The 72,089-nt window shown below is 42.7% G+C and overlaps 1 protein-coding gene across 3 annotated transcripts; it reads right to left on the reverse strand.

Annotated features, from left to right (window-relative positions):
* Positions 1 to 3,092: 3,092 nt before the first annotated feature.
* On the reverse strand, positions 3,093 to 56,728 carry AKAP1 (A-kinase anchoring protein 1). Of its 3 annotated transcripts, none has more exons than XM_075852825.1 (11): positions 56,615 to 56,728; positions 41,059 to 42,999; positions 37,923 to 38,053; positions 31,641 to 31,767; positions 31,436 to 31,560; positions 28,664 to 28,841; positions 19,126 to 19,276; positions 18,408 to 18,475; positions 7,195 to 7,268; positions 6,652 to 6,717; positions 3,093 to 3,958 (listed from the first exon to the last, which is right to left on the reverse strand). In XM_075852825.1, the coding sequence occupies exons 2-11, from the start codon at positions 42,971 to 42,973 to the stop codon at positions 3,896 to 3,898; spliced, it is 2,898 nt and encodes a 965-aa protein (XP_075708940.1). In that variant the 5' UTR covers positions 42,974 to 42,999; positions 56,615 to 56,728; the 3' UTR covers positions 3,093 to 3,895. The 3 variants fall into 3 exon arrangements, with proteins under 3 accessions (XP_075708940.1, XP_075708941.1, XP_075708942.1); XM_075852826.1 differs by lacking the exon at positions 56,615 to 56,728 and adding an exon at positions 56,452 to 56,593; XM_075852827.1 differs by lacking the exon at positions 56,615 to 56,728 and adding an exon at positions 54,603 to 54,689.
* Between the last annotated feature and the right edge of the window lie 15,361 nt (positions 56,729 to 72,089).

The following is a 72,089-nucleotide window of genomic DNA, read 5'->3' on the forward strand; positions in this document are numbered from 1 at the left end:
TGAAGATCACCCCTCTTATTGGATGGGTCCGCGATAAAACTGCACCGTGGCGCAAGCTCCCATTGTCACTTGATGGGCGGGTTCAATTGGTTAAGATGCTGATTTTGCCTAAACTTTTATATACGGACTCCCATTCCAAGGTCCTTTTTTTGCCACGCTTGATAGCATATTGACAGCCTTCCTTTGGACAGGGTCCAGAGTTAAACTTAGTTTGGACTTGTTGAAACGTCCTACAGCTCCGTGGGGTTTGGCTCTTCCTAATTTTTTTTCTTGTATTCTGTGACCTCTCAGCTGAGATATCTGGGTACCTGGCTGTCGGTGTGGATCTATGCTGGGGATGAATGTTTTATGGGGAGAGTGTCGGACCTGCTCGTGTACCTTGAGGGGGGAGCTTTGGTGTCAGGTTTTTTTACTCACTTCACTGAATCGAGTGGCAAAACAGGTGTGGACAGCACTTAAGAAATGGTTTGGTATCACGGGATCCCTTCTGGCATAATCCCATGCTTCGTGAGCTGCATCAGCCTGACCGTGCTGAATTCTGGGAGGATCTCGGCGTTACCCACCTGAAGCATTTGAGGATTTATTGTTAACCTTTGAGCAATTGCAACATAAATATGACAGGTATCTGCAGCTCAGACACGCCCTCACTGTGCAATTTCCAGGGTATCCTCGTCATGCTCTGCATACACTTGATTCTTGATTTGTTTTCTACTAATGGCAGGCTTGGACATATGTCATGTATTTACTCCTCTCTGGTACAGAAAACCTGTTCTAGATGGGTCCCACCTGCTAAAGCGGGTTGGCTGGGAGTTCTTCCTCTATTGTCCGATGATGATTGGGAGAATATGTTGTCATCCCATCTGCTGGTCTCGCCGGCTGCTAACAGACTCACGCAACTATATCACTCATCGTGCCTACCTGACTTCTACATAGTGAACGGAATCACCCCCATTCTGAGTGTCCGAGATGTCACCAGGAGGCTGCTGATTTTTGGCATATGATTTGGACGTGTCCTTATATTGCATCCTTTTGGGGTGAGGTTTTGTCTTGGCTCTCTGTTGTCATGGGGGCCCCACTGTTTTGCCTTTTTTGCCTGACTGGAGATGACTTACTCACATCATCAAAAAAAAAATTCTTCATCAAACGTTGTTTATGGCCGGTGAGGCCATTGCGCTGCGGTGGATGGCACCTGCGGTACCTGCTTTGACTCAGTGGAAATCTCTGGTAAATGGCCTACTTCCGTATGAAAAAGTTCTGTATCATCATAAATGCCCTATCAAATTTAATAAGATATGGGCCTCCTGGTGTGCTATCTCTGACACTACTGATTAGGTCACTGTGCGGGTGTAACATGCTTATTGTTCTTGTAATTTGAATTCTTCTTGTATATTTACTGTGCTGATATGTCCGAACTGTAAAGATGTATATTGATTGACTGTTAATGTTGATTGTTTGGCGGTTTCGCCTATGTATTTGTAACCAAATCTTATAAATAAACCGAATAAAAAATAAAATTAAAAAAAAGGCAACGTTTCAACTCATGACAAGTGGAGGGTCTGAAGACCTCCTAGCACTGTGCAGTCACTCAGAAAATGGCGGCACACAGTGTAGGAGGTTTGGGGAAATTCAAACCCTTCCTTCTCCTGGCACTAGCCAGAAGAAGGGGGGGGGGGGGATTGTGTGAGGACACTAGAGGAGTTTGTCCACCCCAAATTTGCAGCATAAATCAATGAGGTTGCTTTACCAGTGACCATGCTGCAATTTTGGGTACTTATCCCTCTAGTGGCCCACATGGAAAGGTTATAAATTAGAATCTAATTTATAATATTTCCTGACTTGTGAAAAAATTAAAACAATGTGTAATCACTTAAATACTAAGGCTGGGTTCACACACCCTATTTACGGACGTAATTCGGGCGTTTTAGCCTCGAATTACGTCCGAAAATACGGCTCCAAAGCGTCGGCAAACATCTGCCCATTCATTTGAATGGGGTTACGATGTTCTGTGCCGACGGTCATTTTTTTTACGCGGCACAAAAAAAGACGCCCGCGTCAAAGAAGTGCCTGTCACTTCTTGAGACGTAACAGGAGCCGTTTTCCATTGACTCCATGGAAAAATAGCTCCAATTACGTCCGTAATGGACGCAGCGAAAAGCGCCTGCACATGCCATTAGATCTGAAATGCCGGAGCGGTTTTCTCCTGAACACAGCTCCGTAATTTCAGCCGTAACGGAGGCTGCCGTGTGAACATACCCTGATACTCTGCACAACCTACATAGTGCAGTGTATTAGAGCTGTCAGCTATTCACTGACAGCAAGCCTATTAGGCTTCGCCTCCCGGCGGGGCCTAATAGGCTTCCGTACTAGGAAGCGATTGTCAGTCTACGGTTGCCATAGCAACCATCGGAAACCCATAAGGTGCGATTTAAGGGGTTAATCGGCCAGATCGGAGCCTAGCTCCGGTCCAGGGCCATTAGAGCACAATGTCAGCTGTGACAAACAGCTGACGCCCGTGACAACCATCATGGTTGCCAACAGGCTAGAAGTCACTTCGATGCTTTGATCGCTGCATCTAAGGAGTTAATCGGCCGGATCGGAGCCTAGCTCTGCTCCTGGCCGTTACAGCGGGAGTTGGACAGCCAATAACCGGCAGTGATGGTGCTGGCTCAGCTTCTGAGCCAGAGACATCACATACACCTTCTCATGGAGCTGTGATTGATCAGTCTGCTGTGACTGACCAATCACAGCAATCGCCGGCGGGGGACTACTGTGATTGGTTCCCTGCCAACTTACCCTTATTGTTTAACTGAAAAAAAAATTAATTCGTGACACATTCCCTTTAAGGGGTTAAATCTCTCTGTAACCCAAAACTGGGGCTTGAACCTACATAAACAAAAAAGGTCTGTGTGAAAGTGGCCATAGTTTCTGTTCAATAGATTCTGGCGATTTATCTGTCCAATGCTACGTGACATCTTTGGGATCGGGGGGGGATGGGAAAAACTACTTATGTGAACGTTTTTTTTGTAACCTAAAGTAACATTTCTCTTGAACTTTTAGGAGAAAAAAAAAAAAAGGAATCATTCAGGCGTTACTGCTTTCCGTTCAGTGCTTTATTTTTAATCAACCCCGCTCACAACAGGCTTAGGAAAAAATATTCATTTTACAATACCTTTCCAGTGGATTTATATTACTTTGACATGTTTAAAAATCCATTTGTCAAGAAATAAAAAAAGGGCACACCAATGCATTCATTTTTTAAACTTTTTACATCTGTACAGCAGAGTAGCAAATAATTAGATCACAGCAACATCAGACCATATGGCAAATCTAAACACCACACATTTGTGCACAGAAAACCCATTCCAAGTGCAACAATGAGCTCCTGTGCTACAGTTCTGAGGGACAGATGACAAGTAGTGTGGAAAATGCAAAATTCCCTTTTTTCTAGCATTCAGATACAAAAATATTACAGTGATCAGTTTTTAGGTCAATATATATTTACAATGATTTGCACAGCTACAAAATAAATTACATCAGGCTTGGCAAGGCAGGGTGCTCCGCGACATGTGCATGTACAGTGACAAGAACCATTATTGTGTCACATTTAACTCCTCTGACACTCCTTATATTAGCACGATTTACCTGACAGATAAAATAGGCCATTTGACTCTTGGCATGCTTCATCCTGAATGGCTCATCTAATGGGATATCAGATGACCAAAGTAGTGTTTAGTCAGTATGGTTGCACTTCTGGGGCTACCATTATGGGCAGTTCCGTTAGATGCTCATAGCTACAGATATATGGCTTTTAAAAGAAGAAAGAAAAAAAAAAAAAGGACGCATACCAAGCCTGAAATGGTACAAGATTTGTAATTTGTAAACCGTAGTAAATGAGCTAATAGTTATCTATCCACTGTGCAAATCCTCTTTCCACAAGAGTCCTGTTGATAGACATGACCTGTAGGAGGGGAAAGAAATGACACTTAACATCTGACATATATGCTCTGCAGTGTAAACACCAATACCAGATATCTACATAAACAGGAAAGCTACCAAAAAACAAATGTGGAAAAACCATACCATAAAAAGAATGTTTTTGCACTTTTTTTTTTTATAGCATTTCCTTATATACATGCAGCCTTTGGTTTAGGAAAGACTATCGTATTTGGTTGGTTTTGTATTTGCGTTACAAGAAAAAGTCAAAAGTGAACCCCCAACAGTGCAAACCCAGTTTACAACTTGTAATCTATCATACTGTCTCACACCTCAATCATATAGAGACCAGCCTTCTCTAAATAGGATTTTTACTTTCGTTGGGTGTATAGTAAAACGGTTCTCGAAGGTTCTCTCTTAAAATGACAGAACATGCAGGAACCACTAGTGTGAACAATCTGCACTATAGTGGGGAGCAAAGTTTAAAAGGAAGCTTTGGATGTTTTTTTTGCAATTTTTGGCGCATGCCTGTCTTGCACAAAAATGTGTAACTTTTTTCGATTTTATGCCACTGGCAGGACTTAGCTGGAGGAACTACCTGCACCCTGACAAATTTACTATGATTTTCTGGTGTAAATTATAGTGGAAATCTAGATTTTGTCCAGCACGTAACGCCTAAAATGCACTTAATTTATTGAGTCATGTGCCTCTTAATAAATACACATCTTACTCCAGTTGGCTTCTGTTTAAGACTGTTGTATGAAACGCCAGTCTTAATAAAGCCCCATCAAAAACACTGTGGGGGAAATATACGAAGGGCTAAAACATTGCAGCCGGAGGCCAGTTGAAAATCTATAGTAAGAGGATGTCTGCATACACTGTTTCTGTGGGTGGCTTCTTAGTGCAATTTGTTCAGTAAGAAGAAGGAGGCTGAAGGCATGGCATTTTCTCTTCTCGATATGCTACTCAACAGGTTTTGAAAAGAGACTTTAAAGACGCTTGTACAAAGTGGCAAAAAAACCAAACCAAAAAAAACCCAAACATCTGCAGTTCCATTTAAAGGGGTTGTCCAGGAATACATTTGAACTTAATTGCACATATTCAAGTACATTTCTAATATAATGTGTTTACCTGTGGCAGCGTTACTGTGTTCTGAGCTGCGGTTACGTGACAGCACAGAGTAAATTCTGGATTTCCTGTGACATTCCATGTCTTTGCTCAGCCAGCACTTCCGGCTGAGAAAGGCACGGCACTACATCAACTACATTTACAGGCAGTGGGCCGGGCGGATGTTTCACGAACTCTTCAGAGCTCCGCCTCCTCTAGTCCTGCCGCCTGTAAACATAGTTGATGACGCGCAGTGTCTCTACACAGCAGGAAGTACTGGCTGAGCAGAGACACGGAACGACGTCTGCTTGTACACGCCCCTTCTATCTCGGAGTTCCCTCACTGCCAGCCCATCTCCTACCCCCCCTCGGCGGCGGCACCCCCGTTATACAATTACAGGGATGATGTGGGTTACACACAAGAGGGATGATGATGATGATGATGTGGGTTACATGCAAGAGGGATGATGAGGCTTCTATACAGGGATGATGGCGTTATATCATCCCTGTGTGATTATTACTGGGTGTGTGTGTGACAGTGCAGGGAGCGACCCTGTGAACAGAGGCGCGTGGCAGTATGCAAATAGCTGAGATGCTGTGGAGGGAGGAAGGGGGGATGTAAGCTGTCTCCTCAGATGCAGCAAGGGATCATGGGTATGGTGGGTTACAAGACAGGAAACAGCCAGGACTAGTAGCAAGGGATGTAAACAAACAGAAAGAGCAGCAGTGACTATTGAGAACAGACTGGTTAGAAACTATGTAGGGGGTTTTAGGGAAGGCAAACCATGGCTGGGGGACACTTTTTAGAAAACATTTTTTTCCCGGCTAACCCCTTTAATGCTACAAAAAAAAAAAAAAAAACTTTTGTTGCTGACAGATCAATGTTAAAACACAGTGGGGGAGATATATCACAGCTGTAGCAAAGAAAAACTGAAGTAGTTGACAATGGCAACCAATCAAGTTGTTGCTTTCATTTTCTAAAGGGCATCTGAAAAATGAGGTAGAATCGGATTGGTTTTACATGGGCAACTACTCCACTTTTCCTTTGCACCAGTTTTGATATATCTGCTCCAGTATGTGCACTTTAAGTACTGCAGAGGCACATAGAATTGCCTTTGGAGGTTGGCGTTTGATGATGAAATTGGATAGCGTAAACTGTTACAAGAGGCATTTTGAATAAAAGCTACCCTTAAGTTTACAATGACTGATCAAACTATTTCAGGAAAATGAAGAAAACCCTGCAGAATTAAATGTTTTTATAAAGATCTTCAACACTAATGTGAATTTAGTTTCAGGTCTTCCATTTTTGACTGGCAGACCAACTTTGATCTCCAAGACATAAGCTGCTGTCAGACGTATCTGGCAGTAGTAGTCTCCCTATTCACTATTGAATAAACATGCATACTTAGCCGAGATGAGCGTGCATGTTTATGTGGAGACCAATATATTGTAATCCATACACGGTGGCAGTGATAAACCCAGTTTACCCCACTATTTGGGTGTTAAAGCTAGGCAAATACATTTTAATATCTAAAGTACTCTGAGACAGGTTACATGGCAAAACTCTATTGTTACATCATAAGTAGCAGAATGGATAATGGTAAAATCTTACCTCATCCGCCATCATACTCCATAATTGCACAAGTGGAAGTCCTGTTGCACCATCATAATTTGTAACCTAAAACAAAAGAAAGAAAAGAACCATGATAGAGGGAGGAGGATCCTCATCCATAAAAAAGAACTCTTGCACTATAACATGCTGACAACAGTCATGTCATATACATATTTATACACACGAACACAAACTTTGATATTGCTATAGCTCTATAACCAATAGCACGGAATATTAATTTTGTGTTACCATCTCAAAAAATATGCACTGTTTTATCAAACATTTTGAATTTATGCATCAAACCAACAAAAAGGGGAACAGGAGACTGGATTGAATAAATAGACAAAGTGTCTTACAGTATCTCATATGTATAATCAGTTATATTACTTTTGTCTGTTCTGAAAAAAAAAATAATAATCAAGGACTAGATCAAGAAAATCGCTGCAAAAAGAACCAAAGACTTTTTGCATTACAGAAAATTAACCATGCTTATCAAATGTAAACCTTATGTAACCATTACTAGGACAAAGACAATACAATTACCTGTGCAAGCAATGCTGTGCCTCTTGTCATTTCATTTGCAGTTGTGTCTGCTTCTGCTGAGAAGTGATCCTCATCTAATAGAACATATGGAATAATTTAGTCAGTCATTCAGGCTTATAAGTAATATTTAGAGGCTCCAATCTAGCAACTCAAGAGAAATTCAAGGACTTTTCGGGAATAGCTGATAAACTTAACAGATTTGTAATATACTCCCATAACCTTACTCAAATAGGGTCTTCTAGTCAAAGCTCAAAAGCTTATGTTCACAACGTCATTGCGGGTTCTGTTTTTTAACAGATGGCATGACTTACGCGATCTGTCCGAATTCTGCCCTTTTTCCTCCTGGTGCATTTAGCACCCTAAAGAAAATCAATTCTACTATAAACTCAAGAATATTGGTGGCTAAAATAAGATTGCTATTTTGTTTCTTTAAACTGGCAAGTTATGATGATTTTGTACACTCAAAAGTATTGGACTGCCGAACAGTGGTTATGAACAGTACCTAAATCAGTTGGTTGTTGCATAACAAATTTGTTACACCTAAGGGAACACATATGGCATGTTGGCGTATTTGCCCAACATTAAGGTTTATGAGCATCTTCACAGTAGTTAGAAGGTGGTCCGGACTACTACTACACAGCCAGACTACTGTGTACCAGACAGTAATCTTCAAAGCTCAAAAGCTATCAAAAGTTATTACAAATAGGTTTTCCCACTTGATGTGCCATCAATGTGATTGTGGGGATCCAAATGCTCGGACCCCTGCAGATTGTAAGAACAAAGTAGCAGGGTAATAACTTTATCCTTATAACTTTAATAAATAAAAGCATTAATGCTTTCCTGACACATTGTACTTTAGGTTAGTGGTAAATTTTGGTCGATATATAGTGTTTATTTGGAAAAAACACTGATATTTATTGAACATTTTGGAAAAAATTAGCATTTTTTTAAAACCTAAACTTTTTTGCTTTTAAGGCAGTCATAACAAAATAGTTGCTAATTAACATTTCCGATATGTTTACTATATGTTAGCATCATTTTTTTCAAAGATCTTTTATTTTGTTCGGCCGTTAGGTTTATAAGATTAGCAGCAATATCACATCTTCAAGACAATTTCCAAATGATGTGGTGTGTTTATTCACCCAAGCAACGTTTCAATCCTACAAAATGGGATCTTTCTAAAGCAATGTGTTCCATCATGCAAGATCAAGATACAGCAGTAATTCTCCTACTTATCCACTAGATGGAGCCTGTGAGTCTCAACTCACTAGACTAGGTCACCCATTTGACCACTTATCTCAGTTGCCCATCTCCACGACAGTACCAGTCCTAGAGTCAATAAAAGGGCAATTAAAACAGTCTATTTTCACACTTTTCATTTCTTGCCGGACTGTTTATCTATACACTAGAGCCTCGGAAGATGGATGCATGTGCTTTGCATGCGTTCCACCTCCCGTACCTCTAGTTTCCATCTACCAAATGTTTGCATGCACAGTAGTGGTGTAGACCCGCTGCTATGGCATCTACCTGCTATACTCAGTGTGTTCAATGGGTGGTGAATGTACTCCATTATATGTATACTAAATGAATAATATAAGACCGCTGATTACTTTAACACTTCGTATAAATATAAAGTGCAACAATGTATCCCTACATTATGATATGCATTATAAGTGCCTTGGTTTGGGCATATACACATTATGTATGTATGTATGTATGTATGTATGTATGTAATTTCAGATTTTTATACAATTATGTAATTATTACTATTTGGATTATGTTAATTGAGTAATTTAAATCATGGGGTATTAATACCAAACAATGTATGTCACACATTGCTTGAGGAAGAGCCTATTAAGTAGGATTGAGATGTTGCTTGGGTGAATAAACCACCACTTCATTTGTTTACTACCTGGAGAGCTGCCTCTAATTTTTGTTCTCTATATCTATGGACTCTTAGCCGGAGTCCAGGAGGATTCTTTTTGTACCTACTGTCTGGGGCTGTGCAGCTTTCTTTTTGATCTCTACCTCCACCCATAAATCATCCCATTTTAAAAACTGCACCCATCTAAGAATTCAAAACAGCATTAAGTAATTTTGTTAACCCTCTAGGTGTTTCACACGAATTAAAGTGGAGGTGAAATTTAACATTGAATGACATTTTTTAAAGAGGCTCTGTCACCACATTATAAGTGCCCTATCTGCTACATAAGGAGATCGGCGCTGTAATGTAGGTGACAGTAATGTTTTTTTATTTAGAAAAACAATCTATTTTTACCACGTTAGGAGCGATTTTAGCTTTATGATAATTAGTTTCTTAATGCCCAAGTGGGCGTGTTTTTACTTTAGACCAAGTGGGCGTTGTACAGGGGAGAGTATGGAGCTGACCAATCAGTGCCCAATCAGCATCATGCACTCCTCTCCATTCATTTACACAGCAGATAGCCATATCTCTATGTGCAGCCACATAAACACACTATAACGTCACTGCAGTGTCCTGACAGTGAATATACATTACCTCCAGCCGGGATGTGAGGTTTATTCAGAATCCTGACACTTCTGAATCTTTTCTGTGAGATTTCCAGCAAGGCAAACGTAATCTTGCGAGATTACGCTGTAAACGGTCATTTAAAACGAGATTACGTTTGCCTTGCTGGAAATCTCACAGAAAAGATTCAGAAGTGTCAGGATTCTGAATACACATGTCCTGGTTAGAGGTAATGTCTATTCATTGTCAGGACACTGCAGTAATGTTAGTCTTTGTATATGTGGCTGCACATAAACGATATAACTATCGCTATCTGCAGTGTAAATGAATGGAGAGAAGTGCATGACGCTGATTGGTCAGCATCATACACCCCTCTGAACAACACCCACTTGGTCTAAAGTAAAAAAAAACGCCCACTTGGGCATCAAGAACCTAATTAGCATAAAGCTAAAAATCGCTAATAAAGTGGTAAAAAGAGATCGCAGTGCTTTTTATTTTGAAAAACAGTCACCTACATTATAGCACCCATCTCCTTATGTAGGAGATAGGGCACTTCTAATGTGGTGACAGAGTGTCTAACATCTTGCTATGTTACAGAAAAAAATAGCACAGAGAAACGCAACCAAGGTCTCATACACACGGCACGGTCCGTGATTACGGCACGGACGAGCAGCAGAGTGTCATCCGCATGCCGTCTGCAATCATGGACTGGGCACACAAAATGTGCATGGATTTCAACGAGCCTGAACGGCAATTGTGGAACATATAGCGACATGTCCTATTTTCTTGCAGTCCAGGCGATGCAGACTGTTGAAACCACGGTTGTGTGCATTGGCCCATAGGTTAGCATGTGTTTTATACTATCCATAATTACAGATAGTATACGGCCGCAAATGCACGGTCGTGTGAATGAGGTCTAAATCTTTATTACTCTGATTCTGCAGTTTTTAGAAACATCCCATATGTGGTCCAAGTGCTATTTAACAGAAACACACGCCTCAGAAACGAAGAATGAGCACCTTGTAGATTACCGCACCAGGATGCACCAGTACATCCTGTATTGCAGTGCTTTAAGGCATCGGGACGCACCGGTGAGTCCTGGCTAAAAACAGTCAACCTGTCAAAGGACAGGGTGACAGAACTGTGCCACCAACTGTTTATAACAGTTGATCGGCACAGTAAGACGGCAGGGGACCAAACACAGCGGTCCCAAGCCGGCGATTGCTGTGATTGGTCAGTCACAGCAGACTGACCAATCACAGCTCCATGAGATGGTGTATGTGATGGCACTGGCTCAGAAGCTGAGCCAGAGCCAGCACCAACACCGTCTGTTATCGGCTGTCCGACACCCCGCTGTAACAGCCAGGACCGGAGCTAGGCTCCGATCTCGCTGATTAACTCCTTAGCTGCAGCGATCAAAGCGATCGCTGCATCGAAGTGTCTACTAGCCTGTCGGCAACCATGATGGTTGCCACGGGCGCGGGTGCCAGCTGTTTGTCACAGCTGACATCATGCTCTAATGGCCAGGACCGGCAGATTAACCCCTTAGATGCAGCGATAGCTGCATCTAAGCGATTAGATCACACCCTATAGTTGCTAATGGCAACCATCAGCACTAGCGGGGGTTCCGATGGTTGCTATGGCAACCGTAGACTAACAATCGCTTCCTAGTACGGAAGCCTACTAGACCCCGCCGGGAGGCGAAGCCTAATCGGCTTGCTGCCAGTGAATAGCTGACAGCTCTAATATACTGCACTATGTAGGTAGTGCAGTGCATTAGAATAGCGATCAGGGCTTCATGCCTTCAAGTCCCCTAGTGGGACAAAAAAAAAAAAAGTACACGTGTGGCATCCCCACGTCTGTAACGACTTGAACTATAAAAATATAACGCTATTTTACCCGCACGGGATCTAAAAGCCGCATGTACCCCAAAATTATACCATTAAAAACTGAGGCCATCCCGCAAAAAACAAGCCCTCCCACAGGTTTTTTGACAGAATAAAAACACAAACAAAAAAAAAAAATATATAGAAGTTCTGGCTCTCAGAATATGGCGATGAAAAATGTGCCGTGTCTCCAAAAGTGAACAACATCTGGCAACATTTATCAGTGCGACAGTGCCCACATATATGAAATATTATTTATTTACCGGATTATTATACCCTGATGTACTCTGCAGATTACATATGCCCCCCACATTATAAACTGAAACACCAGCAAAACCCCAAACAAAAACCACCACTAAGCAAAATCTGCACTCCAAAAGCCAAAATCACCAAAATAGGCCTCACCTGTCATATGTCCACCGCTCAAGGCATTTATCATTTGCCTGGACATATGACAGGGCTTAGGAGTGAAAGGCGCATGTGAGGCCTATTTTGGTCATTTTCGCAGCATTAGCCCACAGTGGCAGGGCTCTGGGGTCAAATAGTAAAACAAACCCCCAAGTAGTGACCCCCATTTTGGAAACTGCACCCCTGAAGGCATTTATCATTTGCCTGTAGTTTACTAAATGGGGTAACTTCTCATGGTTTTACACTCTATTCTGTTACCCAAGGGAGCTCTGCAAATGCAACATCGCGCCCGTACACCAGTCCAGCAAAATCTGCGCTCTAAAAGCCAAATGGCGCTCCTTCCATTTTGAGCTCTGCCATGAGCTTAAACAGCAGTTTAGGGCCACACATGGGGTATTGCCATACCCGGGAGAAATTGGGTAACAAATGGTGTGTTTTTTTCTCCTATTACCCCTTGTGGAAAATAATAATAATTGGGGGCAAAACTTCATATTTTTGGGGAAAAAAAATAATTCATTTTCACTGCCTCATTCTAATACAATCTATGAAACACCTGAGGGATCAAAATGCTCACTACACCCCTAGATGATTACCCTGAGGGGTATAGTTTATTAAATGGAGTCACTTCAGGGGTTTCTACTGTACTGGTACCTCAGGGGCTCTGCAAATGCGACATGGTGCCCAAAAGACAATCAACCAAAATCTACATGCCAAGTAGCACTCCTGCCATCCTGAGCCCTGCCGTGTGTCCAAGCAGCAGTTTATTACCACATATGGGCTATTGACTCACTCAGGAGAAATTGCTTTACAATTGTTGGGATGCTTTTTCTCCTTTATTCCTTGTGAAAATCCACTAAAATGTTGCTTTTTTTTTCAAAGAATGTAGATTTTCATTTTCACTGCCTAATTCCAATAAACTCACTATACCGCTAGATAAATTCCACGATGGGTGTAGTTTCCCAAATGGGGTCACTTTTGCGGGATTTGCACTATTTTGGCCCCTCAGTGGCTTTGCAAATGTGACATGGCGCTGCAAACCATTCCAGCAAAACTTGAGCTCCAAAAGACAAATGGTGCGCCATCCTTTCTAAGCCCCGCTGTGTGTCCAAATAGCAGCTTATTACCACATATGGGGTAGTGCTGTGCTCAGAAGAGTTTGCTTTACAAATGTTGGGGTGCTTTTTCTCCTCATCTATTTTAAAAATGAAGAAATTTAGCTAAAACTCCATTTTATATGAAATAAATTTTCAATTTCACGGCATAATTCTCAAATTCTGCAAAAAATTGTGGGGTCAAAATGCTAACTATACCCCTAGAAATATTCCTTGAGGGGTGTAGTTTCAAAAAAATGGGTCACTTGGCGTGTTTCCACTGTTTTGGTCCCTCCAGGGCGTTGCAAACACATGGCGCTGAAAACTATTCCAGCAAAATCTGCTCTCCAAAATCGAAATGGCGCTCCTTCCCTTTGGATCCACGGCAGGGCTCAACAGCAGTTTACCACCACATATGTTGCATTGCGGTAATCGGGAGAAGATGCTTTACAAATGTTGGGGTGCTTTTCATTTATTCCTTGTAAAAATTTCTACCTTTTTTTTTTTTAGAAAAAAAAGTAGATTTTTATTTCTACAGACTAATTCCAATAAGTTTAGTAAAGAAACTGTGGGGTCAAAATGCTAACTATACCCCCTAGATACATTTCTTGTGGGGTGTAGTTTCCAAAATGGGGTCACTTTGGGGTGTTTCCACTGTTTTGGCACCAGAAGAAGTCTTCAAACCGGACATGGTGCCTAAAATATTTTCTAAAAAAGGCGGCCCCAAAATCCACTAGGTGCTACTTCGCTTCTGAGGCCAGTGTTTCAGTCCAGTAGCACACTAGGGCCACATGTGGGATATTTCTAAAAACTGCAGAATCTGGGCAATAAATATAAAATTGTGTTTCACTGGTAAAACCTTCGGTGTTAAAGAAGAAAAAAAATAAAATTTACTACCAATGAATTTTGGCAAAAAAAAAATTTAAATTGTAAAATTTCCCCTCTACTTTGCTTTAATTCCTGTGAAACGCCTAGAGAGAGTTAAAGCATTTAAAACAGCATTCAGAAAGTGTTTTGAGGTGTCTCGTTTTTAAAATGGGGTGATTTATGGGGACTTTCTAATATTTAACCCCTTAATGACCAGCCTATTTTAGACCTTAATGACCAAGCCATTTTTTACGTTTTTCCATCATCGCATTCCAAGAGCTATAACCTTTTTATTTTTGCGCCGACATAGCTGTATATAAGGTCTTGTTTTTTGCGGGGCAAGTTGTATTTTTTAATAGCACCATTTTGGGGGACATTATTTATTGATTGACTATTAACTTTTTTTGGGGGGGGGGGAATAGAAAAAAAACCTGTAATTTCGCCACTCTTTTTTGCGTCTTAAATCTACGCCGTTTACCGTGTAATATAAATAACACAATAACTTTATTCAGCGGGTTGTTACGATTGCAACGATACCAAATTTGTATAGTTTTTGTATGTTTTACTACTTTTACACAGTAAAAACACTTTTCTTTTCAAAATGATTTGTTTTTTTGTCTCCATGTTTGAAGAGCCGTAACATTTTTATTTTTCGCCGATGCAGTTGTATAAGGGCTTTCTTTTTTGCGGGACGATTTGTAGCTTTTGTTGGTACCATTTTGGAGTAGATGCGACTTTTTGATCACTTTTTATCACATTTTTTTTTAAGACAGGATTCACAGAAAACAGCAATTTTTCCATAGTTTTTTATAAAAAAAAAAATTGCGGCGTTCACCGTGCGGGTTAAATAATGTAATAGATTTATAGTCGGGGTCGTTGCGGACGATGCGATACCAAATGTGTGTAACTTTTTTGCTAGTAAAGCATTTTGTAAGGGGAAAAGCTGGGTTTTTCATTTTTTTTAAATTAACTTTATTAAACGTTTTGTTTACTTTTTTTACTAGTCCCACTAGGGGACTATAATATGCGATTCTCCGATCGCTATTATAATACACTGCAATACTTTTGTATTGCAGGGTATTACTTCCTGTCCGTTTAAAACGGACAGGCATCTGCTAGGTCATGCCTCCGGCATGACCTAGCAGGCATTCGCTCCAGGCAGACCTGGGGGCCTTTATTAGACCCCCGGCTGCCATTAGAGACAGACACTCGGCGATCGTATCGCCAGGTGTCGGTGGGAGAGAGAGGGAGCTCCCTCCCTCTCTCCAAAACCACTAAGATGCGGTGCACGCTATTGTGCACCGCATCGGAGGGGTTAAACGGGTGAGATCGATACCAATATCGATCTCACCCGGCAGAGCAGGGACACCCCCAGCCCTCAGTTGCCTTTAGCAGCTGAGAGCAGGGAGATTTGACGCTCCCTGCTCTGTTTACTTTATCCTGATGCAATGTCGTAAAAAGGCATATGCATCAGAATAAAGCCCGTTAGTGGCCGCCGTTAAAAGCCGTATTGGCGGTCACTAACAGGATAAGGCCCTCAAAGCCACTTCAGAACTGAACTGGTTCCTGAAAAAATAGCCTATTGAAATTTTCTTGAAAATATGAGAAATTGCTGCTAAAGTTCTAAGCCTTCTAACGTCCTAGAAAAATAAAAAATACTTTTAAAAAACTATGCAAACCTAAAGTAGACATATGGGGGATGTTAACTGGTAACTATTTTGTGTGGTATTACGATCTGTCTTAAGCAAATACATTTAAATTGAGAAAAATGCTACTTTTTGCACATTTTCTCTGAATTGTGTGGGTTTTCACAAATAAACACTGAATATATTGACCAAATTTTACCACTAACCTAAAGTACATTGTGTCACGAGAAAACAATCTCAGAATTGCTTCGATACATAAAAGCATTCCAGAGTTCTTACCACATTAAGGACACAGCCAAATTTTTTCAAATCTGACGTGTCACTTTAAGAGGCTCTGTCACCACATAATTGCCCCATCTCCTACATAAGGACATGGGCGCTATAATGTAAGTGACAGCAGTGCTTTTTATTTAGAAAAACTATTTTTACCACGTTAGTAGCGATTTTAGATTTATGCTAATTCGTTTCTTAATGCCCAAGTGGGCGTTTTTACTTTAGACCAAGTGGGCGGTGTACAGAGTGTATGACGCTGACCAATCAGCATCATGCACTTCTCTCCATTCATTTAGTCAGCGCATAGTGACACTGTTGTTCACTATGTGCTGTCTTATACTGACATATTAACGTTACTGAAGTGTTTAGACAGTGAATAGACATTCCTTCCAGCCAGGACGGGATGTCTATTAAGAATCACTGCACTTCGTTAATGTTTCTGTGGTATTTACAGCAGAGCAAGCGTAATCTCTCTGTAAATGACAGGTTACAGCGAGATTATGCTTGCTCTGCTGTAAGTACCACAGAAACGTTAACGAAGTGCCGAGATTGTGAATAGACATCCCGTACTGGCTGGAAGGAATGTCTATTCACTGTCTAAACACTTCAGTAACGTTAATATGTCAGTATAAGACAGCACATAGTGAACGACGCAGTGTCACTATGCACTGACTAAATGAACGGAGAGAAGTGCATGAAGCTGATTGGTCAGTGTCACACTCCTCTGTACAACACCCACTTGGTCTAAACTAAAAACTGGCCCACTTGGGCATTAAGAAAGCTAATTAGCATAAAGCTAAAATCGCTCCTAACGTGGTAAAAATAGATAGTTTTCTAAATAAAGACTGCTGTCATCTACATTACAGCACCCGTCTCCTTATGTAGGCGATAGGGCACTTATAATGTAGTGACAGAGCCGCTTTAAGGCCAAAACAGGCCAACATTTTAACCCCTTAGTGACCACTAATACGCCTTTTCACGTCATTTACTACTGGGCTTTAGGCTAGGCTGACGCCTTTTCACGTCAGCCTAGTCTAAGTCCTGCACGGGTCTCCCGTGCAGGCAGGAGCCGGGGCTCTGCTGTCTGATGACAGCTGAGCTCCTGCTCCAACGCCCGCGATCGAAGTTTACTTCGATCGCGGCCGTTTAACCCGTTAAATGCCGCCGTCAATAGCGACCGCGGCATTTAACTTTGTTTACAGAGGGAGTGCGCTCCCTCTCTCACCCATCGGCGGCCCGCGAATGAAATCGCGGGTCTCCGATGGGGTGTCATGGCAGCCGGGGGACTGATAAAAGCCCCCAGGTCTGCCCTGGACATATGCCTGTTAGGACGCGCCGGAGGCACGTCCTAACAGATTGCCTGTCAGATTTACACTGACAGGCAATAATCTCTGGTATACGAAGTATACCAGAGCATTATAGCAGCGATCGGAACATCGCACAGTAAAGTCCCCTAGTGGGACTAATAAAATCAATCAAAGTGAAATAAAGATTATTAATAAAAAGTACAGTAAAAAAATAAATAAAACCATTTTTTTCCATAAAAAGTGGTTTTATTTAGTAAAAGTGTAAAAAAAAAAAAAAAGTACACATATGTGGTATCGCCGCGACCGTAATGACTCCATTAATAAAGTTAATATGTCATTTAAACCGCAAAGTGAACACCGTAAAAAAAAAACGCCAAAAACTATGGCGAAATTGCAATTTTTTTCCATTGCCCCCCAAAAAAGTCATAATAAAAATGAATCAATAAGTCCCATGTACCCCAAAACAGTACCACTCAAAACTACGTCTTGTCCCGCAGAAAACAAGCCCAAAAAATCACTACATTGATGGAAAAATAAAAAAATTACGGCTCTTGGAAAGCGACGATGCAAAAACAAATAATTTTAGTTCAAAAGTGTTTTTATTGTGCAAAAGTCGTAAAACATAAAAAAACCTCCACATATGTGATATCGCCGTAATCGTACCGACCCATAGAATAAAGGTAACATGTTAATTACATCGCACAGTGAACGGCGTCAATTTAAAAACGCATAGAACAATGGCGGAATTTCAGTTTTTTTTTTATAATCCCCCCCAAAAAGGTTAATAAAAGTTAATATAAAAATTATATGTACCCAAAAATGGTGCCATTAAAAAGCACAACTAATCCCGCAAAAAACAAGTCCTCATACAGCTATGTAGACGAAAAAATAAAAACGTTATAGCTCTTTGAATGCGACTATAGAAAAACGAATAAAATAGCTTGGTCATTAAGGCCTAAAATGGGCTGGTCACTAAGGGGTTAAACATTTCTGGTTGCGGTCAGCAACTGGAAGCATTTGTTTACTTTCAAAGGCTGAACACCAACCTAATCCTGTTGCAAAGCTAAGGGTTACCATTTAAACCCTGTCCTGACTCAGATGTGTGAGCAGCACTAGATTAGGTAGGGCTTGTAGTTGGAGAATGCAAGTTAACACTTTACTAGTAGCATGCAGAGATATTGAAAAGCTGCATAACTCCTGTGGCAATGGGTCATGTTTCTATAGTTCAGTTTGATGTAGAAATTCACCTGCAAGGGGAATCACATTGTCTAGAAGAACCTCTGCACCTTGGAAGGGTAGTGTAACAAAATCTGACCTGGAGAGACGGAAAATAAAATGTTACATCTCTGCACTTGTGAAAGACTTACCTAGACATAAAGAACAAGACAGAAATAGTACAAAAATACATAGCACAGGGAAGAACCAAAAGGAGACAGACATACTATATAAGCTGAAATAGACAAAATTTGAAGTAGCAGCTAATTTTTGTAATCCCAACCATCTTGCCCGAACTGGATGCGGCCCTCTAACCAGGCGGGGATGGAGGACCACCGATCCCAATATAGGTGTGGGTCCCACACGGGGATGTGCATTTTTCAGACATTTATACTACTGTTATAAGGGCTATAAGCATGACAGCATTTAGTGTATGTTGTGGGTTGTATCCTGTGCCCCATCCTCTTTTCCCAGTAGGCACTGAAAACAGTCAGGCTGGCTCTACATGTTGGTTTTTTTATGCAAACCTCTACAAAAACACAGTGACCGCAAGGTGAGAAAACCCAGCCTCAGGCCGATGTGGGTCATTCCACAGTTTGCAGACGCTACAAGAAGAATGCAGCGAGTATTCCAGAATTTGACCACATTAACAGTGTTTAACAGAAAGCTCCTTTAATTGACTGAAGACCTTGCATTCCTTTCCACCCACATACCTAAAGTATTCTTACAAGTAACAATCTAGGTACTTACCTGATCTGTCGGAGTATCTCAATCTTGACTCTTTCATAACCGCCGTAGTCAACATACCGTATCTCCACTTCTTCAGAGTCTTTGTAATAGGCCACCACCTGTGCCCTCCACCAAGCATTATCTCCAGCTGGTGCTGCACAAATGACTCCAACTAAAGGAGGAAACAAATGACATGACATGACAGCTCTAAATCTCAGAACGGAATTTTTTAAGTAATTGAAACAACCTATGTTCAGAATATGAAGGTGGTCAACCATTAAAACATTACACATCTCAATTTGTACATGAAGTAGTGTCAGACTGACTAGAGGCTGTGGACAGGCAGCTTTAAGATAAATTCCATAAGGTGAATGACAGAACCAGATGATCTGTGTACGTAACTGAACTAGTGACAAAGAAAAATCCAGATATTCAGATGTATGCTCAGACACATTGAGCACTATGATGACTGAACCGCAATCATACAGAAAGAACAGGTTTCTAAACAGAAAAGGAAAAGGCCTTTAAACACTTAGGCCTTATTCACACGAACGTGTCAGTTTTGCGCACGTAAAAAAAGGAAGCATTGCGTTGCAGTTCCGTGTGACATCCACGTATGCGTTTTTTTTAAGCTTGTATGTGAATCTTGCAAGAGATCAGTCTTGTACTTGTCTGCCGAACTGGCAAGGGGACATGTCACTGCTATGGAGAGTAAGAGCTGGAGAGAGGAGAGCGCGCATGCACACACGCTCTCTTCAGCTGCCGGCAGACAAGGACAATAATGATCTCTTGCAAAAGATCAGTCTTGTACTGGTCTGCCGAACTGGCAAAGGGGCATGTCTCTGCTACTGACCGTGCATGCGCGCTCTCCTCTCTCCAGCTCTTACACTGTCCGTACCAGTGACACGTCCCCTTGGCGGTCCGGCAGACAAGTACAAGACCAATCTCTCGCAAGAGATCAGTCTTGTCCTTATCTGCCAAAAACTAGAGCACGCGCATGCGCACGCTCTCCTCTCCAGCTCTTGCTGTGACGCTGTCTGTAGCCGATTGGACAGTGTCACAGCCATGTTACACACCCCCGTGCCATTACACGCCCCATTGACAGTTCATGGGGTTAATATAGGGCGCCAAATAGAACGGCACCGATACCTAAATAACGGAGGAGGCTAGAAAAAAAAAAATGTAAAGTGCCCCAGGGTTTGTGCAGCCCTGCCTATTACATGCTGCACATGTATGGGCAGGTGAAAGGTCCTATTTAAGGGTATGTGCACACGATGAGAGGCTTTTACGTCTGAAAAGACACTGTTTTCAGGAGAAAACAGATGCCTCGTTTCAGACGTAAATGATGCTCCTCGTATTATGCGAGGAGTCTTTGACGCCTGTAAACTTGAGCTGCTCTTCATTGACTTCAATGAACGGCTCAAATTACGTTGCAAAGAAGTGCCCTGCACGTCTTTGCCGAGGCAGTCAATTTACGCGTCGTCGTTTGACAGCTGTCAAACGACGACGCGTAAATGACAGGTCGTCTGCACAGTACGTCTGCAAACCCATCCAAATGAATGGGCAGATGTTTGCCGACGTATTGGAGCCCTATTTTCAGACGTAAAACGAGGCATAATACGCCTCGTTTACGTCTGAAAATAGGTCGTGTGAACCAAGCCTAAGGCATCAAGCGTCAACCAAAAAACTGTGCACCGATTATACACATAGATAACATGTTAGGCTGGATTCACACGAGCACATTACGTCCGTAATTGACGGATGTATTTCGGCCGCAAGTCCCGGACCGAACACACTGCAGAGAGCTGGGCTCCTAGCATCATAGTTATGTACGATGCTAGGAGTCCCTGCCTTGCTGCCGGACAACTGTCCCATACTGTAATCATGTTTTCAGTACGGGACAGTTGTCCTGCAGAGAGGCAGGGACTCCTAGCATCGTACGTAAGTATGATGCTAGGTGCCCGGCTCCCTGCACTGTGTTCGGTCCGGGAGTTGCGGCCGAAATACGTCCGTCAATTACGGACGTAATGTGCTCGTGTGAACCCAGCCTAAAAGGAAATCAGTAACAGCACATACAATGGCAAAAAAAAAAATTCTCTTTCTGAATTTGTAAGGCAATACAGTATTAAAAATGGAGTCATACGATCACAAATGGCATCAGCCCGTGGAGGAATAGTAGTGCCAAAATGTAGAAACAGGCAGTAATACATACAATATAGTGACATTTGTATGCAGATTCAAGCATGGGGCCAGTAGGAGTTTAGTATGTGAACCATGTGGTAGCCATATGGACCATATGGTATAGGTCACAAAAATAGCTTATAAGAATATCATAAGAGAATACCCATGGGGAAGTTACAAGAGAATTGATCACATAATAGATGGTGAGAATCAGAGTAAGCATGAACACACCCCATAATGGAGGTTCCTCCACAGGATGACAACCCGGATGCACGTTTCGGCGATGCCTCTGTCCAGGGGCATTTAAATTACAACCATCCGTGAACTTTGTCAGTGCGGTCAATATGGTTTCCTGGTTTCAAGCGTTTTTTTGATGATTTTTTTACGGCCGTTTTTGGAGCAGTTTTTCTATTGACAATGAAAAAAAAGCTCCAAAAACGGCTCAAGACGTGAAATGCAAATTTATTTTTTTACAAAACAGCCGTGTAAAAACCGCCCCATGGGAGCGAAACATTTTTCCCATTGAAATCAATGGGCAGATGTTTTGAGACGTTCAGCCCCCTTATTTTCTGCCATTTTTCAGGGTATTTACGGCCCGAAAAACGGCTTAAAATAGGTGATGTGAACATACCCTCAGGCTACATTCACACAACAGTGAAAAACTGACGTTTTCAGAACAACGAAGTTCTATGGGTGTAATCACATGGCCATTTTAACAGCCCATGAACATTGGCTGTCAATAAAAAAATAGGACGTATTTTTGCCCGTTTTCACGGCCAGACGGTTCCCATAGAAGTCAATGGATCCGTTTTTACCGGACGTTTTTTAGGAAACAATCCTTGTAACAGCCAGTAAAAACTGGTCCTGGCCAAGGACTCCCCGCACACAGCGCTACTTTGAGCGCGGAGCAAGGGGAAGCCCTCGACATTACTGTCTATAGAAGGATAGCGAAGTCGGGCTTTCAACAATTGAATCCCGGCCAGATTATCTCAAGATCTCTGGCCGGGGACTTCAGGTCTTGTAGCTTGCACCACTCCATTTTGATAGCACCCCCGGCCCAAAGATAGTAAGCCGCAGCCCGCCCATCTCCGTAGTTATCACGCCACCATAACTCCACGTAGGTGCGGAATCCCCAGCGGCCAGACCCCGCTCTGGAAGGGGGATCCGCTCCTGAAGAAGCCCCCGGCGTCACTATCCATACCTTGACGTCACTGTCCATTTGTTACTTCTAGAGCGGAATCCCCAGTCCGCTCTGGCAGGGGATTCCGCTCTCCTGACATCACTGTCCAGATATAGACAGACGTCAGGGGCTCCGTCTGAGGAATCCCTGGCCAGAGGGATTTCGCTCCTACAGTGAGCTATAGTGGCGCTACCTACAGGGGAAACTGTGGCACTATTAGGGATGTCACGATACCAGAATTTGGACTTCGATACCGATACTTTGTGTAGTATTGCGATTTCGAAAGCAAAACGACACTTTGCCAACAGTAATAAAAATTAAAAAAAAGTTCTTGATGGAATACTGAATGTGTATATTTTATGTATTGAGACTTATTTTAATGTTTATTGTAAAACAGGTGTATGTATTTTTTTAAAATTTAATATTACTTTGTTTTTACTTTATTTTGAAACTTTAATGTACATGCATATATCTGTATGCCAGTACATTAGCCTGCATATGGATAGTACACAGGCAGTCCTTCGGACATACCTCAGTATGCCCTAACAGTAAATATTGTAAGACTGCCCTGGGGTCCTTCAATGAACCCAGGTCTATCTGGCCATATATGGTATGTCCCTCAATCGCGTCACAAGGATTCCTGTGATGTGATCCAAGGGCCATCCCCCCTTCTCATTTACCCCTTGAATGCTGCGATGGGGGTCTCCACTTTGATCGCAGCATTCAGGGGAATAACGGCAGAGAGAAGAGGTATCTGTGCCGTTATAGAGCGGGGCTGCGGCTGTGTAACACAGCCATTGCCCCGCACCTGACAATAAGTGCGCAAGTCAGCATGAGGTGATGCGGCCGGCGCTGCAGTAATGAGTGGCGGCACAGGCGACAGAACATTAAGGTGTTTTGCAGTGCGCCCGCCATGTTCTGTCTTCAGTGTCGCCGCTCATTAGTGCAGCGCTGGCTGCATCACATCATCCTGACGGCGCACACTTGTCAGAACTCAGGAGCGGGGAAATGGCTGTATTACACAGCCGCGCTCTCATACATTCATGTGTTACAATACTGAGCTGAGCGGCCGCACAGCTTGGTATCGAAATACATGAAATAACGGTATTGAACCATTTGGGGGTGCACAGTATCGAAGTTTCGATGCATCGTGCATCCCTAGGTACTATGTGGAAATAATCTACAGTAGGCACTGTGGCACTATCTACAGGGACATTACAGCACTATCTACATGGACACTGGTGATTTCATGGGGTTGGGACAAAAAAGAAGAATGAATTTAATAGCCATGAAAAACGGATGGCAAACGGCCATTAAAAATGGACATACTGACTGGAAATGGATGAAAATTTAGACACACAGATGCAAAACGGCCATGGAAAACAGACAGGTGATCAGTTTTTAATAGAAATTTTTTTTCCAGTCGTGAGAATGTAGCCTTAGGCAGCATGCACAATTCCGTCGGCCATTGTACAGCCGCTAATGACTGTTCCGTGAAACATAAGCCGCACACGGATGGCTTCCGTGCGCAGTCCGTTGTTTCGCGGACCAAATCCATGAAAAGGCAGAGACTGTTTCGTCAAAAACTGGCAGGAGTAGGACCGGTCCTATTGTTGACGGAACGCCCGCACGGTTCAGTTAAAACAAAAGTGTGCATGGCCCCATTGAAATGAATGTGCCAGGGTGCCATCCGTTAAAACGGATAGCACCCTGACGAAAAAAACTGAAGTGGGCATGAGGCCTTAAGGTTCAGTTTGATTTTGGCTTAATACATGCAAAATCTGCAGCAAATCTGCACTGTGTGAACAGGGCCATGTGGTGTAAACCTATTGATAAATCTGCCCCACTGAATTGATTATCTATACAGAATTCTGCTACAGAAAATATTTTACAAACTCAAATTGTTATTCTGTATTCCACAGTGGATTACAGTTCCAGCCGCCACGTGGATGAGCTTTGAGCAAATCTCATCCGCATGTGGCAAAGCATTTTCTGTACGGAAATCAAAGAATGCTGCAGATTTTCAAATACACAGAATGCTAAGTCTGTTCTGGATGTTCACTGCAGATTTTACACTTTTCAAGGTAGAAGGGAGTAAAATCTGCAGCAAAATAAGAACACATCATATCAGTCTTGTGTGAATCCACTTTTTTTTTTTGGGCAACCCCTCACCATATGCCCTCTGAAGGACAGCTGGCATCTGTGCATTACAAACACCTGTTAACTTCAATTAGCCGTGTGTGGCCTATTCTCCTGCAACAATGGCTCACTGCCATAAGAGCTGCACATGGGGTGCCAGAAGCCCATGAACTCAACATGCTTAAAGGGGAACCTGTCATCTGCATTATGCTGACCACACAGACTTCCAGTGTCACTTTTGCGTTAATGTTAAGGAGTTTTGGCGCACTTACATTTTAATCCTTGACAGCACATGGCCAGCACAGCAAGAGAAGAGTCACACTTAATGAGCTGCCGTTCCCTCCACAGATTACTCCATATGAACAGTATTAGGGAGACTTCCATCATTCAGCGTAGAGTAGGTGGAGAGAGCAGAAGCTCATTAATAATTGGGACTTCTCTGGCTGCGGGCTGCCAAGGATTAAAATAAAAAGTTCACCAAAACTACTTAGAGAACATTTCACCTCCCCATACATGTGCAGCTGAGTGAAGCATGTAATAGGCAAGGCTCCACAAACCCTGGGGCACTAATTTTTTTTTCCTATCCTCGTCCGTTTAGATATCGCCCATTATAAATGACGCCGATATTTAAATAACCCCCTGAACTGTCAATGGGGCGTGTAACATCGCTGTGACACTGTCCAATCAACTACAGACAGTGCCACAGAAAGACCTGGAGACTGGAGAGCTTGTACGCACGCTCACTCACTCTTCAGCTCTCGGCAGACAAGGACGACAGGACTGATCTCTCGCGAGATCATGGGAGCTTGTCTGCCGGGAGCTGAAGTGTGGAGTGAGAGCGTGTGCCTCTCCAGCTCTCGCTGTAACACTGTCTGTAGCTGATTGGACAGTGTCACAGCGATGTTACACACCCCCTTGCCAATTACACGCCCCATTGGCAGTTCAGGGGGTTATTTAAATATCGGGCGCTAAAAATAACGGCACAGATATCTAAATAATGAAGGATAGGAAATAAATGTAAAGTGCCCCAGGGCTTGTACAGCCCTGCCTTTCACATGTTGCACATAAGTCACAGACCACTGAAATCTGTGGGGAACTGCTTTATGCTGCCCTAGCAAGATAAAGATGACAGGTTCCCTTTAATGTAAGAAAAAAAATTAAATAAGTTTTCTAAAGTGGACAGGTATTCTTGTATTATCTAAACTTGGAAAGAGCAGCTTATAACCAAATCATGACCTTTTAAAACGTAAACCCCACGATATGTACCACCAAGATTGTCATCATATACCACAATAAGGATATATTAACAGGCAAGGCCCTGTTCACTTCACATTTTTGCCGAATGTTTAACACATCAGGAGCCATTTACACATATATATATATATGTGTGCGCACGTGTGTGTATTTATGCAAACACACACACGTGTTGAGTAAATAAACACACCTTAACCCCTTAAGGACACGGACAATTTTGGCCTTGACAGAGCAATTGTTTTACATTTCCCTCTTTGCATCCTGACGCTCATAACTCTTACTTTTTGTACGGCGTAGTTGTATGAGACTTTGTTTTTTGCGGGACGAGTTGTACTTTATGTAGGTACCATTTTTTGGTACAAATACATTATCGTTTAAATTCTATACATTTTTATTTTGGCGAAAATGCAGAAAAAAAACCAGTTGCGCAGCAGGTTTAATTTTTTTTTTTTACACCATACACCGATCATAAATAATGTTATCCGTTTGTTGTACAGGTTGTTACGGTCGTGGCGATACCAAATATGTCTATATTATTTCATGTTTTGGAACTTATATTTTTAAAAAGTTTATTATAAAAAGTGTGTGTATTTTTTTTACTTTTTATTTATTTATTTATTATAAAAAAAAAATTACATTCATGTAACTTTTTTTTAATCCCATAAAGGGATTTATCATTTTGATTTTTATTTTGTAACTGCAATGTACTGGCATAGATCTATATGCCAGTACATTAGCCTGTGTACTGATTGTACACAGGCAGTTGTTAGGGCAGAGCTCAATATGCCCTAACAGGAAATATGTTCAGACAGCCCTGGGGTCCTTCACTGGACCCTGGGCTGTCTGCACATACGAGTTGTGGGCTTTGATCGCGTCAGTTATTTTCTCTGACGCGATCAATGTGCAGTCCCCCCTCTTTGAATGCCGCGATCTGCTTTCATCGCGGCGTTCAAAGGGTTAACGGTGGAGAGAAGATGTTTCTCTCCCCTCCGCTGTCAGAGTGGGGCCATGGCTGTGTATTACAGCCGTTGCCCCACTCTCGATCACGCGCACAGACGCACGCAGAGACGGCTGTCACACAGGACGAGTATGCTCGTCCTAATGCGAAGTGCTCGCCAATCAGGATGAGCATACTCGTCCTGTGTCGGCAACCAGTATAAGGTTTTTTCCCAGATTATGAAAAACGCAGAAGAGTACCTGCGCGTCTGAATGCTCACCAGGGTATCGCACGACAGTTCATAATTTTTTTAATTATCTTGCCCAGCTCTGTTTTGATGCTGCCAGGGCTTTCCGTGGGCAGGGTTACCATGTAAAAGGACTACAATTCATGATTCTTCTCCCCTCTAAGAAATTGTCTATATTTACAGCTGCCTGCATGTGCCTCTATTACAAGGTGTAAGGTAGTGCTGCATTTACAGTCTGCTACAGCTCTGTAAAACAGGACAGACAACAGGGAGCATGTGACTTTACTTCTTCAAATAACCATGTGTTCAGAATACAAATCATCACACTAACAGGAGTTAAACACCAGGAGCTCTGTCACGTGACTGCACACGAGAATGGCTTAGAGACATTTCAGCTACAGACAGCACACTAGTGACTGATCTTACTGCAGTTAAACCATCTGCATGGAATTTTTAAAGATCAGAAAAACCCTTTAAAAGAAAATAAAAATAAATCACCCATTAATTTAGCATTGAATACAATAAAAAAAGTTTAAGGCGTATTCACATTGTGTGGTCTTACAGCGTGGCTGAAAACCACAATGAAAGAGTAATGCGATTTTGCAGCTAGCACAGAAACCACAGCAAAATCGCACCGGTTGTTATTCAAATTCCCTTTCATAGTAAAACAAACAAACACACATTATATATATATATATATATATATAATTTCTCTATTTGGCAACTAAAGGGATTATCCGGGGACCAAAAATTGCATTGCATTAATATTTTCTATGTGAAAAGAAGTCCCTTACTAATTTTAAATTCGGTACTAAATAGTGTAGTTCAAACCCGGTGAATTGTTCCCGGAAGTCCTGGAGCTTTTCTAATATTGACGACACACCAAGACGGCCCCACGTGTCTTCCTGTGCTGTTCGTATCGGCACGTTATCAAGCAAATGACCGCAATGGGCTGTCACATTGCCTATTGAGTCCCCAAGCAGAGTATCAGCTAGCGCTTTGCTCGGGACACCAGCACTGCTCCTGACGTCACTGTCCATATTTGGTCAGTAACTTCAGGGGTTTCCTATCGCTGGAGTTCCCAGGCAGTCCATATATGGACAGTGATGTTGGCAGCAGTGCTCAAGTCCCGAGGCAGAGCATAAGCTCTGCTCGGGGACTGGAGCAATGCTGCAGTCACTGTGACTGACCAAATACGGATAGGGATGTCGGGAGCAGTGCCGGAGTCCCGAGCAAAGCGCAAGCTGATGCCCTGTTTGGGTACTCCAGCAATAGGCAATGCGACAGCCCCTTGAGGTCATGCGCTTGATAACACGCCAGCACGAACGGAACAGGAAGCAAGCCCTCTGTCACGTGGGGCAGTGTCCACGTGTCATCAATATTAGAAAAGCTATAGGACTTCCGGGAACATTTCACTGGGTTTCAACTGCATGATTCAGTACCGAATTATAAATTAAAGTACATTTGTAAGTGACTTTTCACATAAAAAAAAACATTGCAATTTTGGGGCCCTGGATAACCCCTTTAAGTACCCAAATATTAGGAAAGCACAGATACTTTCTACCCTTTGAACATAAATATATTTAAAAAAAAGTTAGCATAAATGCAAAAATTATCTTGCCTTCTACTGGTGTGGGCAACGTTGGAACACCAGGCTGCGAGTAACAGAGATACATCTGCTGATCCAAGCCACGAAGTGCATGAAATGTTGGATGCGTATGCTGTTGAACAAACATGTGTCCTGCATTGACCACGTTGACCACAATCACCTCAACCGTCACACCATCTGGAAGCATAAGCTACAACAAAAAATAGACTACTACTTTAGAAAACCATGTTTAAATACATTCATTTTTAAATACTATATTCGGAACCTCATCTGTTAGCCAGACCAGAGAATGGCTACAAGCAGTGGCTCTTCGGAGGACCCAGCACGTCTGTACATTAACCCCTTAAGTGCCAGCCTATTTTGGGCCCTCAGAGCTAAACTATTTTTTTTTAAGGCCACATTTTCAATAGGCATAACCTATTTTCCCGTTGACACAGCTCTATGACGGCTTATTTTTCTTTTGCAGGACAAGTTTTTATTGGCATGATTTTAGGGTACATGCACCAACCAGCCATAACAATAAATCGGATTTCATTTGTGCTGCCCTGTCTGGAGGGTAGCAGAAGGCGATAGACGCTGATTTCAGTATCACTTACTATTGTTCCGCTGTTTAGGAGTATTTAATAGTTCTACTTGCTGTGCTGCAAGCATGAGTCCAAGTATACCCAGTCACGTTCTGCCCTCCACCCGCTGATTTCACATTTCTCTATATTACTGTGCATAGAGAGAAGTGTCAATCAGCAGCTGGAGGGCAGGGAGAGCATGAAAATACTTGGACTCATGCTTGTAGCCCTGGAAGGGTGCCTCAAGTATAACTACTAAATACTCCTCAACATTAACAATAGGTGACAGCATGCTGAAATCAGTGTCAAACTTCTTTATGCAGCCCTTAGACAGGGCAGCCTACGTATGTGACAACCCTGACAGGTGACGTGAATGACAGATTATCTTGTTACAATGGCGCCCAAGAAGGGGTGGGATATATTAGGCAGCAAGTGAACAGTCAGTTCCTGAAGTTAATGGCTTGAAAGGAGGAAAAATGAGCATTTGTAAGGATCTGAGAGACTTTGACAAGGGCCAAATTGCAATGGTTAGATGACTGGGTCAGAGAATTTCAAAACGGTAGGTCTTGTGGGGTGTTCCAGCATGCAGTGGTTATGGTACCTACCAAAGGAAGGACAAACCGTGAACTGGCAACAGTGTCATGGGCACCTGAAGCTCAGTGATGCGCATAGGGAGCTCAGGCTAGAACGAACTCTAAGAGCTACTGTAGCACAAATTGCTGAAAAAGTTAAATGCTGGAGATGATAGACCGGTGTCGGAACACAGTGCATAGCAGCTTGCTGTGTATGAGGCTGCGTAGGACATGCTGACCCCTATGCATTGCTGTAAGCACCTGAAATGGGCATAAAAGAATCAGAACTGTATCATGGAGGAATGGAAGAAGGTGGCCTGGTCTGATGAATCACATTTTCTTTTATATCATGTGGATGGCAAGGTGCGTGTGTGTTGCTTACTGGTGAAGAGATGGCAGTATTGAAAGCTAGCAAGCTGACAGAGGTAGTGTGATGCACTGGGCAATGTTCTGCTGGAAAAATTTGGGTCCTGGCATTCATGTGGATATTACTTGGTCTTCAAAAATGTTTAGGTAGATGGTACGTGTCCCTTCATGGCAACGGTACTCCCTAATGGCAGTGCCCTCTTTCAGCAGAATAATGCACCCTGCCAAAGTGCAAAAGTTGTTCAGAAATAGTTTGAGGTTTCACTTCTATTGGAAAACATTGTAGCACAGCAAGCTACGCGGTTTTCTACTTACATAGTCGGAAATTACAAGTCGTAGCGGGAACAGAGAAACATAGAACAGGGTTTAGGGTGCTCTGTTCCAGAGATAGGTGCGGGTCCCAGAGGTTGGACCCGCATCTGACATTTATGCCATAAAGGTCCCTGATGGGGAAAAGCCCCTTTAAATGGCCATACTACCCATGAGCAGACTTCACACCTCTGTTAAATGGTGATGTGGAGCTTGTGTAATTGATTCCTCTCAGGCAATTACCTGAGTAGGACAAAATTGTTTAACATACAGCATGCACATTTTGCTTTAGGGTATGTTCACACGGCCTATACTTGGCCGTTTTTCGGGCCGTAAACGGCCGATAAATCGGAAGCAGAACGCCTCCAAACATCTGCCCATTGATTTCAATGGGGAAAAAAACGGCGTACTGTTCAGATGCGCCATTTTTTTACGCGGCCGTTTTGAAAAACGGCCGCGAAAAAGTGCAGGACACTACTTGGGACGTTTATTGGAGCAGTTTTTCATTGACTATTGAAAAAAGCTCCAAAAATGGCCATAAAAAAATGCAGCGAAAAAAGCCGCAAAAAACGCGAGTGGCTTAAAAAAAAAAGTCTGAAAATCAGGAGCGTATTTTCGGACGTCTTTGCGTTTGTGTGAACATACCCTTACAGGTTCCCAAACAGGAGATTTGGGAACGGTTCAGTTGATGTGGTAGCACCCACTTAGCTGTAGATTTATTTTTCCCAGAACTGAATGCCAGTACATTTTAATTTATACGTTTTTATAGAAGGCAACTTGACATGAGTGAACGCAACAATGTCACATCACAACACTGCATCAGGTCACGGGCCATGGCCAACAACGCAGCTGTAGGTCAAGAAATGGGAATTGTAATAGGTAAGAGTTTGACCACTAATAGCAGTGTCAATTTATAGCAATACAATTCACAATAATCACTCAAATTAAAAGTACATGCTGAATGTGCAACTTACCCATGAAGTCATGGGAAGGGAGTGTAATGCCAAAGAAGGGGGAGGTGCGTAGATGTTCGTGAGGTTGAGTTCTTTAAATTTCTTTCCTATAAGACTCAGTGCTCTGTCAACCTGCTGCTGAGACCCTGTTAAAAAAATAATAATAATTTGTGAAAACAGCACTTACAATTGAACAATTATAAATATTTTTTAAAAATACACTTACCTTCTATGTGACATATTTGAAAATCTTGTGTGTAAGGCAGTGTAGAAATGTAAATCTTGGCACCAGATGACTCTTTCAGGAAGCTTACATATCTGCCTTGCTTACCAATTAGGCGGCCAACCAAATGCTTCAAACAGGAGAAAAAAAATATATAAATTAACAAAAAAATTGTCACTACAAAGTTCAAAACTTACTTGAAACCTAATGCATCTGGCATCCGTCAGGCAGGTCCAGTATACCTTTTTAAAAACTGTATAGGAAAGAGTGGTCTGCTGCGCTTTCCTATACAGTGGGCCACTACAAAAATTAAATAAAATGTATACCGCACGTCGGGAGTGGTGGATGCACCTTTTGGTTGGTCATTGCCATTTTGCACTGTGTAACTCTTTGGGTAAAACTGCATTATTTTCCATCAATCGTTCGCTTGATGCATAAAGGGTAACTAAACGTTTGACACGTTAGAAGTTTTGATCGGTGGGGGTTCCGAGACCCCCACCAATTGCGAAAATGAAGCGGCAGAAGTACTCGTGTGGGCGCTTAGCCGCTTCGTTTGTTCGGCTTTTTCCGGAGAGCCAATGCGTCGGAGTACAGGCTCATAGACTTTCTATTGAGTGCATACTCTGATACAATGACTTCCAGAAAAAGCCAAACAGAAACTAAGCAGCGGAGTGCCAACACGAGCACTTCTGCCGCTTCATTTTAGCGATTGGTGGGGGTCTTTGTGCTTGGACACCCACCAATCACTATGACATGTCAGATGTTTGTCAAACGTGATTTGATTCTGACTCTTATTTGGCTTGATGGTATTTTCCCTATAATGCCTTTGTATGACTTGGTAGAAATAGGCACCACAGATTATACAGTATATTTTTAGATCATTGCACTTATGCTTTTGCATTTATTGACAAACAATTTTAACGGCTGTATTGCACTGATGGATTTTTACTACAGGTTCATCACTTCATGTGTTTTTGTGTATATATGTACACAAAATATATTTTGTCTAGCACTTTTCTTCATATGGATAGATCAATTACAAATCAGTAGAAAAAAAAATAAAAAAATAAAAATATGTGGTCTGCTTTTTTAGGCTCTGTTCACATCTGCGTTGGGGTCCCGTTCTGACGCTCCATCAGTACGGTACCCTGAACAGACACAAACTGACTTTCCGTTTCCATCACCATTGATTTCAATGGTGATGTATCCGCTGCCTGTGGTTTCCGTTTGTCTCTGTTCTGCACCAGACCCGTCGGTTTGCCGGAAGAAATAGCGTAGTAGACTACGCTATTACTGTTCAAGGAAATCCGTTCTGATGGAAATCTCTGACAGAACATCAGAAAGGGACCCCAACGCAGATGTGAACGAAGCCTTACATGTGGATGACAGTTCAAGTTCATGCCGCCTTGTTTATAATAGGTGATATTTGTTAAAAAAGATGCTAATATAAATAAACACAATAGGAGATTTAACCCCTTAGTGACCAGCCTATTTTAGGCCCTAATGACCAACTATATTTTAATTTTTCTATAGTCTCATTCAAAGAGCTAAAACTTTAATTTTTCTTTTGACATAGCTGTATGAGGACTTGTATTTTGCGGGATTAGTTGTACTTTTTAATGGCACCATTTTGGGGTACATATTTTTTTTTATGAACTTTTTTTGGGGGGGGGGGATAGGAAAAAAAATGAAAAACTAAATTCCACCATTTTTCTATGCGGTTTAAATTGACGCCGTTCACTGTGCAGTGTAAATAACGTTCCCTTTATTCTATGGGTCGGTACGATTACAACGATTCCACATATGTAGAGGTTTTGTGTTTTACAACTTTTGCACAATAAAAACTTTGGAACTAAAATTCATTTTATTTTTTGCATCGTCGCTTTCCAGGAACCGTAATTTTTTTATTTTTCTGTCAATGTAGTGATTCTTTGGGGGTTTTTTTTCTGCGGGACAAGACGTAGTTTTGATTGGTAATGTTTTGGGGTACATGGGGCTTATTGATTAACTTTGACTGACTTTTTGGGAGACAATGGAAAAAAAAACAGCAATTTCACCATTGTTTTTTGGTTTAAATGACATATTAAGTTTATTGCTTGAATTATTACGGTCGCGGCAATAATATATATGTGTACATTTTATTTTTTTATACTTTTACTAAATAAAACCACTATGTAAAAAAAAAAAAAAAGGTTTATTTTTTTTTAAACTGCAATTTTTATTTCACATTACTTCTTTTTTTTGGTCCCAGTATGGGACTCTACTATGCTAGCTTTAGATCGCTGCTATAATGCTTTGGTTTACTTCGTATACTAAAGTATAATTGCCCGTCAGTGTAAATTGGACGGGAAATCTATTAAAGGGAATGTGTTGCCAGCAAAATATGTTTTGTTTTTTTTAGTTAAAGAGGCTCTGTCACCAGATTTTGCAACCCCTATCTCCTATTGCAGCAGATAGGCGCTGCAACGTAGATTACAGTAAAGTTTTTATTTTTAAAAAACGAGCATTTTTGGCCAAGTTATGACCATTTTTGTAGTTATGCAAATGAGGCTTGCAAAAGTCCAAGTGGGTGTGTTTAACCCCTTAGTGACCACTAATACGCCTTTTTACGTGATTCACTACTGGGCTTTAGGCTAGGCTGACGCCTTTTCACGTCAGCCTAGTCTAAGTCCTGCACGGGTCTCCCGTGCAGGCAGGAGCCGGGGCTCTGCTGTCTGATGACAGCTGAGCTCCTGCTCCAACGCCCGCGATCGAAGTTTACTTTGATCGCGGCCGTTTAACCCGTTAAATGCCGCCAATAGCGACCGCGGCATTTAACTTTGTTTACAGAGGGAGTGCGCTCCCTCTGTCACCCATCGGCGGCCCGCGAATGCAATCGCGGGTCTCCGATGGGGTGTCATGGCAGCCGGGGGACTGATAAAAGCCCCCAGGTCTGCCCTGGACATATGCCTGTTAGGACGCGCCGGAGGCACGTCCTAACAGATTGCCTGTCAGATTTACACTGACAGGCAATAATGCTCTGGTATAGGAAGTATACCAGAGCATTATAGCAGCGATCGGAACATCGCACAGTAAAGTCCCCTAGTGGGACTAATAAAATAAGTCAAAGTGAAATAAAGATTATTAATAAAAAGTACAGTAAAAAAAAAAATAAAACCATTTTTTTCCATAAAAAGTGGTTTTATTTAGTAAAAGTGTAAAAAAAAAAAAAAAAGTACACATATGTGGTATCACCGCGACCGTAATGACTCCATTAATAAAGTTAATATGTAATTTAAACCGCAAAGTGAACACCGTAAAAAAAAAAACGACAAAACTATGGCGAAAGTGCAATTTTTTTCCATTGCCCCCCAAAAAAAGTCATAATAAAAATGAATCAATAAGTCCCATGTACCCCAAAACAGTACCATTCAAAACTACGTCTTGTCCCGCAGAAAACAAGCCCAAAAAATCACTACATTGATGGAAAAATAAAACAATTACGGCTCTTGGAAAGAGACGATGCAAAAACAAATAATATTAGTTCAAAAGTGTTTCTATTGTGCAAAAGTCGTAAAACATAAAAAAACCTCCACATATGTGGTATCGCCGTAATCGTACCGACCCATAGAATAAAGGTAACATGTTATTTACGTCGCATAGTGAACGGCGTCAATTTAAAAACGCATAGAACAATGGCGGAATTTCAGTTTTTTTTTATAATCCACCCAAAAAGGTTAATAAAAGTTAATATAAAAATTATATGTACCCAAAAATGGTGCCATTAAAAAGCACAACTAATCCCGCAAAAAACAAGTCCTCATACCGCTATGTAGACGAAAAAATAAAAACGTTATAGCTCTTTGAATGCGACTATAGAAAAACGAATAAAATAGCTTGGTCATTAAGGCCTAAAATGGGCTGGTCACTAAGGGGTTAAAAGTAAAACTGGGCGTGTATTATGTGCGTACATCGGGGCGTTTTTTTTACTAGCTGGGCGTTCTGATAAGTATCATCCACTTCTCTTCAGAACGCCCAGCTTCTGCCAGATCACGCTGTGACGTCACTCACAGGTCCTGCATCTTGTCAGACGAGCGAGGACACATCGGCACCAGAGGCTACAGTTGATTCTGCAGCAGCATCAGCGTTTGCAGGTAAGTAGCTACATCGATTTACCTGCAAACGCCGATGCTGCTGCAGAATCATCTGTAGCCTCTGGTGCCGATGTGTCCTCGCTCGTCTGACACGATGCAGGACCTGTGAGTGACGTCACAGCATGATCTGGCAGAAGCTGGGCGTTCTGAAGAGAAGTGGATGATACTTCTCATCAGAACGCCCAGCTAGTAAAAGTATTAAAAACGCCCCGATGTACGCACATAATACACGCCCACTTGGACTTTTACTTTTAAACACACCCACTTGGACTTTTGCAAGCCTCATTTGCATAACTACAAAAATGGTCATAACTTGGCCAAAAATGCTCGTTTTTTAAAAATAAAAACGTTACTGTAATCTGGGTTGCAGATAGGGGTTGCAAAATCCGGTGACAGAGCCTCTTTAAACAATTAGTGTGTGGGTGATTAAACATTGTTCTAATTTTTTTATTTTTTTCACGAGTCAGGAAATATTATAAATTGGATTCAATTTATAATATTTCCCAGCACTGGTCACTAGATGGAGCACTTCCCAAAATTGCAGCATTGCATGTGGTAAAGCAACCACATTGCTTTATGCTGCAAAATTGGGAAAAAATCCCTCGCTCTAGTGAGCTCTCAGAATCCCCCCCTCCTTTATCCTGGCTAGTGCCGGGAGAAACGAGGGGTTTGAACGGTCTAACCTCCTACACTGTGTGTCGCCATTTTTTGAGCTAACACACAGTGTAGGTTTACATACACTAGTAAAACACACTGAAACACGAACATACATAGAAATCACTTACCTGCTCCAGTCGCCGCCGCTCCCTCCGGTCCGTCCGCTGCTCCATGTGCACAAGTCCGGAAGCCGCGACCGGAAGTAGTAATCTTACTGCCCGGCCGCGACTTCCGGTCCACAGGAAAATGGCGCCGGACGGGGCGCATTTCAAATCGGACTGTGTTCCCACACACACGGCGTACACCAAAGTGGATGGAACGGGCCCCGTTCGCAGTCCCTATGGGACTGGAGCTGCCGTATTCCATGTCTGTATGTGTCGTTAATGGACACATACAGAAATGGGAAAAAAAAATGGCAGCCACCATAGGGAAGAAAAAGTGTAAAAATAGAAAAAAGTAACACAAACAAATATAAACGTTTTTAATAAAACCCTAACATAACACTGATATAAAAAAAAAAAATGTTGGTGACACTGTTCCTTTAACACCTAATAGGCATATGCCCAGGGCAGACCTGGGGGCTTTTATCAGGCCCCCGGCTGCCATGGTAGCCCATCTGAGGCCCACGATTGCATTTGCGGGCCGCAGATGGGCAAGAGAGGGAGCTCCCTCCCTCTGTAAACAAGTTAAACTGGTTAAATGGCCACGAACAAAGTAAACTTTGATCACGGTCGGAGCCTGGCTGTCAGACAGCCGAGCCCCAGCTCCAGCCTGCATGGGACACCCGTGCAGGTCTTACTGGGCCACCGTGAAAAGGAGACGGCCTAGCCCAAGGCCCCTTAGTGGCTGCTGTGAAAAGGCGTATTGATGGTCACTAAGGGGTTAACAATACTGTCCAAGGATGCCTGAATTTACAAGTTAGCTAAATTTTTCTCAACTTGCTAGGCACATTAGATACATTTGTCTTTATGCCATCCCATGTAAAATGCATTTTGCATTCCATGCAACTTTTAATCGCACCCTTTTTTCTAAACTCCATCTACTAGTAAATTTGTCACGATGGACACAAATCATGTCCAATAACTTGTTTTAAAGCATTGTGGGGAACAATGCAGAAAAGGAGTCTTGAGACCTTGACTGCAGCCAAGTAAAAATACAATCTTTTTTTACTATACTTTTGTCTTTTTTGACACAAAGTATTTGACGTTGCACAATCTTTTTTATAAAATGTAAATGAGTTTATTTTAAACAGAACGCTTACAACGTGCCTCTACCTTGCTAAGCCCCACAGAGTGAAATTTATGGCCGCTAGGAGCTGTCGTACCTTTCCACTATAATTTAGGCTAGTGTTTTTTGTAAGCAGTACTGTCCTTATAGTATGGACAAGACTTGACAGCATAAGCTCCCTCTCCTCTTCCTCGGCCAACTGGAGACACTCTAAATTAGTGTGTTCACCTATGAACTCCCCATTTAACCTCTCTATAACCTCTCTTACCTTTGGCACTTCAATCTCCCAGATGACAAGCTCAGCCTTTTTTACTTCCATCTTCTGCTTTACATTTTGGACTTCAGTCTTTCCCAGAGCAAAACCACTGTCCACAGAGTCCATACTATTTACATCTGAACCTGCAAAACGCATAGTCAAACTCACATAGGTTCACTTTGGTCATAACAAAACTCAAATATGAAACTTTGTGTGGAGAAAAAAAACCATGTTTGTTGTTACTAAATGCAGCAGCTCTAAGGCATTATGCACACGGCCGTGCCTGTAATCACTGCCCGCGATTGCGAGTACGGCTGGCCGCCGACTGCCGCTTTTTCGTGCTGTGCTCCCATACAAAATATGGGAGCACGACCCGTAAAAATGGAAAAGTAGGACATGCTCCATAATTCCCGGCATGGTTCTACGGCACGGACACCCTTCCGTAGCGATACGGAAGCAATTACTGAGGTTTTTTACGGTCGTGTGCATGAGTCCTTAAAATGTAAGAAAACTAATTTAAAGAGAATATGTGAGAACTGAATAAAATACATGCACAGATCTTAAAGAGCATCTGTCACCAACTTTTTGCTTCCCTCAGAGAGCAGCATAAGATAGTGGCGGAGATGCGGATTTCAGCGTCATAGGTGTTACGTGTACGGTTTGTAAAACATACATTGTAATCAGTACAGTGCTCGCATCACTGAGAAAGGGTCTGGCGTATTCATGAGGTGCCGATAAACATGCCTTCCCACCACTGATTGACAGTTTCTCCCAGCAGTACTTTTCTCCCTGGAGTAAATGGTCCGTGGCAGGAGGGCATGTTTATCGGCACCTCATGAACATGCCAGACACTTTCTCACAGCGCGATGCACTGATTATATCCCCTCATCTACAGATAACACTTATAATGCTGAAATCAGCATCTCTGCCACTATCTTATGGTGCCCTCCGTGAAGGCAGCAAAAAGGTGGTGACACTCATATTTAATGAGCATTGTGATGACACACAAAGGGCTTAGGTGGTGTTTTTCCAGGCAATAAAAATTGATGGCCTATCGTCAGGATAGGCCATCAATGGCTGATTCAGGGTCCGTCCTCCAGAACCCTTGCCGATCAGCTGCTTTAAAGGGGCCAGCAGCACTCCATTCACAAGGAGCTAGTATGGGGAGGAGCGCTCGTTACTCAGATCGCTCGTCCCCATACATTTCTACGTCGACAGTAAGTCTCCCTGTTTACACAGGAAAATATGCTGCCGACAACGATAATATTTTCGACATTTAAAACTATACAATCAGCCGATGAACGAGCGTTTTCTTGCTCATCGGATGATCGTAGCCCTGTTTACACAGGGCAATTATCACTTGTTTGCCCTATAATTGGCCGGTGTAAAAGGGCCTTTACTGACTCCTAATACGGTGTTAAAAACAGTGCCTATATTTAGCAACTTATTGGGGGCCAATTAGTTTCAAGCAGGGCCAACTGTGTTCCAAGTCTCTAACAGGGGACCTTTGATTATAGTCAAACATTCATGGCATATGCCATGAATGTTAAAGGTGGGAAGACCCCGTAAGAAAAGGTTTAGCTGCTGATTGACAGATTTCTCCCTATGCACAGTAAAGCCCTATTTGCAGGCAGAAGAATAAAAATCTGCCTTTGAATTCCTTCAGGAATTTTGAGGCAGATTTTGAACTGCTTGCATGTATTTTTCCAAGTTTTTTGCCCACGGCCATTAAAGCGAATAAAAGGACCGAAGGCAGAAAAAGCAGCGAAAACCGCTCAGAAACCAGTGGCGCAGTTTTCTGCTTCCCATTGATTTAAAGAAAAAAAAAAAACACACGTCTGCCTCCCATTGAACTCAATGGGGGGCAATTTTGGCCGTTTTGTGGTTCTGATTCAGACGTGGTTTCCGCGTCCAAAAAACTGTGGAGGCCAACCCTTAAAAGGAGAAAGATGTCAACCAGCAGTAGGGGGAATCCACAGCTCATTAATAAGCTAAACTCCTGGCTCACAGCACGCTGCAACAAAAAAATATTTATAGATGACACTATTGAAGCAGTGTGCCTGTCACTACTGCATGTTCCTCTCAAGGAAGGCAGCAGAAAGTAGGAGACAGGCTCCCTTTAAAGAGGCTCTGTCCCCACATTATAAGTGCCCTATCTCCTACATAAGGAGATCGGGGCTATAATGTAGGTGACAGTGATGCTTTTTATTTTTAAAAAAACTATCTATTTTCACCATGTTATTAGCGATTTTAGATTTATGCTAATGAGTTGCTTAATGCCCAAGTGGGCGTGTTTTACTTTAGACGAAGTGGGCGTTGTACAGAGGAGTATGACGCTGACCAATCAGCATCATGCACTCATCTCCATTCATTTAGGCAGCGCATAGGCATCCTTTTAGATCACTATGTGCGGTCTTATACTAACACATTACCGATACTGAAGTGTTTAGACAGTGAATAGACATTCCACGGGATGTCTATTCACAATCTCTGCACTTCGTTACTCTGTCTGTGGTAGTTACAGCAGAGGAAGTGTAATCTCGTAACCGGTCATCTACAGCGTAATCTCGCGAGATTACGCTTCCTCTGCTGTAACTACCACAGACAGAGTAACGAAGTGCAGAGATTGTGAATAGACATCCCGTGGAATGTCTATTCACTGTCTAAACACTTCAGTATTGTTAATGTGTTAGTATAAGACCGCACATAGTGATCTAAAAGGATGCCTATGCGCTGCCTAAATGAATGGAGATGAGTGCGTGATGCTGATTGGTCAGCGTCATACTCCTCTGTACAACGCCCACTTGGTCTAAAGTAAAACACGCCCACTTGGGCATTAAGCAACTCATTAGCATAAATCTAAAATCGCTAATGAAGTGGTGAAAACAGATCGTTTTATTAAAATAAAAAGCACTGCTGTCACCTACATTATAGCGCCGATCTCCTTATGTAGGAGATAGGGCACTTATAATGTGGTGACAGAGCCTCTAAGCACTAGTGTCAATTTAAAGAACACCAATCCTAAAAAGGTGCGTGTGATAGAGATAGATAATTTACACACACAGGTTTAATAAATTTACACGCAAGTAATCTAAACACTAGCATGTCAAAAACAAAATAAATTTAAAAAATTTAAAAAAAAGCTAACCTCCTGAGTGATCAACTTCTGTATCGCCAGTCCACGCGCCTTCATTTTTCAAATCAAGAGAACTTCTCTTCACATCTCCGTTACTATATGGTACACTGTTTTCAACTGTCTTTTTAATTTTTTCACTGGAAACCTTAAAAGTCTCCCGTGATAACTCAATGCCTGATGAACTTAATGAGTCATAGGAGCCAACGCCAACACTTGACAGTGCAGTGCTTTGCAATTGATCCTCCATGCTGATACCATCTTCTGACGTACATACGCTAACACTAGAATCTTCCATTGTGGCCTGAGACTCGTCTAGAAAATCTGCATTTTTATGAACTGGACTGAAGTTTGGCGTCACATAGGTCTGTTGCATGGACTTATTTGAAACAATCTGTTCTTCATCTGTTTTTTCAGGACATGAATCCTTAGTTCCTATTGAAATAGTTATGAGTGTCTCAACTAGGGACTCTTCTGTTTGTGTAGATTCACAGGTAGAGTCCATATCACAGTCCATTTCTTTATCAAGTGCTGCAGGGTTTCTGATTTTTTCCTCATGGGGCTGATCTATTTGTGTGGATTCCAGGATAAAGTCCACTTCCTTGACTAATGCAGTGTTTTGGATGGTCTCCCCTTGGGGATGTTCAGTTTGTGAAGATTCACAGGCAGAGTCCATTTCGTTATCAAGTGCTGTATGGGTTCTGATGTTTTCCTCATGAGACTGGACCATGTGTGTGAGTTCCTGGATAAAATCCATTTCCTTGACTATAGCAGTGCATCTGAGGTTCTCTACTTGGGGATGTTCTGTTTGGGTAGATTCACAGGTAGAGTCCATTTCAGCACAACTTTCCCTTACCACATGAACATTTATCTGGTTACGGTCTAGTGTCAACTGCTGACATTCATCATCTTTTGGTAACATCTCTCCATCTGCCTCATCAAGTACTTGACAATAGCCATCTGACACATCACTCGCTGAGCTAGCCAAAATTTCCTGTTTAGCAGCCACAATCACTTTGGATATGATGTTTATGGCCAACTGCTCAACTATCGTCGCCTCATAGTTTCCAAAAAATGTTTTAGCGCTCCCTTCTTCAAACTGTTCACTTTTCTCCAAGCACTGAGAAAAGGCATCCAATATATCAGCACAATTTCCCTCGCTAATTACCTCTGTGCAAGCAGATTTAACATTTGATAGCGGATCGGTTGATCGAGATTCTGCAGTCTCTGAGGTTACAGGTTCAATACGAAGATTGCAACCCATTAGCTCCAAGGAAGGAGACAATTGATCTGGCTTTAGTGGTTTAGACTCTGACCGCAACTCAGGCGGATAAAATCTCGGAAACTGGGCACTATTGTTGCCCATTTCTCCCATAGACAAGATGGCCTCATCAGCAACAGACTGAGGACACTGTAGTAGAACAGACATTTTAACCACTGTTTCTAGCTCATCAATACAAGTATGTTCACCATCTTCAGTAGAAGGCACCACGTGCAGTTGTTCTGAGGGTATACTCTGGAAATACTCTGTAGATGTGGTACATACTTTATCTGCATCCACTAAACACAGCTCAATATCACATTCCACCGAAGACTGTTCTAATGAATCCAAAATAATATCTTGGACATCAGAATCCCCACTTAAAATATTCTCAGCGCAGTCAGACCGCACATCAATCAAGGCTACCGGAGGCACGAAGCATCTGCCCTGTGGAGTGCTTGCCACTCTGTCCTCTATACCACATTGAATTTCCAAAGTGGGGCCAAGTTCTGTCAGGGCACTGTTTGCTTGCAAGTCTGTGGGGGCAGTTACACGCTTGTGTTTACTATGGCTATCGTCTTTCTTCCTTGAAAAGAACCACCACCAACCAAGAAGTGCCAGAACTCCAGGGATGGTGTAGGGCAGAATTACACGCAAGCGCAGTGCCATTTTTTAAAAGGGCTCCTCAATGAAATCTGTAAGAAAAAAAAAAAAGTGAAACAAGCTCAAAATGAAAGCGAATATCTGAAGTGATATCTTTCATGGACTGATAGTGTACAAGATATATGCAAATTGACAGCAATGTACATACTCTACCCACAAAAGGTAATTCCACTCACAACATACTAGGCAATCCATATCTAAAAAGGTAAAGTTTTAGGCCCCATACTCACTTCAGTTTTTTCCTTCAGGGTGCTAGCCGTTTTTCTGATGGCTAGTACACTGACCCATTCATTTCAATGGGGCCATGCACATTTCAGGTTTTTTTGACGGTCCTGTTGCTCCGTTCCGATCCAAAGTAGAGCATGTCCTACTTTGGTCCGAGATTCCGTGACCGTGAGGCCCATGCAAGTCAATGGGGCCGTCAAAAAAACTGAAGGCACACGGAAGGCATCAGTGAGATGTCCGTGTGTGACGTAGCCGTTGCCTAGCAACGGCCGGGCAGAAATACATTACAGAAATATTACACTAATCGGCAGCCACTTGTCTATCAATCACTGATAGAGAAAAGAGGCTGCCGATTAAAAATAAAAATCAGTTCATACGTACCCGGTCGTTGTCTTGGTGACGAGTCCCTCTTCTTCCTCCAGTCCGACCTTCCTGTATGACGCGGCAGCCTGTGATTGGCTGCAGAGGCGGTCACGTGGGATGAAGCGTCATCCCTGGAGGCCGGCCTTCTGACGTGCGTGACCGCCACTACAGCCTGTGATTGGCTGCAGCGGCGACATGGATTAAACATCGCTGGAGGCCGGACAGGAGGAAAGTAAATATGAAATTATTTTTTTTTATTACATTAAAATTGTGTTTCGCCGAGCATTGTACTGTCCAGGGTGCTGAAAGAGTTACTGCCGATCTGTGCAGCCCATTAACTCTCACCACCCTGGACAGTACCATGCTCGGCGCACGGAAACACGGAGTGCACATGGCCGCTAAAACAGGCACACGGATCCGTCACAAACGGCCGTGAAAAACGTGTTGGAAGTGTAGGAAGCACGAGGACTAATAGTGATAACTTTTAGCTCAGGAATAGTCATGACAAATAAGTAGACCACCATTGTCACGTGTTTGACAGCGATGGCTGCTAGCAGTTCATGGAAAACCGTTCTAGTCAGCATTTAGTAAATTTTAACAATTCAACAAAACTGAATTTATTTTCGGAGGGTCTGTGTTTTTAGGTCAGGTGTAATTCAAAAATACAGACTAGATAAGGCTGTGTTCACATCAGAGTTCGTTTTCCGTTCATGGGTTCCATTGCAGCTTTCCATCGGACGAACTCACGAACGGAAAGCCAAACGGAAACTAAAGCTTCCGTTTGCATTACCATTGATTTCAAAGGTAATGTTTCCGTTCCGTAAGGTTTCAGGTTTTATAGCTTTCCTCAGGACGCAAATCGTTAAATTCAATGCTGGAGAAAGGAGCCGACAGCTCCTTGTTCCAGTATTCACTATCCCGCGGGCGACTCGGCACAGACAGGCGCGATGTAGTGATGTCATCGCGCCAGTCTGCGCTGAGCCACACACTGCAGACCAGAGGAGCATAAGGATCACTTCCACCCGTTGTGGGAATGGGGATATGAGAGTATTTACATTAGGCAGTATTTGGGCTGCGTGGAGGCCGCTATGGGGGGGGGGGCATTATACTGCATGGGGGCTTTATACCGTGTGGAAGGCAGCTATAGGGGCAGTATCCCACGTAGGGGAGGGGGGCATTCTGTGTGGGAGGCACTAAGGGGCAATTATACTGAGTGGGGGAGAAGGCTTTAGAATGACTACAAAGATGGAAGACCTGGGGGCGTTCATTAGGCCCCCAGGCAGTTACCCCAAACATCAGCACCCTGCAATGGCATCACGGGAAGGGGGTGACGAGAGGCTAATATAGGGGATTGCCCCCTTCTTTCTACCGCTTTAAATGCTGCGGTTAGTATTGACTGCGGCATATAAGGGGTTAAACAAGTGCAATCACGCTCAAGCGATATCCCGCAGCCGACATCTGTGTTGTAAAGAGTGTGGGCTCAGCATGTGCACGCTCCATACTTCCCCTACCTGGCTATGATATAGGCATATGTCGGGAAGGGGACTAGACACAAAAGTAAGAGGAGGCATCAGCGACATATGACAGTTAGCCAGGTAGCCGAAATATGGAGTGGGCTCACGGGCTGAGCCCACTCCATACAACATAGGTGTTGGCTGTATGTCAGCGACCACACCATTTAAATAAATAGTGAAATGAAGGGGGGGGGGGTGTCAAACCTCTCTAACAGCCCATCACACCCCTCCCACAATGCGATTGCGGGGAGCAGAAGTGAAGCTCTCAGAATTTGGCAGCACAACATTTTTTTTTACTTTCTTCCTTGTAAAAGTAGTAAAATATATGAAGCACTATATAAATTTGGCATTGCCATAATCATATTGACCTGCAGAATAAAGTTAAGTCATTTTAATTGCACAGTGAACGCCATTTGTGGGGTTTCCTACTCCACAAATCATTTTTTTTCCATTTCCTAGTACAATAAATGGTGCCATGAAAAACTACAACTCCCTCCAAAAATAAAGCCCCATAGCACTATGTCGACTAAACAATAAAAAAAAGCCTTGGTTTCTGGAAAGTGGGGAGGAAAAAAAAATGAAAATCTGAAAACTGGCTGGGGCGAAAAGGGGTTAAAGGTAATTGATGAAGAGGTTTAAGAGGAGAAAACATGACATGTCCAATTCATTCAATTTTTTTATTTCTTAGGTCAGAGTATAAAAGGTCACATAAATGCATGATTTTAAGTGTATGTTTTCACAGTGCTAATAGTGGCTGTGAACAAGTCTAGCCCTTGCAGACAGAACTAAGCTTCCTTTTGACTAATATGTAGAGGGATCACTTATTTATAAAAGCAGACCGGCTTCTGTATTTCTTCACAATCCAGAGCTCGCCCCTGTTGTCCTGCCTACATGTAGTGGATGTCAGGCTGTAAGCTGACTGGCTACAGTAAACAGTCCTTATACACATACCCTTGTAGGGTAAGCTAGCAGTTTCAAGATCATGTGCGCAACATTCGTGTTTAGCTGCAAGCTGAAAAAAAAATATATATCAAAAGCAAGGTACACAATCCTATGAAAATAAAAAGCTCCTTTTAGTCAAGCTTTTTGCTTCAACAGAATATATAGAACATGCACTTTAGATCCAGTTTGCACTGATATACTTGACTGGTGGTGGACCTTGAGTGCCGTTATATCTGTGAGGTCTCCTAAGCAGCCTGATCTGACCAGAGTGTAATAGAAGCTCTGTTTGGGGATATCGTTTTCTATGAATTCATTAATGAGATTTTCAAATAAAAAGTTGGGTAAATGCAGCCAGAACTAAGATAAAGACTAAGTCCTGCTTCCCTCCACCCAGAGTAGTTGACAGCTTGTCTTGTACGAGTTTGTATAAAGAAGATGTCAAACACTCATTTTTCTTTAAGCTCTCGCAGCATTTATATGGCTTTTTACATGAAAATCCAAAAAACATAGAAAAATGTAAGCCCTCGAGCGCCACATCTACCCATCTTTCATATATCATCCTCAGATAGGGGGGCATAGGAGACAGGACAGAGCCACTTTAAATTTTCAGTATGTCTTTACTATTGGAATATGACAAAGAAGGGCCCATATTTATGTAGACTGAAGTTTCATATGCCAATCCTAGACTCAAGAAGCCTGCTAGAGTATGATGCACCAATTTTATTGTATGCTATAATTTATGCCAATTTCTGGTATAAATTGTAGTAAAATTTGTCTGGCTGTGGGTAGCCCTGCCCCTATTGTTACGCTCAACCCATATTTTAAAGTGACGAGAGCAGCATAAAGGGGTAAAATGTTGCAAAACAGCCTTGAGCCAATATTTGACTTCTGCCAGAAAACTGACGGAAATTGCTTTAAGATGACCTTTCACTAGGTTATAAAAGTTGAACTGGTTAACTGACCTAAATAGCACTGTCTTCCTGATTCCAGTGCGGCTTCTTCTCTTCTTCCATCCCAGAGATATGGCCCTCTGCTTTGTTGGCTCCCTATATGCCAATTTACTGTAGTTAGCCAACGGGGTGGAGCTAGCTTCCCTGCCTCTGATGCTGACCATTTAGTGCAAGGCAGCATGGGGGTAGTGAGCACCCTGTTGGCCAACAGAAGCAAAATCGCATATAGGGAGCTAGTCTCTGGAACAGGGGAACTCAGGAAAAAAAAAAACCTAGTGACAGGTTCTTTTAAAGGGGTTATCCCATCACATACATTTATGACATATCCACATAATATGCCATAAATGTCAGATAGATGCAGATCCCACCTTGGGGACCCGCACCTCTCTAGAACAGGGCCCCCTAAACCCCATTCTACCTTTTCCTGCTCCCTCCCCAGCCACTTCCTCACTATTTGGTCGGGAGTTACGAAAACAGCATGTTTCGCTGAGCTACGCTGTTTCCGTAACTACCATTCAGTTCTATGGGAAACAGCGTAACTCATGGTCGGAATTCACAAAGAATGGTAGAACAGGGTTCTTGGGGCAAAGTTCTGATAGGTGGGGGTCCCAGAAGTGGGACCTGCATCTAACATTTCTGATATATCCTGTGGATAGGTCATTAAAGAGGCTTTGTCACCAGATTTTGCAACCCCTATCTGCTATTGCAGCAGATCGGCGCTGCAATGTAGATTACAGTAACGTTTTTATTTTTAAAAAACGAGCATTTTTGGCCAAGTTATGACCATTTTCATATTTATGCAAATGAGGCTTGCAAAAGTACAACTGGGCGTGTTTAAAGTAAAAGTACAACTGGGCGTGTATTATGTGCGTACATCGGGGCGTGTTTACTACTTTTACTAGCTGGGCGTTGTGTATAGAAGTATCATCCACTTCTCTTCAGAACGCCCAGCTTCTGCCAGATCACGCTGTGACGTCACTCACAGGTCCTGCATCGTGTCAGACGAGCGAGGACACATCGGCACCAGATCCTACAGATGATTCTGCAGCAGCATCGGCGTTTGCAGGTAAGTCAATGTAGCTACTTACCTGCAAACGCTGATGCTGCTGCAGAATCAACTGTAGCCTCTGGTGCCAACACGATGCAGGACCTGTGAGTGACGTCACAGATCTGCACTGCCAGAAGCTGGGCGTTCTGAAGAGAAGTGGATGATACTTCTCATCAGAACGCCCAGCTAGTAAAAGTAGTAAACACGCCCCGATGTACACACAATACACACCCAGTTGTACTTTTACTTTTCAACACGCCCAGTTGTACTTTTGCAAGCCTCATTTGCATAAAGATGAAAATGGTCATAACTTGGCCAAAAATGCTCGTTTTTTAAAAATAAAACCGTTACTGTAATCTACATTGCAGCGCCTATCTGCTGCAATAGCAGATAGGGGTTGCAAAATCTGGTGACAGAGCCTCTTTAAGTTCTCTCATGGGAAAACCCCTTTTAAAGATTCTCCCTTTTTTTTTTTTTTTCTTAACATTTAACATTGTCAAGTGAAGAAATTTGAAATTCCTCTATCAAGTGGAGTTCAAACACACTTTATTGATCAGTTGATCAAACTGTTCCTGTCAAACTGTGCAAGGTTAAAAATGATATACAAATTACTGACAACAGTTGAATGACCTTTAATGACACTTAGTATTTTCCCTTTTGTTCTTCCTTTCATAACTATTTTTTCATTGACAAGGCCATCAAGAGTTTTTCTTGTGGGAGGAGTTGTAGCTTTTAATGCCACCATTTAATATACCATATAATGTACTGGGAAACTTCAGAAATTATTTACTGCAACAGCTAATTTGTGTTACTCTGTGCCTGGTCAGTCTTTTGCTCTTCTCCCCCTCCCCTCTCCATAGGCTTCTTTCGGCAGGCTGTGACCAGACATTCCCCCACCTTCTGAAGTCCAATTCTGTAACTAGGGATCGATCTTTCTTGACAATAGGGGGTGGACATCATATTTTAGGAAAGGAGACAACTAGTGGCAGTATCACATGTAAACCTAGTGGTAGTAACTTCACTTATGTATAGTATATTGTGTTTACCGATTCCTAAAGCTTTGCCTGCAGCACGGCTTAATAGGGGTACAAAGATGGCAGACCCGGGGGCCTTCATCAGGCCCACAGGTTGCCATAACCATTGGCCCACCACAACCACATTGGCGCCAATAGGTGGGGCTGTCTCGCTCTTTCTAACGGTTTAGATCCCACGGTCGCTATTGACCACAGCATTTAAGTGGTTAAACAGGTGTCCGCTGTAACATGCGGCTGACACCCGCATTGTATGGAGCTTGCTCAGCCCGTGAGGCTGCTCCATACAACCTCCCTCTATGAAATACATGTACCATGCACACAATTCCTTGGGCACGGCGCTGTAAGACAAGTCCGCTGTATGGGGCCACAGAGCACTCCGTGTACTGCCTCTGAGGCATTGTATTTTCCCCTAGAAGAATTGCCACAATTCTTCTCACGGTCATGTACTTAAAGCCTAAAGGCTCTTTTACACCGGTTGGTGCAGCAAGCGCCGATCAACGAGACATCATTGATTGGAGCGCGCTTGCTCCTGTCACACGAAGCTATGGATGGGGACAAGCGGTCGTTACTCTGATGGCTCGTCCCCATCCATGTCGACAGTGCGTCTCCGTTTACACAGGGAGACGTGCTGCCGACAACTATAATCTTTTACTTTTTTTAAATTATAGGACAAGCAGATGATAGTGCGTTCCCTCGTTCATCTGCTTATGGTTCCCGTTTACACAGGGCAATTATCGCCAACAGTATATATACACTAGTCTGCCCGATAATAGTCCTATGTAAAAACCCCCTTATGGCCGACTTCACATTATGATCCTCTATACTGTATGTCTTTTGTAAAACCTTAAGTCTGAGGGTATGTTCACATGCAAAGTCAAAAACTGCTGAAAAGTACAGAGCGGCTTATCAGAGAAAACAGTCTGCTTGTCAGCCGATTTTGAAGCTGAAAATTAAGCTTCTTTTAATTTGAGGCATTATTCAGTGTTCAATGGAAAATCAGCTCCAAAAAATGACTCAAGTAGTGACAGGTTACTTCTTTTTACGGAGCATCTATTTACACGCCTTTTTTTTTTCTTTAGAACAGTGGCGTAAAAAGAAGCTCCATATAAACTAAATGCCATTTTTCCCATTGATTTCAATGGGCAGATGTTCGTACGCGTTCAGCTACTGTTTTTTCAGGGTGTTTACGCCCCGAAATACGCCTGAAAACATACCAGTTAGAGTATGTTCACACACAGGCAGGAGATTGCAGATTTTCGGCAAAAAAAAATCTGCAGATGTGTGTTTTAAAAAACACGGGTAAGTCCATCGTAGAAATCCGCAGCAAACCGTGCACTTTTGCTGTGCATAGTGCATAGTGCAGTGGAAACACTGAAGTTTCACTTGTGAATTTATTGTGACGCATTAAAGGAAAGGTGTCAAGAAAAAAAAAATGTTTGTTATTGCTTTTAGTAGGTCATTAAAATAAATTTTATTTATTTGTGTTGTCATTTTTTCTCTCTTTTACTGCTCTATGGGGGCTGCCATTTGTTTTTCATCTCTGTATGTGTCGATTAACGACACATACAGAGATGGAATACAGCACATATATCCCCATAGAGAATGCGAACGGGAGCCATTCCATTCACTATAGCGTACGCCGTCTGTGTGGGAACGTTGCATGCGCCGCTCCCACACAGTCCAAAAGGAAGGGCTTCGGCAGAGCTACATCCGGCGCCATTTTCATGTGGACCGGAAGCCGCGGCCGGACAGTAAGATGACTACTTCCGGTCACGGCTTCCGTCCATATGTTCAGAAGCAAGGACTAGGAGCGGAGGCAGTGACAGCCAGTGGCGGCGGCAGGTAAGTTGTGTGTGTGTATGTTCGTGTTATACTGTCTGATTACCACTGTATCTAATCCTCATACACTGTGCATTCGCTCAAAAAATGGCGGCACACAGTGTAGGAGGTTTGAACATTCAACCCCCTCCTTTCTCCTGGCACTAGCAAGGATAAAGGAGGGGGGATTGTGTGAGGATACTAGAGCGAGTGTGTCCAATTTTGCAGCATAAAGCAATGAGGTTGCTTTACCACATGCCAATGCTGCAATTTTGGGAATTGCTCCCTCTAGTGACCAGCACATGGAAATGTTAGAAATTAGAATCTAATTTAGAATATTTCCTGACTTGTGAAAAAATTAAACTAGAACAATGTGTAATCATTTATACACTAACAGTTTAACTAAAAAAAAATATATATATATATTTTTTTTTTCTAGTGACACATTCCCTTTAAGTGTAGAAAACTTAACATGCACCTGCTGACTTCCAGCTGTTTATAATGAGTCTCCGTTGTGTAAACGCTGTACAAACAGAAACAAAACAAACTCGTGTGTATTAGGCTATGTTCACACGGGGTCTTTTGCCGAGTTTGACGCGGAAACCGCGTCGCAAAACTCGGCAGAAACGGCCCGAGAACGCCTCCCATTGATTTCAATGGGAGGCGTCGGCGTCTTTTTCCCGCGAGCAGTAAAACTGCCTCGCGGGAAAAAGAAGCGACATGCCCTATCTTCGGGCGCTTCCGCCTCCGACCTCCCATTGACTTCAATGGGAGGCAGGAGAAAGCGTGTTTTCTGCCCGCGGCGCTCAATGGCCGCGGGCGAAAAACGGCGCGATCATTGCTATTCACACGGAGTATTTTGGGGGAGGAATATCTGCCTCAAAATTCCGTTTGGAGCTTTGAGGCAGATATTCCTCCCCCAAAATACTCCGTGTGAACATAGCCTAAGTGTGGAATTTACTCTGTCACCAGATTATAAGCGCCCTATCTCCTACATAATCTGATCGGCACTGCAATGTAGAGAACAGTAGTTTTTATTTTGAAAAACGATCAATTTTGAGCAAGTTATGAGCAATTTTAGATTTATGCTAATTACTTTAATAGACAATTGGGCGTTTTTTACCAACTGGGTCGTTGTAAAGAGAAGTGTATGACGCTGACCAATCAGCGTCATACACTTCTATACAATAAATTTTCAGCTGTAATCGCAGCACAGCGTGATCTCGCTGTGCTGTCACATACTCCCACTTTACATTTACCAAAGTGTCTTGAGAATGAATAGACATCGCTTTCAGCCAGGATGCGATGTCTATTCATACACCGGTAAAGTTTCTGTGAATGACAGCACAGCGTGATATCGCAAGATCACGCTGTGTGAGTAAGTCCCGCAGAAACTTTACCGAAGTGTCGGAAGTGTGAATAGACATCGCGTCCTGTCTGTATGCGATGTCTATTCATTCTCCAGACACTCTGGTAAAGTTAATGCGGGAGTATATGACAGCACAGAGTGATCTCGCGAGATCACGCTGTGCTGCAATTACAGCTAAAAATGAATGGAGAGAAGTGTATGACGCCGATTGGTCACTGATAGGTCAGCGTCATACACTTCTCTTTACAACTCCCAGTTGGTAAAAAGGTAAGAAACGCACAGTTGTGTATTAAGACACTAAATAGCATAAATCTAAAATAGTTCATCGCTTGCTCAAAATTGATCGTTTTTCAAAATAAAAACTTATAATCTGGTGACAGAGCCTCTAAGTCTTTGGCCCAAACACGCAGCATCTCTGCTCGGAACACGCGGCATAAATTGACATGCCAACGACCTTAGATTAAAATCCTCCATAATCCATACCTCCCACTCCCGTCTCCAAGATTTTTCTCGTGCTGCACCAGTCCTCTGGAATGCGCTACCCCAGACAATCAGATTAATTCCCAATATCCACAGTTTTAAACGTGCCCTGAAAACACATCTATTTAGGCAGGCCTATAACATTCCCTAATCTGACTCCTTTCCATTGCCCCCCTTTTAGATCAGTCATCAGAATAAGATTCCGTAACACTCCTCTTCATGTCCGTCATACACGGATACTGCCTGGTGACCGGCTCATGCAGCTTTATGTGTACCACCCATGTGTATAAAAAATGGCTGGACTATTGTACAGAACAAACACTTAAAATTTGTGTCTCCTTTATTTCCTCATAGATTGTAAGCTCTTGCGAGCAGGGTCCTCACTCCTCTGGTTTGAGTTGTAAATTAACATTGTCACTATGTAATGTCTGATATTGTTTGTTTCATGTTCCCTCTAAATTGTAAAGTGCTGCGTAATATGTTGGCCCTATATAAATAATTATTATTATTGTTGACATGCTGCGGATTTGAAATTCGCACCACAAAGCACTTTCCACACAAATTATCTGTGTATTTTTTCCACAGCGTGCAGTTTAAATTTGCGGAAAATCCATAGCGCTTACGCTGTGTGGCAACTCAGCCTAAAGACTGGTTTACATGTCTAGATTTTTATCCCCATAACAAGCGCTGAAATCAATTTGCGCTCATTTAAAGGCTCTTTATATGGGGCAATAAGAACTGTATGGAGACGAAGGATCGTTAATACAATTGCGTTCAGACCCCATACAGTTAACATATTGCAAGAAGAACATACCCTGTTTACACAGGGAGATGTGCTAACAAACAACGATGATTTTTAAGGGTGTATAAAGTGCGATCAGCTGATGAACAAGCTTGTTAGTCTGTAGATCACTACCCTGTTTACACATTGCATTAGTAAAAGGGAAAAATTCACTTTTTGATGGGAAAAGACAAACCGGAGAGTCTTAGGCTGTGGTTACACAATGGCAGTTTCAATACAGAATGTTTGCATTTTTATTTCTTTTTTTGCCAATTCCAGTTTGCTTGGAGAAAAAAAAAAAAAAAGTGCTGTACCACTTTTGCTCCCATTGGATCCAGTCCCAGAAAAAAAGAAACTAGAACAACTGTGGCACTACACCACATACTGTACCAGATGCTTTTTATTTAAACAGAAAAAAAACCGTCAATGTCTACAATTATTGAACCGGTTGTACTTTCTATTAGCGGAGTCTAAACTTGTGCTCTTCCCCATCTGATCTCTCAAGCCACTACATAATTCATGCTTCAACACCAAGGCTGAACAGCAGATCTGCTTAAACGTGAACTAAAGGTTTCACTCCTGTGATAAGAACGTTCACACTGGCAGGCTTTTGCAAACAAACCTAGGCTGTGCCAGCGGTCTCCTAATAAACCTGCTAAACTTCTGACTGACGACACAGCAAGCAAAGCACACTAGAAAGTGCCTGGACTAGCCTTAATAAGTGCAAGCCACACAAGTTAGTATATGTAGTCTATTTGTGGCTGCATTGTACATTCCCATAGAAATGAATGGAGAAAGTGACGCAAATGCACGATTACCTCCACATTGATGACAGCGATAAGCTATTGACGTCCTATCCAGAGGAAAGGCCATCAATTCTTAGAAACTGGAACACCCCTTTAACAGCCCACTTGGTTTTTGTAGCTAGGCAATGAGAACATCCACAAACCTCAAATCAACCCAAACTGAATTGATGCACACAGCATTGCTTAGCGTGAGGACTTTGCACAGTGGCCTACAGCTTCCTAAAAAGGAACCTGTCAGCAGTTTTGAGGTCTCAAAACTGCTGACAAGGTGAACTAAGGAAAAGTTAAGGGCATTTTAAACTTACCTTTTTTCTTGGTCATGCAAGTTGCATGACCGAGAAAGTCATGTTTAACTTCCCCCAGAGCAACGATCACAAGTGCAACTGAGGCAGGACTTTATCTGCTGAGGGGAAAACATTATGGTAATAATGGCATGCCTTGGGGAATGATTATTACGGATTTGTACCACATGGATCTGTAAAACTACTATGTGAACTAGCCCTTAGGCAATAGCAACCACGTTTTAGGCACAGTGGCCACCCAGCTGCTGCTATTTGTGGAGTCCTGGTAGACAGCAGACATTAAAGTGTAGCTAAATGTTTGACAAACTTCTGACATTTCATAGTGACATGTCAGAAGTTTGGATTGGTGGGGGTCCGAGCACTGAGTGTGAGCGCTCAGCAGCTTCATGTCTGCTCGGCTTTTTCCGGAAAGCCGATGTATCGGAGTATGGGCTCAGACTTTCCATTGAGTGCGTACACCAATACATTTAATTTCCAGAAAAAAAACAGACACGAAGCGGCTGAGCACTCACACGAGCGCTTCAGCCGCTCCGTTCTAGCGATTGGTGGGGGTCTCTATGCTCGGACCCCCACCAATCCAAACTTATGACACGTCAGAAGTTTGTCAAAGGTTTAGCTACACTAACACGCTGTAGGTCAAAGAACAAAAAAAAGTGATATTTGAATGCATAAGTTCACAAAGTTACTGTTAATTAAAACAGGTTTCTTTTAATTCAACTAATTATGTTTTGATTTCAAATCCTCCCATAAATGTCTCAACTCCATTATAAGCAGCGATCAGATCCATTTGTTCCCTACTAGAGATATTCTGGTTAAACTCAACGCCAGTCCTTCAAGGGAGGACTGTAAGAATCTAACATAGGATGAAAACCATTCCAGATAAATCACTCACAGAACGGTTCCAGCGTTGGGGTAACCACTTGTGACTGATTTAGAAGGCTGCAGCAGGTGTATAAACAATAGTGCTATACATAGTTACCTGCCACTGGGCTATTTACCACCTGAGGGTTATGTGGATCAAAATAACAGCTCTAGAAGGTAAAAAAAACCTTCTAGAAATATACAGTCCTATTGTGACAAAGCTGAGGTAATGGCCTCAGACTGCCATGTGTTGATGGTGGCACTTGTTGGGAGAGCTGGGATCCTGTACAATGTCATACCCTGTAACAGAACACTGTTCACACACGGGCAGTTGTCCTCGGTGCAGGTAACATGGAACAGTGCTGATGACCTTTGAGCCTGACCGTGCTGGTTTGGGTGACCTTGGTGAAGCACCTCTGGTAACACTGCTACCACACCAACTTGTACCCTGAAGGTGAACGTGTCTCAGTACTGGCAATGGCGAGAGCACTGAGCTAGTGAACCCTCCATTAGCAAAACTTCCTCCACAGCTGTTTAGAGTGGCTCGGGGGCCGTGTCACCATGAAAGGGATTACATTATATCTTACGACGAGGTCACCCCGCGGCCTCCATATATAAACGTATAAATAAATATACCAGTCTATGGATATAAATAGATTCCTGCCCAGCGTGATGGCAGGTTCTATTAATAGACGCCAGGCCCACCATCCCTGCACGATGCCTGGGGGGGATGCACTGCTGCCAGTGTCACTGCCAACTACAAACTATGCACGTGTTTAGCGCCCACAACCGGGAAATCACAGAGCCCAGCTCCTCTGACTGACACCACCCCTTCCCCGTACGCTCTGCCTCTCCTGTGTACTGAGGCTCGCACACACGTGGGCGCACCAGAAGGACACATGCCGAGAGGTCACCCGGCACAGAATGTCGCCAACATACACAAGCATCTATCGCACTGTACCCACTACCAGCTACCAGCCTCACAACTCACCGGCCACACGGGGAATGCTCCCTAAGCACACTTCAGAGCTAGGGTAGATACAAAAACCAGGCACTGCAAAACGTAGAGGGCCACACTGCAGCCGAGCAGGGAACACCGCGCTCTCCTCCCCGCGCATACACTCGCACCTGGGACATAGCGGCCTCGAACTCACCTAAGCCGGGCGCTTGCGGCTCACTGCTCCGAACACCGTCTGAGGGGCGTGGAAAACGGAGGAGGAGCGCTTGTGCTTCTTTCCACGCCTCGACCAATCAGCTCCCAGGGGCAGGGGCTGCGTCACAAAGAGCGGAAAAAAAAGAACAACACAGCGCACATTAGTAGCGAGGAAAGCTGCCCGGATTCGAACTTGAACGCGTTACGTCAAGGAGGATTCTCGCAGTGACGTCGCTTCCTTTTCCTATGTGGGATTCATGGGGTAGGGATTTTTCCTTAGTTGGAGTCGATTCGGTTGCACTAGTTTATCGTGTTACTAAATGGCGGGTAGTTTCACTTCACACAATTAATTTATACCAGTCAGGTGTTTTGTTCATCATTGGGTTAAATTCTTTCTGGAAAGTGACATCTGGGAGATTCCGAGAAGCAAAACATCCACTCCGCCTATTCATATCGGTCACACCTCCCAACATAAGGCCTCCTTCATCACACCCTAAAAGGAATAGAGACCCCAAACAAACAGATTCCAAGACCCCCTAAACTAATCCGCACATACAAGGAATTTGACATTGTTTTTTTTTTTTTTTTTTCTTAAATAGTACCACAAATTATGTGTTCACGCACCATGTTTTTTCTGGTAGAAAAAAAGGTCTCTACTAAAGTTCCATTAGGCTACCGGGTCATATACAGGGTGATTCTAAAAGGATGGTGTAGTTAACATCAGAGGTAAATGGCCAGTGACTGAAATCAAAGAAAAACTGCCTTAGTTGCCCATAGCAACCAATCACAGCACAGCTTTCAAGAGCCAGATTTGAAATGTGCTTACATAGCGTGACATAAGATGGCGACATCAAGAAAAAGCTTTATGCGTATTGGAATTTGCAAGAACGGGGTCTGTTGTGACAGTACAGCGAAACTTTCTGAATACATTTGGTAAATGTTTTCCGCATTGAAACTGCATTTGGCACTGGGTGTTTACGTCACGGGAAAAGTCCGGGCTGCCCAAAGGCTTAGGAAGGTACAGCGAACAGGATTGGAGCCTTGTACGATCTTAGTCCTAGAAAGTCGACCAGGCTGACTGGTACAGGTGCCACAAACCACGGTATGGCGTATCTTCCGAAAACGTCTGCATTGTGAGGGTATGTTCACACTGTCTATTTTGGGCCGTTTTTTGTGCCGTAAATGGCCAAAAAATCAGAAGCAGAACGCCTCCAAACATCTGCCTATTGATTGCAATTGGAAAAATGGCGTTCTGTTCCGACGGGCCGTTTTTTTTACGTGGCCGTTTTGAAAAACGGCCGCATAAAAAAACGGCCATGAAAAAGAAGTGCAGGTCACTTCTTGGGACGTTTTTGGAGCAGTTTTTCATAGACTATTGAAAACAGCTCCAAAAACGGCCGTAAAAAGCGCATCGAAAATCGCGATTGGAAGAGGACAAAGTTGCTGACAGGCTGGTGTTCGGCGATGAGGCGACCTTTTACCTCAGTGGGAAGGTTAATCGTCACAACGTTAGAATTTGGGGCTCAGAAAAACCATGTGGCCTTATCGAGCACATGACGTGTTCTGTGCAATGAGCAGGTGCGAAGTCTACGGTCCCTTTTCTTGGCCGAGGACACTGACACTGGCCATTCCTATTGGGACATAGTAAAGGAATGACGTATGCCACAGATAGACTATGTTTAGCAGATCTTCCTCTATCCGCAGGATGCTGCACCTCCACATTTTCATTTGGAAGTTCGCCGATACCTGAATGAAACTCTACCGGAATGTTGGATCGGCCGCGCCGGAAACAATGATTCACCAATGTTGCGCTGACCTCCACGATCGCTACATCTAAGGCCCCATTCACATTGCGTTTGTGCTAGCCGCCGAGCGTATACGTTTTTAAACACTAAAAGAGTATTAACGTATAGCTCAGCATATACATAGACCATAATAGGTCAAACCTAGACCAAAATAGCATCTGTTTGGTCTAGGTTTGTCATGGTTTACGCTGGGATACTGTTTTTGTTTTTTTAAAGTACTGAAAGTGTAGTCTGCTGCGCTATTCTGTACTTCAAAAAAAGGTATACGCGACGTAATGTGTTTTTTTTTAGCATTGCTCTCAATGGACGACGTATGCAAACGTAATGCTATACGTTTGTATCATTTTACATACAGTAAATTATCAATTTTTTGGAGGGGTTTCTATCAGTGTTCACTTAAAAAACGTCAACTTTTTTTATGTAACAAATGGACAGAAACGTATGAGTATACGCTAGACGTACACGTTATAAAAAACACGTAAACAGAAAATGGTACGGTTTGTATAAGTTTTCATTGGTCCACGTTTTTATAAAAAACTGATACGCTCGGCGGATAGCACAAACGCGATGTGAATGGGGCCTAACACCCTGTAACTTCTTTCTGTGAGGGCTACATCAAGACTCAGTGTATCTTCAATACCTGTAGCGCTACGATGCTTGATTTGCAAAATCTTGGCCATGGCCAAACTGGTGGTGACTCGCCATTGGAAGGAGGTCGCTGCCCCGCTATTAGGAGAACTGATTACTCTTATCAATACAACATATGCATATGAAAAAATCATCTCCTTGGGTAACTCTTCGTTCCACAAATTCTCAACAATATGGAATCCATGGTCTACTAGTGTGTACTACAACACATAACACGATTGTTCATTTGACCTCGAGGTCACTGTCTCTCCCCAATGACATCTCTCCAGTCACGACTGCCTGAACTCTTGCTCTTTATGTAGAGATGATTGATTGTACCGATGATATCGCAATGTTTAAATTTGAACATGTTCTGTTTTCTTGCAAAAACTAATAAAAAACTATTGAAACAAGACTCAGTGTATCTGTCCCCCTCCCCCACAGGTAAGACAACGCATCACTGAAACAGTGAGTCCATATCCGATGATATGCAGACGCGCGTCTGGACAGAACTGAACTACCGCCTATACATCTGCCATGTCACCAATGGAAATCACTTTGAACATTTGTAGTGTATAGTTAAAACTTGGATTGATAGTGTGCCTTTTCATGTTAATAAATTTTGTGTTATGTTCTCTTGGTTATGAATACTGAGGCTATAATTTTGCTCCATCCTTTTTGAGACACCCTGTATATTAACCCCTTAATGACCGGGCCTGTTTGGACCTTAATGACCAAGCCAGATTTGTCAAATCTGGTATGTGTGACTTTATCAAAGAATAAGGCTGGGTTCACACGACCATGTTACGTCCGTAATGTACGGAACGTATTTCGGCCGGAAGACCCGGACCGAACACAGTGCAGGGAGCCGGGCTCCTAGCATCATAGTGATGTACGATGCTAGGAGAGTCCCTGCCTCTGCGTGGAACTACTGTCCCGTAGTGAAAACATGATTACAGTATGGGACAGTAGTTCCACGCAGAGGCAGGGACTCCTAGCATCGTACATCACTATGATGCTAGGAGCCCGGCTCCCTGCACTGTGTTCGGTCCGGGTCTTCCGGCCGAAATACGTTCCGTACATTACGGACGTAACATGGTCGTGTGAACCCAGCCTTACTCTGTGAAAGTTTTGAATATCCAAGTAATTCTGACATTGTTTTTTTCGTCACATGTTGTACTTTATTTTAGTGGTAAAAGTAGACTGATACGATTTGCGTAAATTAATTAAAAAATAGAAAAATTGAAGACATTTTGTCAAAATTATCATTTTTCCCTATTTTTAACTGCAATATGTCACATATGTAAGTACATACTGTACGATTTGTTTTATTAAATATATATTTCCATCTCTTTACTCTATTTTGGCAGCACTTTTGAAAAAAAAAATAATAATTTTTGAGCAATTTAGAAGACTTACAAATTTAGTAATAATTTTATAAATTTTGAAGTACATTTTGTTTTCCTGCACCAAGCCAGGTTTCCAGAGGCTCATAGGTGTCAGAATGGTGGAAACCCCTAAAAGTGACCCCATTTTGAAAACTACACCCCTTAAGGTATTTATTAAGGGGTATTGTAAGTATTTTGACCCCACAGTTTTTTTTGTAAGAATTCATTCAAAGCAGGCGTAAAAAAATATAATTTCACTTTTTTCATAAAAGTATCACTTTGAAGACCGATTTCTTTGTAAAGCGACCATGAGAATGAAGAAACACACCCCAAAATCTATCACCCTGTTTCTCCTGTTTTCAAAAATGCCCCCATTGTGACCCTAATGCGTTGCCTGGACACACAGCAGGGCCCGAAAGGGAGGGAGCACCAAGAGGCTTTCAGGACTCATATTTTGCTTGAAAATGTTTTAGGCCCCACTGTACATTTGGAGAGGTTTTGAACTACCAGAACGATAGAAACTCCCCATAAACGACCCCATTTAGAAAACTAAACCCCTTAAGGTATTTATCTAGGGGTGTAGTGAGTATTTTGACCCCACAGTTTTTTGCTAAATTTAATGCATAGTAGGTGAAATAAAAATAAATAAATCACTTTTAATATAAAAGTATCACTTTAAGGACCGATTTCTTTGTAAAGCGACCATGAGAATGAAGAAACACACCCCAAAATCTATCACCCTGTTTTAAAAAATGCCCCCATTGTGACCCTAATGCGTTGCCTGGACACACGGCAGGGCCCGAAAGGGAGGGAGCACCCGGAAGCTTTCAGTACACATTTTGCTTGAAAATGTTCTAGGCCCCACTGAACATTTGGAGAGGCTTTGAGCTGCCAGAACGATAGAAATCCCGCATAAATTACCCCATTTAGAAAACTAATATATTACTATCTCACTGATAACCAAGGTTTTCGTTCCGTTAAATTGTAAAAATGACTGCCTGATTTGAACGATTAAAATAAATTTATTATGATATTCTTAAAAATGGGCCCTTAGAGCCAAATTAACAGGCTCAATCATTAGGTCAGCTATTATATATATATGCTGAATCCCAACGATTGACTGGTAATAGCGCCGTACCACGCTACACCTTGCGCTATGTTGCGCTCGTCCGGCTCTTAAAGCCACGTACAATACTCTGGTCAGCAATAGGGTCAAAACCTCCAAGGTTTGGTCGCAAGCCCCCTATTACGAGATCACTGACCAGTATACTTCTCAAAGTTAGATTGTTAGTTGTAATATTCTATCGTTAATCCTACGCGTTTCAGAACCACCGTTACTGGTGGAACCTCTTCAGGGATTATTAGTGTTAAACGATAATTTTTTTGATTTAAATGCCGGAGCGCACGGTTGTGTGCATTAATGAACCTCCCGGCCCGTGCACGATCAAGATACAATGGTCGCACACGAGCCGGCGAGGTGCCGGTCTTTTAAGCGGCTAGGGCCCGCCCCCCATATTGACATGCCCCCGGCGTACCACCAATCCACATCCGACACGTCACTCAGGACCTGTCAGGATTGTGGCACGCCTTCAATTTTCGGCAGCCAATAGGGTATATGTAAGACGACTAGCGTCCCTAGTAACGCTGGAGATCCAAAAGCGGATCCAATGCTTCCATGGGGAGTATTAAACTGTGAGTGGATGCAATGTCCTAAGTAGAGGACAATGCGCCGAACAACCGGCCCAAAAACCCCCATTACTACCAGATTGCAGAGTGAACACAGTGCACGGCATAAGAACGTCTGGCCGACATCACAGTTGCGTCTCGTTGCTATGACGACCACAGGACGCACACATATCACTGGGTAGGTTACAAGCATGCAACACTCCTCCTCAAATGAAATCGAGATGTTTAAACCTCCACAGACATCTACACGGGTTACTAGGGTGTACTTAATACTATATCAAGATGGTACATAACCATAGTACGAGGTAAAGACAGCTACCCATATTTACAAACCATGTATCCTTACAGTGTTCTATCTCTCCCTGGATTATAGATGACCCCTTCTCGTGTCTATTACAGGGGACATACTAAACCAGCTTGTATTTCAAGGGTACATGGTTGTGGATGACAAAAACGATGTCATAGAAAACACGCATACGAAATTTGTTCGTTCATACCCAGGGGAGCAGTGGTGCGCAGTCGAAAAATCCACTGTGCTTCCTTTTGGAGGATAATTTTATTAATATTCCCTCCTCTCATAGTGGGTCTCACGTATTCAACACCTTGGAATCTCAGAGAGGAACTATCCCCATTATGAAATTCCCAAACGTGACGCGATATTGGGGTATCCTCCTTCCTTCTGCAATCCCCTATATGATCCCGTATCCTCCTCCTGAACTCTCTGATAGTTTTGCCAACATACTGTTTTCCACATATACAGGTAATCATATAGACAATGCCCTTAGTCCGACAGTTGATATACGTTCTGTTCTCAAAAATCCTTCCCGTACTCATACTCTTGAAAGTCGTGCCACATTGAATAGAGGCACACGCCTTACATGATCCACATCTATACGTCCCTTTGAGGTTACCATTGAGCCACGTAGAAGAGGGGTCCTGTCTACCCATATGGCTATGTACCACATAATCCTTGATATTCCTACCCCTCCTGAACGTAATCAAGGGAGAATGTCCCACCAAATCTCCAATATCTGGATCAGCCTCAAGGATCCCCCAATAACATTGGAGGATTTCCCTGATCTCCGAACTAGCTGAGTCAAATGTGCCAATGACTCTGATGATATTGTCATCACTTTGCTTTGGTCTGGGATTCAATAAATCATCACGGTTACATCCTAGGGCGTTCTGATAAGCCCCTCTTAGAATGTGTCTCGGGTATCCTCTATTAATAAATCTGTTTTCCAGTTCACATGCCGATATTTTGAAATCAGATACAGTGGAACAGTTTCGTCGTGCCCTCAAGTATTGACCCTTTGGTATTCCCCGTTTTAAATTCATAGGGTGACAGCTCTCCCACCTAAGTAAGCTATTTGTGGCCGTTTCTTTACGAAACATGTTGGTATGAATATTTCCACCCGCGGATTTCGATATCACTATATCCAAAAAAGTAATTTTGTTCACACTAATTTCTGATGTGAAAAACAAACCTTTATCATTAACATTCAGTATGGCCACAAATTTCTCAAACTCCACCTGGGTCCCTTTCCATAATATTAAAATGTCATCGATGAATCTTATCCATAGTATGATATGCGATACCCATTGTTCCATTTTTTCACAAAAGACACATAACTCCTCCCACCAACCCAGGTATAAGTTCGCATACGTGGGTGCACAAGGGCTCCCCATCGCGACTCCCCTGAGTTGGTGGTAATATTTCTGGTCAAATAGAAAGAAATTGTGCTCAAGGATATATTTAAGGAGCGAGATAACAAATTCATTATGAGCTGCAAATTGGGTTCCTTTCCCCCTAAGGAAATGTTGAATGGCAAGACAACCCTGATCATGTGGGATAGAGCTATACAGTGCCTCAACATCTAAGGAGGCCAGTAAAACGTCCTGTTCACATCTAATACCATCCAACTTCCTTAGAGCATCCATCGTATCCCTGATATATGATGGGAGTGACACCACAAATGGTCTCAAAATCCTGTCAATATACAGGCTAGCATTTTGTGACAGACTGTTGATGCCCGAGACGATTGGTCTACCCTTTAATGGCTCCAGTCCTTTATGGATTTTTGGCAAACTATAAAAGGTAGCAATTTGGGGAAAATCAATCAGCATGAAGCTCATCTCCTTCTCACTAATAAGGTCCAAAGTTTTTGCAGGACCTAAAATCCCCTTCAATTGGTTTTTGAAAATCATCGTCGGATCTGTTTCTAGCACCCTATAACACTGTTTGTCTTGCAGTATTTTATAACACATCGCCTTGTACTTGATCCGGTCCATGACCACAGTATTCCCACCCTTATCGGATGGTTTGATAATAATACTGTCATCATTTTCCAGCGATCTAAGTCCTGCCATTTCCTCTCTGGTTGTATTAAATCGGCCACATTTAGATTTGTCTAGTGACCGAAGTTGATCCTCCACCACCTTAATGAACACATCGATCGGGGTATTATCGTTGAGAGGCGCGAATTTACTAGAAGGAACCCTTAGATCCGTGAATGGACCTTTTCCTTCCTCCCTTTGGCCTTCCTCCCATAACCCCTCCAACAGTCTGAGATCAGGAAGATCATCCTCCACTAAACCTAGCTCAAGACACTTGCGTCTATCATGTGTCCTAAAAAATTTTTTCCATTTTAGTTTTCTACCAAACAAGTTTAGGTCCTTCACCCATGTGAATAGGTTAAATCTACCTGTTGGGACAAATGATAGACCCCTCTTGAGTATGGCAACCTCATCCTTTGATAAGATACGTGAGGACAGGTTAATGACCTGTGTTTCCTCATCAACCCCACTCGAACTAGACCTTATAGTTCTCTCCTGTCCCTCAGGAGGTACTCTGAGATGGGGTGGCTCTTGGCTAAAAAACCAGCCCCCCTATTAGGGCCTTTGCCCCTCCCTCTACCTCTTGAATTGACCCGAGTAGGGTATCTGCTCATTCCCATTCCTCTTTGTCTTCTTTGATGGTTTCTACCTAGTTCAGAGTCTGAGCACTCTTGCTCTGATGAAGAAATGTCAGTGTCAGGGTTATGTGGTGCTGTCATTCTAGCACTATAGTCAAACACTCTCCCCTCCTTAAAATCCAGGGTATCGCGTACAAATTGAAAGTGCTTCCTCTCCTTTATGTGTCCTGTAAATTTCTCTACTGCCAATTGTAGGGTACTCTCTTTCCTCTCATATTCAAGGTTACTTGCGAATCTCTGAGCAGCAATTATGCTATCTTTCAGTTCTTGACTGCTTTTATTAATACACCTTTTCTCCTCCTCTAATAGAATATTCATAAATCTCAGAGAGGATTCTATGGACTCCTTTTCCCACTTTTTCAGGAGTTCCGGTGATCTAATCCTCGCTGCTGGTATTAAAGAGATTCTCAGTCCCCTCGGAACAATTTGATTTTTAATATATGTCTCTAGTGTCTGAATTTCCCACCAAGCTCTTATGTGGTCCTTGTAGATTTTAGTTAACTGCCGAAAAGCTACGGTGATACTCATATTCTGGATGGATGGTGCAATCTCATTCTCTGAGAACACCTCCCTAGCGTCATGCATCCACTTATCCGTATTAATATCCCCTGTGAGGAATCCTGCCATCTCCAATTAAATTCCACAAACTAGAATAATTGATATATTACTATCTCACTGATAACCAAGGTTTTCGTTCCGTTAAATTGTAAAAATGACTGCCTGATTTGAACGATTAAAATAAATTTATTATGATATTCTTAAAAATGGGCCCTTAGAGCCAAATTAACAGGCTCAATCATTAGGTCAGCTATTATATATATATGCTGAATCCCAACGATTGACTGGTAATAGCGCCGTACCACGCTACACCTTGCGCTATGTTGCGCTCGTCCGGCTCTTAAAGCCACGTACAATACTCTGGTCAGCAATAGGGTCAAAACCTCCAAGGTTTGGTCGCAAGCCCCCTATTACGAGATCACTGACCAGTATACTTCTCAAAGTTAGATTGTTAGTTGTAATATTCTATCGTTAATCCTACGCGTTTCAGAACCACCGTTACTGGTGGAACCTCTTCAGGGATTATTAGTGTTAAACGATAATTTTTTTGATTTAAATGCCGGAGCGCACGGTTGTGTGCATTAATGAACCTCCCGGCCCGTGCACGATCAAGATACAATGGTCGCACACGAGCCGGCGAGGTGCCGGTCTTTTAAGCGGCTAGGGCCCGCCCCCCATATTGACATGCCCCCGGCGTACCACCAATCCACATCCGACACGTCACTCAGGACCTGTCAGGATTGTGGCACGCCTTCAATTTTCGGCAGCCAATAGGGTATATGTAAGACGACTAGCGTCCCTAGTAACGCTGGAGATCCAAAAGCGGATCCAATGCTTCCATGGGGAGTATTAAACTGTGAGTGGATGCAATGTCCTAAGTAGAGGACAATGCGCCGAACAACCGGCCCAAAAACCCCCATTACTACCAGATTGCAGAGTGAACACAGTGCACGGCATAAGAACGTCTGGCCGACATCACAGTTGCGTCTCGTTGCTATGACGACCACAGGACGCACACATATCACTGGGTAGGTTACAAGCATGCAACACTCCTCCTCAAATGAAATCGAGATGTTTAAACCTCCACAGACATCTACACGGGTTACTAGGGTGTACTTAATACTATATCAAGATGGTACATAACCATAGTACGAGGTAAAGACAGCTACCCATATTTACAAACCATGTATCCTTACAGTGTTCTATCTCTCCCTGGATTATAGATGACCCCTTCTCGTGTCTATTACAGGGGACATACTAAACCAGCTTGTATTTCAAGGGTACATGGTTGTGGATGACAAAAACGATGTCATAGAAAACACGCATACGAAATTTGTTCGTTCATACCCAGGGGAGCAGTGGTGCGCAGTCGAAAAATCCACTGTGCTTCCTTTTGGAGGATAATTTTATTAATATTCCCTCCTCTCATAGTGGGTCTCACGTATTCAACACCTTGGAATCTCAGAGAGGAACTATCCCCATTATGAAATTCCCAAACGTGACGCGATATTGGGGTATCCTCCTTCCTTCTGCAATCCCCTATATGATCCCGTATCCTCCTCCTGAACTCTCTGATAGTTTTGCCAACATACTGTTTTCCACATATACAGGTAATCATATAGACAATGCCCTTAGTCCGACAGTTGATATACGTTCTGTTCTCAAAAATCCTTCCCGTACTCATACTCTTGAAAGTCGTGCCACATTGAATAGAGGCACACGCCTTACATGATCCACATCTATACGTCCCTTTGAGGTTACCATTGAGCCACGTAGAAGAGGGGTCCTGTCTACCCATATGGCTATGTACCACATAATCCTTGATATTCCTACCCCTCCTGAACGTAATCAAGGGAGAATGTCCCACCAAATCTCCAATATCTGGATCAGCCTCAAGGATCCCCCAATAACATTGGAGGATTTCCCTGATCTCCGAACTAGCTGAGTCAAATGTGCCAATGACTCTGATGATATTGTCATCACTTTGCTTTGGTCTGGGATTCAATAAATCATCACGGTTACATCCTAGGGCGTTCTGATAAGCCCCTCTTAGAATGTGTCTCGGGTATCCTCTATTAATAAATCTGTTTTCCAGTTCACATGCCGATATTTTGAAATCAGATACAGTGGAACAGTTTCGTCGTGCCCTCAAGTATTGACCCTTTGGTATTCCCCGTTTTAAATTCATAGGGTGACAGCTCTCCCACCTAAGTAAGCTATTTGTGGCCGTTTCTTTACGAAACATGTTGGTATGAATATTTCCACCCGCGGATTTCGATATCACTATATCCAAAAAAGTAATTTTGTTCACACTAATTTCTGATGTGAAAAACAAACCTTTATCATTAACATTCAGTATGGCCACAAATTTCTCAAACTCCACCTGGGTCCCTTTCCATAATATTAAAATGTCATCGATGAATCTTATCCATAGTATGATATGCGATACCCATTGTTCCATTTTTTCACAAAAGACACATAACTCCTCCCACCAACCCAGGTATAAGTTCGCATACGTGGGTGCACAAGGGCTCCCCATCGCGACTCCCCTGAGTTGGTGGTAATATTTCTGGTCAAATAGAAAGAAATTGTGCTCAAGGATATATTTAAGGAGCGAGATAACAAATTCATTATGAGCTGCAAATTGGGTTCCTTTCCCCCTAAGGAAATGTTGAATGGCAAGACAACCCTGATCATGTGGGATAGAGCTATACAGTGCCTCAACATCTAAGGAGGCCAGTAAAACGTCCTGTTCACATCTAATACCATCCAACTTCCTTAGAGCATCCATCGTATCCCTGATATATGATGGGAGTGACACCACAAATGGTCTCAAAATCCTGTCAATATACAGGCTAGCATTTTGTGACAGACTGTTGATGCCCGAGACGATTGGTCTACCCTTTAATGGCTCCAGTCCTTTATGGATTTTTGGCAAACTATAAAAGGTAGCAATTTGGGGAAAATCAATCAGCATGAAGCTCATCTCCTTCTCACTAATAAGGTCCAAAGTTTTTGCAGGACCTAAAATCCCCTTCAATTGGTTTTTGAAAATCATCGTCGGATCTGTTTCTAGCACCCTATAACACTGTTTGTCTTGCAGTATTTTATAACACATCGCCTTGTACTTGATCCGGTCCATGACCACAGTATTCCCACCCTTATCGGATGGTTTGATAATAATACTGTCATCATTTTCCAGCGATCTAAGTCCTGCCATTTCCTCTCTGGTTGTATTAAATCGGCCACATTTAGATTTGTCTAGTGACCGAAGTTGATCCTCCACCACCTTAATGAACACATCGATCGGGGTATTATCGTTGAGAGGCGCGAATTTACTAGAAGGAACCCTTAGATCCGTGAATGGACCTTTTCCTTCCTCCCTTTGGCCTTCCTCCCATAACCCCTCCAACAGTCTGAGATCAGGAAGATCATCCTCCACTAAACCTAGCTCAAGACACTTGCGTCTATCATGTGTCCTAAAAAATTTTTTCCATTTTAGTTTTCTACCAAACAAGTTTAGGTCCTTCACCCATGTGAATAGGTTAAATCTACCTGTTGGGACAAATGATAGACCCCTCTTGAGTATGGCAACCTCATCCTTTGATAAGATACGTGAGGACAGGTTAATGACCTGTGTTTCCTCATCAACCCCACTCGAACTAGACCTTATAGTTCTCTCCTGTCCCTCAGGAGGTACTCTGAGATGGGGTGGCTCTTGGCTAAAAAACCAGCCCCCCTATTAGGGCCTTTGCCCCTCCCTCTACCTCTTGAATTGACCCGAGTAGGGTATCTGCTCATTCCCATTCCTCTTTGTCTTCTTTGATGGTTTCTACCTAGTTCAGAGTCTGAGCACTCTTGCTCTGATGAAGAAATGTCAGTGTCAGGGTTATGTGGTGCTGTCATTCTAGCACTATAGTCAAACACTCTCCCCTCCTTAAAATCCAGGGTATCGCGTACAAATTGAAAGTGCTTCCTCTCCTTTATGTGTCCTGTAAATTTCTCTACTGCCAATTGTAGGGTACTCTCTTTCCTCTCATATTCAAGGTTACTTGCGAATCTCTGAGCAGCAATTATGCTATCTTTCAGTTCTTGACTGCTTTTATTAATACACCTTTTCTCCTCCTCTAATAGAATATTCATAAATCTCAGAGAGGATTCTATGGACTCCTTTTCCCACTTTTTCAGGAGTTCCGGTGATCTAATCCTCGCTGCTGGTATTAAAGAGATTCTCAGTCCCCTCGGAACAATTTGATTTTTAATATATGTCTCTAGTGTCTGAATTTCCCACCAAGCTCTTATGTGGTCCTTGTAGATTTTAGTTAACTGCCGAAAAGCTACGGTGATACTCATATTCTGGATGGATGGTGCAATCTCATTCTCTGAGAACACCTCCCTAGCGTCATGCATCCACTTATCCGTATTAATATCCCCTGTGAGGAATCCTGCCATCTCCAATTAAATTCCACAAACTAGAATAATTGATATATTACTATCTCACTGATAACCAAGGTTTTCGTTCCGTTAAATTGTAAAAATGACTGCCTGATTTGAACGATTAAAATAAATTTATTATGATATTCTTAAAAATGGGCCCTTAGAGCCAAATTAACAGGCTCAATCATTAGGTCAGCTATTATATATATATGCTGAATCCCAACGATTGACTGGTAATAGCGCCGTACCACGCTACACCTTGCGCTATGTTGCGCTCGTCCGGCTCTTAAAGCCACGTACAATACTCTGGTCAGCAATAGGGTCAAAACCTCCAAGGTTTGGTCGCAAGCCCCCTATTACGAGATCACTGACCAGTATACTTCTCAAAGTTAGATTGTTAGTTGTAATATTCTATCGTTAATCCTACGCGTTTCAGAACCACCGTTACTGGTGGAACCTCTTCAGGGATTATTAGTGTTAAACGATAATTTTTTTGATTTAAATGCCGGAGCGCACGGTTGTGTGCATTAATGAACCTCCCGGCCCGTGCACGATCAAGATACAATGGTCGCACACGAGCCGGCGAGGTGCCGGTCTTTTAAGCGGCTAGGGCCCGCCCCCCATATTGACATGCCCCCGGCGTACCACCAATCCACATCCGACACGTCACTCAGGACCTGTCAGGATTGTGGCACGCCTTCAATTTTCGGCAGCCAATAGGGTATATGTAAGACGACTAGCGTCCCTAGTAACGCTGGAGATCCAAAAGCGGATCCAATGCTTCCATGGGGAGTATTAAACTGTGAGTGGATGCAATGTCCTAAGTAGAGGACAATGCGCCGAACAACCGGCCCAAAAACCCCCATTACTACCAGATTGCAGAGTGAACACAGTGCACGGCATAAGAACGTCTGGCCGACATCACAGTTGCGTCTCGTTGCTATGACGACCACAGGACGCACACATATCACTGGGTAGGTTACAAGCATGCAACACTCCTCCTCAAATGAAATCGAGATGTTTAAACCTCCACAGACATCTACACGGGTTACTAGGGTGTACTTAATACTATATCAAGATGGTACATAACCATAGTACGAGGTAAAGACAGCTACCCATATTTACAAACCATGTATCCTTACAGTGTTCTATCTCTCCCTGGATTATAGATGACCCCTTCTCGTGTCTATTACAGGGGACATACTAAACCAGCTTGTATTTCAAGGGTACATGGTTGTGGATGACAAAAACGATGTCATAGAAAACACGCATACGAAATTTGTTCGTTCATACCCAGGGGAGCAGTGGTGCGCAGTCGAAAAATCCACTGTGCTTCCTTTTGGAGGATAATTTTATTAATATTCCCTCCTCTCATAGTGGGTCTCACGTATTCAACACCTTGGAATCTCAGAGAGGAACTATCCCCATTATGAAATTCCCAAACGTGACGCGATATTGGGGTATCCTCCTTCCTTCTGCAATCCCCTATATGATCCCGTATCCTCCTCCTGAACTCTCTGATAGTTTTGCCAACATACTGTTTTCCACATATACAGGTAATCATATAGACAATGCCCTTAGTCCGACAGTTGATATACGTTCTGTTCTCAAAAATCCTTCCCGTACTCATACTCTTGAAAGTCGTGCCACATTGAATAGAGGCACACGCCTTACATGATCCACATCTATACGTCCCTTTGAGGTTACCATTGAGCCACGTAGAAGAGGGGTCCTGTCTACCCATATGGCTATGTACCACATAATCCTTGATATTCCTACCCCTCCTGAACGTAATCAAGGGAGAATGTCCCACCAAATCTCCAATATCTGGATCAGCCTCAAGGATCCCCCAATAACATTGGAGGATTTCCCTGATCTCCGAACTAGCTGAGTCAAATGTGCCAATGACTCTGATGATATTGTCATCACTTTGCTTTGGTCTGGGATTCAATAAATCATCACGGTTACATCCTAGGGCGTTCTGATAAGCCCCTCTTAGA

This window comes from Rhinoderma darwinii, chromosome 2, assembly GCF_050947455.1.
Source record: "Rhinoderma darwinii isolate aRhiDar2 chromosome 2, aRhiDar2.hap1, whole genome shotgun sequence".
NCBI classification, from domain to species: Eukaryota; Metazoa; Chordata; class Amphibia; order Anura; family Rhinodermatidae; genus Rhinoderma; species Rhinoderma darwinii.

Excerpts from the sequence above, each read along its gene's own strand:
- AKAP1 (XM_075852825.1), bottom strand. The coding sequence starts at position 42,973 with ATGGCACTGCGCTTGCGTGTAATTCTGCCCTACACCATCCCTGGAGTT. Across the intron at positions 31,768-37,922 it reads GGGAGATTGAAGTGCCAAAG|CATTTGGTTGGCCGCCTAAT; the intron begins GTAAGAGAGGTT and ends TCCTGTTTGAAG. Across the intron at positions 6,718-7,194 it reads GCACAGCATTGCTTGCACAG|GTTACAAATTATGATGGTGC; the intron begins GTAATTGTATTG and ends CTTTTGTTTTAG.